At 42.8% G+C, this 69,622-nt stretch overlaps 2 protein-coding genes and 1 long non-coding RNA gene across 3 annotated transcripts; 1 reads left to right on the forward strand and 2 right to left on the reverse strand.

Moving 5' to 3' along the window:
* Positions 1–359: 359 nt before the first annotated feature.
* Positions 360–4,406, reverse strand: abraa (actin binding Rho activating protein a). Its single transcript, XM_020107368.2, has 2 exons — positions 3,637–4,406; positions 360–989 (listed from the first exon to the last, which is right to left on the reverse strand). Exons 1-2 carry the CDS (start codon positions 4,261–4,263, stop codon positions 552–554), a joined length of 1,065 nt encoding a protein of 354 aa, XP_019962927.2. The 5' UTR covers positions 4,264–4,406; the 3' UTR covers positions 360–551.
* A 13,641-nt stretch (positions 4,407–18,047) lies between these two features.
* On the reverse strand, positions 18,048–19,800 carry LOC138411387 (uncharacterized). Its single transcript, XR_011244028.1, has 2 exons — positions 19,643–19,800; positions 18,048–18,308 (listed from the first exon to the last, which is right to left on the reverse strand). It is a non-coding gene; the product is annotated as an uncharacterized lncRNA (long non-coding RNA).
* A 1,496-nt stretch (positions 19,801–21,296) lies between these two features.
* On the forward strand, positions 21,297–24,088 carry lsm3 (LSM3 homolog, U6 small nuclear RNA and mRNA degradation associated). The gene is made up of 4 exons (XM_020107465.2): positions 21,297–21,374; positions 22,261–22,371; positions 22,859–22,954; positions 23,229–24,088. The coding sequence occupies exons 1-4, from the start codon at positions 21,354–21,356 to the stop codon at positions 23,307–23,309; spliced, it is 309 nt and encodes a 102-aa protein (XP_019963024.1). The 5' UTR covers positions 21,297–21,353; the 3' UTR covers positions 23,310–24,088.
* The last annotated feature ends 45,534 nt before the right edge of the window (positions 24,089–69,622 follow it).

A 69,622-nucleotide genomic window follows, 5' to 3' on the forward strand; every position in this document is an offset into this window, starting at 1 on the left:
CTCAATATTCAAATCGAGGCTAAATTAAAGAGAAAACTTTGGGTGATCGATGAGATGACATGAACCGTGAGTTTCAGAGCTGAGCCTCCAGCGTGACTCGTGTGATGGATTCTCAAGCCGTGTAGCGTGTAGCATAGTTAGCGAGGCGAGCATGGTTAGCATGCTAAGGATAGTTTCCCTTCACCGGATGACCTGTCAGGTATATGAGAAGAACTAATGGGTCTGGAAAGAGTGTAGATTACATCTGCACACTCATATGTCCTGACAGTACTTTATGTGTACTTATATGTGTATTACACACTTAAGCAGTTTAAAGTATGACGTTTTTAGATTTTGTGTTTTGATTTTTTTTTGCTTTTTCCAAATCTCCTTCCAGTTTGTTCTAGAAGCTGCCTGCCTTTTGTGGATTAGGGTTAAAAATCACAACAATATTCTTTATGTCTCTCTCAAATATTCTTAAACACATGTCGCCTTTCATTTTGTTGTTTCTCGGGCCGCGTTCATTTGTCGGTGTGTTGTTTTCGGACGTTTGCACGATGTCACATCCGTCCTCAGTCCCTCAGTGTGATGATAACGCCGTCGTCCTGTCCTTTCCACAGCATTTCCCCGTCAAAGTCCAGCATCTTGTGTTTGCGGCACCGCAGCAGGATTCCCACCACCTTGTCCGAGATCTTCACGTAGCGGTCGAAGAGCCGGCCGAAGCTAATGACGGTCCTCCCCTCTTTATCTTTGAAGCCCATGTCTCTGATAATCCACACCATCTCCTCCATCTCCCTGTAGATGTGTTTCTGGGCCCGGTCGCCCCTCTCCGCCGTCTTAGAACCATCTTTGGGTCGACCGTAGCCGGAGTCGCCCTTGCGGAGGCGCTGGGCCATCGCGTAGTCGTGGTCGAACTCCTCACTGAAGGGGTTGAGCTTCTGGCCCTCCATGTGCTGATTGGACCACTGCTGCCAGCGGCTTTTGATGTCGCCCATCGTGGCGATCTTGATCTAGAAAAATAAATGACGGAGCTCAGGTTAACGTCACAACATTTTCTCAAGCTGCACTCTGGGAACTGTAGGATTCAGGAAATCTTGGCAAGTTCAAATGTTCACTTCAGTCTTTCACTCGCTGCGACTTTCCCTGACGAAATAGTTTCAGCGTCTTCGAACATTGCGCACATTCGAACATGTTGCTGATCTGAAGGTTGTTGTTGTTACTTTTTCAGATCTGCTGCAGTATCAGAGCTGTGTATGAATATATTGATTGATGACCCTCCGCCTTAAAATAAACTTAAAGTTCAACTTAGTGTAATTGATCCCGTGCTTGACCTTTGCTTTGCACATATATATTAATGGAAATTATTCACGCTCATGTTAGCCTGCGTGCTCAAACATTACACAAATCTATTCTTTTTCTACCCTCTCATTCTCCCTTCCTCACGTCTTCCTCCATGCCCTCATTCATCAAAATCTCCCTCTTCTTATTGCCCTTGCTTTTTTGTCCCTTCTCTTCCTTTCCACTCTGTTCTCTCTGTTCTCTCCTTCCTCTCTCTCTGCTCATGTCTTCTTCTCCTCCCTGCCTCCTCCCCCTCTCTCAGTATTTTCCTCAGCTTGCCAGGCCTTCAGAGCAGTGTCATCAGATCTCCTTGGTATTTGGTCTATGAAAAGTGAAGACTTGTAACTGTGGGACCTTCCACGAAACTCTGTGAACCCTTAGAGTGATCATGTTCATATACATATAAATATATATATTTATATATATATATGTTTTTACTTACTACTTTTTGTTTTGTGTTAATTTGCTTCTATTAGCGGGATAAACTGAGATGAGGCTGTGGCTTGTTCGTTTCATGTCACACGTTCATGTTTCAGTATAAACTTCCTTCTCAAACTCATTCCCAGCAACACGCAGCCAGTTTTAACACTGAACCCTGACAACAGCAGAGTGCAGCGACTCAGAGCTGCTGTTTGTTTGCCTGTGATCAGCCCGAGCGTCAGGATGTCCTCAGAAAGTACTCTGCTATAATAAGCTCATCCTGAACGATAAAAACACGCGTTAGTCGTAAAAACAAAGTTCGGCTGCACATTCAGTAACAGTTCTGCCACAGGCCAACGTTATACTTCACAGCCCTTTCTCCATCTTTTTCTTATTAACGTTAGAGTGTTATCATTTAAACATCCCAGCACTGCCTCCGGTCAATATATTTATCAAGTCAGTGTGATTCATTTTACATTTACAATGAATACAATAAAATGTCTAATATTTGTCCTAACTGCTCTAGTTGTCTGAGAGTCCCTCTCTCTCTTTCTCTCTCATGTCCCTCACTGCTCTCTCGCCCTCACCCGGTCCGCCCCCCCCCCCCCTTTGCTGGCTGTTCCACCTGAAGGTCAGGTGGGGGGGAAACACGTCGCAGTGCCCGACTATATTTATTTGCGTATATTCCATTGCGCTGCAGGACAGCTTGTGTTTTTATGAGCTGGACCCGCTCTCTGGCGACCCCGGTGACACGCCGCGGGCCCCCGGCTGCTTCCTTTGCCTTTTATAGGAGAGATTTGAGTCCCGGAGCTACGCAACGTTTTTTGGTAACAGTGAGGGAGTTGGATTTCTTCAGGTGACATCAGAGGGACTTCTGCTTTACCTTGTTTTATTCACGCTGTGAGACTGTGTGGGAATATTTATGCTCCCCACTGTGTTTGATTCAGGGACGGAGGAAACATTTATCGTGATCGTAGAACGCAGGCAGAAGGGCCTCGTACGGGTCTTGTCAAAACTTGTGCATGACAGATTGCTTCATACTTAAAAACGTAATTAAAGGGTAATTATGCCGGGTTATACCATCTCCTCCATAAGCCTGTGTCTAACAACACGCCAATGCGCAAAGGACCAATCGCAAATGACCTCTATCAGAAAATAAGTGGTTTTTGGACGTAAGCCAGAGAAATAAAAGAGTTTGGCCTTTTCTGTCATGGCGTCACTTTCACTTGTCTTTCCACACTTCGAAAGGACAAATGACCAAAAATGCCTCCAGCTGCTTTATCCCTCTGCATTATTTCAGCTCCGTTGATATTTGGAGAGGACGTTCACCGTAGGTTCAGTTAAGCCCGTAGCTACAGGAGGTAGAAGTCAATGCAGGGAAATTATATTTGGTACAGGACAGTCAGGGTTCAATGTCATAATGTTTCGGTTGCGTAATATTTAATACGCCAAAATTACCATTACGAGGACTTTTAGGAGATGATTAATTAAATTACGACCCATCTTGATCAAGCTAGCTGAAGTTATATGTTTATCAGTTATTAATTGATGTTATTTTTGGGCCACTTGGGGGCAGCAGAATGAGAAACGTATCCATATCCTGTCGAAGGTTTTAGCAAACGCTTGACTTATGAAGACTGTTTGGCCTTGGCCATGTCGTGCCCTCGGCTATACGAGGTCTATTTTAGTTTGGAGTGACGTGTGGTTTACTACATAATGAGCATCACTCTGTTATTCTCTCACCTTGGTTATTTTACAAACAGGGGCAGGTTGTAAATAAGGTACTGGGTGGTGGGTTGCATGTATTTTGCTTATCACTGTTTGTTTTGTCCCACTGATGGAAACAGATCAGTATATTTCACTTTTTCCATCTGTATCATTTGTGATTAACGACTCTACCTTGGGCTTGTTGGTTTGTTTCTTGGACTGAGTGTCACCCGGGTCAGTTTTGAATTCACTGTTGTCGCTGAGCCCGGCCTCCTCTCCCAGTCCACTGTCCTCTGTGTCCACACTGCTGCTCCTGGACCCCAGCTTCGTCTCCTGGAGCATCAGCTTCCTGTCTTGGATGACCCCTCTTCCTGCGCTCTGTAGTAACCTCATTTGGCGCCGCCGTGTTGGTGACTCGTTACCCAAGAACGGCTTGCTCTCCTCGGGACCTGACTCCATCTTGCCGCGGATGGCATTTAACACATCAGTGCTGCTGCACTCGCTGCGCTTTGGCTGGACGGTCTTGGTGACAGAACAGGTCCTAATTTTCCCGCTACTGTCGGAAGCGTCAGCTGCGATAACACGTGGGGTGACGGTAAGTTTGACCAGATGCTTGCGTTCTTTCTCGTCTTCGTCCTCGACAGATGAAGGCATCCAGCCGCTCGGGATAGCATCCTGCTTGTCTGTGTGTTCGTTGGCCCATCCCTGCCAGCTCTTCGCCAAGTTGGCCACCATAGCTGCGCATTTTATCTTCCGCACAGCTCGTTTGAAAGCCTGAGGCTCCTGTGGTGAAGCTGTGGTGGTGCCTCCGCTACTCATCGTGACAGGATTCCAGATGAGAGCTTTTCCAGAAATCTGTGTTTTACTTTTCTTAGGTTTTTTCCAGGACTTTGGAAACAAATTCTAAAAAGAGTAAGTTGTCAATCGTCCTGGAGTTAGCCAGGTCCAAGAGGTCAATGTAAAAAGCTCTGATTGTTATCAAAGTCTTCAAACACTTTGAATCAACCGGAAAAAGGTTCAAATTGTGTTCTCGGACATTTCAAGATGAGCTAATAAAGAATAGTTGAAGCGAACAGAATTTGCTTCCGTTTGATTTTCAGCTTCCTTTGGCTCCGGATCCGGACTCGAAACTCGTCCAAACGTTCCAGCTGATCACGAACAGAAGTCCACACGTCTCAGCCTTTATAGCCGCGATGGATCTTCACAAAAACATGTAGAGCCTCTTTAAGATCGTCAGTCGGTCAGTGGGTGAGCCGCTGGTGTGAAGAGTGCGAGGACTTTGGCTCTAATCCGCTGCTGAAGCCCGTCTGGCTCCACACGGGCCTTTAAATAGGGAAGGGTAGTAAAGGAAGTGATGTCCACGTGAGACATGAAAGGCTGGTGTCAACATTCTTGTCACTGACACCCCCCCCCCCCCCCACACACACACAGTGACTGGGGAGTTGAATTTCTTCCAGTGGGATCCAGGGAACAGGTGCCCAGTGTTTTCGGTGACTTGGAGGTTTCCGTCCTTAGACACAAATAAAAGACCTCTGCTGTGAGTCAGCTTGCTGCAGGAGGAACAGTGTGTGCATGCATGTGCTCACCGTGTATTTATATATGGGGATGTTTTCATTTAAGTACCTGATGCTTGGATCACGTAGATGTGAATTCTTAAATTGTGGGTCACATTAAAAGCATGTGAGGTGTTGGTCTGTGTCTGTGCAGCTGAAGCCATTTTAGTCTCTGTGTGTATTTGTGAATATGTGAGGGTGAAATCCTGGATTATGATTCATTTTCACTTAATTTCATAAAGTAGCTGCCTTCACAGGCAACTTTCCCACTCGCACACAGACGATCTGCTCTTGTTTTTGTTTCGTGACCTGACTTTGATATTGATTAACTGTGGAAGCAGAGCGGCTATAAATCTTTACTCTCAGGAGGCTTTTAAAAGTCAAAGTTATTCAGGAGAATGAACTTATTCAATCTGAACATAATGTTGAAATAGCTGTTCCATAAATAACACGACAGAGTCGCTCAGTAGAGCTCATACCTCCATTAAGGCCCAGTTAGATTAAAACAAGCCTAATAACTGAGGCCGCATTTATGGATCGAACCCTGATTTGTTACCGTACACCGGCTGAAAAAGCTCCGACGTTTATGAAACCACATTTAAACTCGATTTTTGTTTGCATCTGCACGACATTGGACACACTCATCGATACCAACCCCTTTAATATGTCTTAATATTTCCAATATTGACTGCTGATAGAGAACTAACAGTAATATTGGATAACTCATGAACATTTAAACAAATCAAATAGAAAGTAACCATGACAGTGTCTCGATGAAATGTTTTATAACTAAATAATTATATTGTGTCTTAATGTATTAAATGCTTTAAAAAGTATTTCTTCTACATGAATCAAAAAGCAGCAATGATTGAATAATAATCCAAACCCCACAGTGACGAGCCTCCTCCTGTTTCTGCATCTGAAATATTGTAATAAGCAAAGAAATGAACTAATGAACCTGTTTATTTCGCACTGAATATTCCCTGGTGGGTTCCTCTTATATGACTTGTTATGTAATATGTACACTGGTGTAGGTTTCTGCTTTGGAAACGCTCATTAGTTCCAGTCATTATAATCAGCGCAGGAGAAAGTGGAATCAAAGCGTCCACGTTACAGTGGATTGATTGACAGGCTGTCACTTGGTTTTAATACGTGATCAAACGATTAATTAGCAGCACCAGGTCGTTAGCGCTTATTAAACAGAATTGAATTAGACATTTCATCAAAGCCATATGAGAAGTTCACTTACATTTAATTGAACCTTCCTCCTTTGTAAAAAAGAAACGCTGCAAATTCCTATTCTTAAATTAAGAGAACTAACTTTTTTATAGGAAAGTATTAAATTCAATAATTTAATACTTCAATAATAAGTTTGTAAAGTAACCAGCTTTATACTTTTAAATTTAATATAACAAAACACAAGATTTTAAGAGCAGTGGCCACGCAGGGGAGGTAAGAAACGGGGTCTACAGATCATTTCTGCAGGGGTTTGTGTCCACATGCTGCACCCCCGCTCAGCTCTCTTCAATTAAATCCAAACTTTTGAGTTTTCTTAACATTTGCACTGTTGCATCACCGTTATTTACAAAATACATTTTACCCTAAAGAAAACTAAATACTTCTGTTATTGAACTAAATGTTAATAAGTAAATGTTGAGTTCAGTGTTGTTTGGAAAACCAACAAATCTTCTGAGTCGCGCAAAACATTTCTGTGTCTGACGCACGTCCTCACAAAGCCGAGTGCGTCTACTGAGCGTCTGACGACTAAAATAACCGCCAACGGTCCGAGCCGTCACCAGCTCAGGTTTCTGGTGTGTGTGTGTGTGTGTGTGTGTGTGTGTGTGTGTGTGTGTGTGTGTGTGTGTGTGTGTGTGTGTGTGTGTGTGTGCAGCTGCTTCACATGCACGCTCCCTCCGCCCGCTGTGCACATCAGACGTCCACAGAAATAGACGGAGCTGCCACTCGACAGCGATGAGGCAGATGTGACTTAATCAGAGGAAAATAACTTTTGGGTCTGATGCTGTGTTGGTTCTGTGTTGATCCTCACCTGCAGATTTGAGGTTCAGGGTCTGTGTCTTGCTTAAGAGCACTTCGGCAGGTTCGCTGATACACGGACTTTGTCACATAATATCTAAACAATCTGTGTTTAACATGCACACGTTGTGTTTTTGGTTTCTGTTTCCATTTTTCACCATATTTCCTCTCCTACTGCTTCTTTGTGCTGCTGAGTCTTATCTCGTCCGAGAAATTAAACAAATATTTCAACTTATATTCTCCCCTCGTCCCCCGGACCAGTCAGGGAGGAACATGAATCATGTTTCAGTGTGTGATGTAAAACCCCCTGGGTTTGATGTGCACTGCTCATTGCTGGTGTAAACGGATCAGTTCATGTCTTCCTCTTCAAAAACTAACGAGTCGGATGCAGTTTCGGTGCAGGGAGTGTTTGCATCATGAGGCCAAATTGGCAAAAGAAGGACATCATGAAAAATGGTTTCGCAGCTGAGTGACTGTTTCAGCCTGATGACAAACTTTTAGTTTCATTACCAATACCTCGGCTCTGCTTGTGCTCGCTGCCAAATGTTTCAGTGGTGGGTCTTATCCACACCCTTGAGGTAAACAGGGGAACAAGCTCGTGCCATGTTAACGTGCCGAAGCCTCATCATTACAGTGAAGCTGTCCAGGGGGACGAGCTGCGTCTCAATTCAGGAGGCTGCGTCCTTGAGAGGCTGCATTTCATGACCGACCGGCGCGAGCGGAGTGTTCCATTTCAAAAGTTCCCTCCAATGCATCCTTTGCTCCTCGAAAGACAAAGGATACAACGGGTGGATTCTTCCCTTGCACTTCGGCGAACCACGGGGCATTAAAGCTTTCTCGTCATGTCCAACAGCAGGTCTGCTCGCCAAGAGACCAGATCGTCTCATTTCAGTTTGGCCTTTGTGGTCTACATGGCCCAACGAAGACAGACATAGATAGTAACTCCTGCTTTCTGTGGTTTGTGCAGGAAGAGTTTCTGTGGAGTGTCCATCTGTCCTTTCCCCACGAAGACCCGCGAGAAGACGTCTGTTCCACCGAGCCTTTACAAATAAGCAGCATTCCCACTGTTGTCCTGCGGGGGAGGTAGCTAACGTTTCTTGTTTAAAATGTTCATGGATGCATGTGTGTGTGTGTTCCTTGTTGTTTCTGTGGTTCAGCTCCTCCAGGGCGGTTGAGTGCTGCTGATTCCACTGCTGCTCATCAGCGTCAAGTGGATAAAGACTGGGAGCTGAGGTGCGGTCTGTGCTGGGGGTCGCTCAGCAGCCTCCAGACAGTGTGTGTGTGTGTGGTGTGTGTTGCTCCCAGATTAGTGGAGTTAGGCCATTTCTGGAGGTTTGGTGATTATTGGTTGTTTTCATGATGAGAAGCTCAGTTTCAGTTTGTGTTTACGATACTTCTGCATCATCGTGATGTCGCAGACTGGAGCTAAAACCAAGTGTTTGAGACAGAGGCTGAAAAGAGGAGCTGCAGCGATGGACAGTTTGAGGAAAGCGATGTATGTGACGTGTTTTCAAGTAATAATTAAAATCGACCTGAATAAGAGCAGAATAGATTTACTTCAAAACTGTTGTTGGAATGCAAATAAAAAATTAATAGAATAAAATAATAATTGTTTCCAGGATTGACCTGATGCCCAAATCTTATTAAATATCAAATAAATAATCTGTAATCTTTTACACTGATGAGCCAACGTATTATGATTTACACGTCCTTCACATGGGACGTTTAAGCAGGTTACAGTCCCCGCTATATGAGTAATACCTGGACCCCTCACACACACACACACACACACACACACACACACACACACACGCTGTCCAAGTGTCCTCGTGTGAAGACAGATTGGAGTCAGTGTGAGAGGGGGACGTTTCTCTGGCTGCCCGTGACGGCGGTGACATCGTGGTGAACAGTTTGTTCTGATCTCTGGTGGAAAGAGCAACTGTCTCTGGATCTCTGCTAAACTGCTCCTGAACTTAAACGTCCATGTAAAGGTCATGTTTCCCCCTCGGACACGACGGACCTCCATCGTCATGGCAACGATAAGAAACACGTGGTTGAGGATGCGGTTGATTTCAGGTTTAGGCAAAAAAAAAAAAAAAAGTTAAAATCATAAACTGTAGATAAAGATGGACGACAAGTCTCCACTTCCTCCCACTGACGTCATTCTGAGCCGTTTATTTAACCTGGTCCATGTCCCATCTGCTAACATGGAGGAGGTGGTGTTATGACCTTTACTGCAGACAGCCACCAGGTGTTTTACTTCAGCTTCATATTTTGAAGCTGGTCATGTCGGTCATCTATCCATCATCCATCCATCATCCATCCATCATCCATCAACCATCATCCGTCCATCATCCTTTATCCATCAACCATCATCCATCCATCATCTATCCATCCATCATCCATCCACCCATCACACAACCATCATCCATCCATCCATCATCCGTCATACATCATCCGTCATACATCAACCATCATCCATCCACCATCCATCCATCCATCCATCCATCCATCCATCCATCCATCCATCCATCCATCCATCCATCATCCTTCATCCATCAACCATCACCCATCCATCATCCATCCATCCATCCATCATCCACCCATCATCCATCACCCATCACAATCCATCCATCCTTCCATCAATCATCCATCATCCATCCATCATCTATCATCCATCCATCATCTATCATCCATCCATCATCCATCATCCATCCATCCATCATCTATCATCCATCCATCATCCATCATCCATCCATCCATTCCTCCGTTGCTCCACCCTCACGTGCCAGCTTCCTCTATCTCTCTTCAGACTACGTCACCGAGCTTCCTGCTCTCCTCCCTTCATAGTCACTCCACCCTTCGAGGTCGCTCAACAATAAAACATAACTACGAGTTGTAATTAGCTGCTCGCAGATTAACTGTGGGGTCGTTTTTTACACGAGGACAGTCTCCTCTCCTCTTTTTCTAAACTCACTGTGCTGATGCTGAATAAGGCTTCATATCTGGATAATGAGAGGAAGAGGAGACGTGCTGTGTATTTATATATCAGCGAAACCCAAATGTCAAAGGCCACAAAGTTTTTCACTTCACCTGAATCTATAGTTTCTGTTCCTTGGAGTGAAAACGTGAAGAAAAACAGCAGAAAACTTTATTAAACGTTTGTAGACTAAAGCTTCACAGGACTCAGATCAGTCTGGACGACCCCGTTAGCGCCCCCTACACGACCAGTCTGTAAGTTCTCCCTATGTTAGAAATGCAGCGGCATCTAAACCTGCTAAACTTCACAAACATACCTTGTCACATTCAAATCTCAGTATTCCCTCCATTCTGTGTTGCCTTTTGGTGGAAGAACCTGTGAACACGATTTTACAGGAGAGCAGAGAGAAAGAGAGAGAGAGAGAGAAAGAGAGAGAGAGAGAGAGAGAGGACGGAGAAGTGGGACAGAGGCAGATCAGAGCATGAAGCTGCGTTAAAGCGTCACTCAGAGATGGAAATAAACTTGACAGGCGTTCCTTCGTTCTGCACTCGTCTCTCTGTTTCCCCTCAACTGTGAATATGACACAGCTGAGTTACACAGCGACGTGTGTGTGTGTGTGTGTGTGTGTGTGTGTGTGTGTGTGTGTGTAGCTCCTCCAGGTGTGTGTTCACATGTGTGCGTAACAACAGACACAACTAATAGGATCAGTCACCTTCAATCTTCTGTCTTAACAATACACCAACGCACAAACACACCTCTCCTCTCTGAAGTGTGTGTGCGTGTGTGTGTGTGTGTGTATGTGTGTGTGTGTGTGTGTGTGTGTGTGTGTGTGTGTGTGTGTGTGTGTGAGTCTCACACCCAGCAGCTTGTCCTTATTTCCTTCCATAGAAAACAGATTATATCAGTTTACCATCCCCTCTTTGTCGTCTCTGATGTGATTGAACAGACGATGCAGTGATTTGTGTGACACTTTTATTCAGCTGTTATTAAATTCTTCTGTTTCTCACCAGCACAGGTTCACACGGTTCCGGCGTTTCATGGATTCTCACATCTCTCCCTCTCTGTCCTTCTCCTCCTCGTGTTGGCGAATCAAGAGAAGTGTTCACGATGTGACAACAGAGAGGCTGAAATATATTTATTCAACACAAATCACACGGCCTCGATACTGGAAAAGCCTGGAAAAGGAAGATGTTGTGACAGGAAATCATCACATTGAATGCAGGTGGCGTTAGATTTCAATATATTGTTCCAAGCTGGGACTCGAACGGGGAACCTTCTTGCTGTGAGGCGACAATGCTGACAGCGGCCTCTTTACCTGGTGAAGCTACATATTAAGTGTTGCTGTGTTTGGTGAAAGTTTTGAACTCAAAGCTGCCGAGCTCTGAACTGTCACTGCTGGTGGCTGCAGGCTATTTGTCAGGTTCAATCAGACGCTCGCACGATCGAACACAAGTTACTTTTACTAAACAAAACCCTGCCACTCTTCATCTGCAGCCACTCTGAAGAAAATCCAATCTGCAGTCACCGTGTGCAGTCTCCTGGACCAGCACGGGAGAAACAGGAGAGAGGAGCTGAGGCCTGGAGACACCGGAGGGACGGCAGCCGGGTGAAATTGATCCGTTACCAGCTCCGTGTCCTCTGGCAGCTGCTGGCTTCACACTGTGCAGAGGGTGTTTGTTTGGTTCCTCGAACCGTCAGCAGGTCGCTGACGACACACAGCTCCTGCTGAACCTGGAGCTTCGTTCTCTTCATGCATTCTTTTAAACACTCGGACATGGAAGTTTGGCTTTTGTAAAAATCCCACCAGCAACAACTTTTCATTTATTTTTACCTCCACTAAAATGTTTTCTGTTCTCTGCCCCGGTCCAGAATAATTCATAGATCTTGATGAAAAACCTCACGTTTAGAGGACCGGTCTCTTTAACTGTGTGTAATCAGATTGGATGTAAGGTTGGGCCTTGGTTTCTGAATATCATTCTACTTTTTGATTAGATTTTCCAAAACTGGGGAAGCCAAAGACAAACTGCCCTTGAACAACATTGCTCCATCATTTTCATGTATACGGATTTAAACGGACATTTCTCCTCATCAATTTGCAACATCCGCAACATCCGCCTCTCTCTGTCTGTTCTTCATCTTTATCTTTATTCATTCGTTGGTGTTTCTCCACCGTTCTCGCTCTGGTCGACCCCCCATGATGTCGCTGATAGATCTGTGATGCGACTGCAGAACTGTAAGGCAGCAGCTGAACGGTTGCTTAAATATGAAATATTATAACATAAATATTTGCATCCCCTTTCTGTTCCTGTTTCAAAGTAAAAGCCCTCACTAATTGTACTTTGCACAATCCAGTCTCTGGTATTTACCGACCACGTATTGCACAATCCCTCCCCTGGTGCTTATCACCTGATTCTCTAGGGTTTGTGTTTCAGTTTTATTGGGACATGTTTGCAGGAGCTGAAGATACACGGCTTCATACCGCAGCGTCCTGGCATTCAGTTGAGTACATAGCCCTTTACTCTTATTGGAGGGAAATACACAAGTCCTGCCAGAAACCTCACATAGCCGCTCCGCAGCAGACACGTCCCCGTGTGGAGAACAGACACGTGCAGGACGCAGCAGACGCAGAAAGAAGTCACACACATCGTGTCTGTTTTGGTGGTTTTCACATCGTCGCCTGCAGCAGCTTCTTCTAAAGCTTTAGCACTGATGTGTTTGTGTGATTATCAGATTCTGTGGCCTCGGCCTCTGAACAGTTTCAGCATCGTGACGAGAGTGAAGCTCCACGCCGTCCGTTTAATAACATGTTCCACTAAGACACCGCAGAATTTAGATTCTGTCGCAGCAGCAGTTCCCCGTGGCTTTTTTGGGAAAAAATAATTAGAGGATCTACAAGAGGCACACACACACACACACACACACACACACACACACACACACACACACACACACACACACACACACACACACATTACCAAGTCTTTGATGGGGCAGGGCAGCAATTATCTGCACTGGAAGACAAAAATACCCACATGCTACTGAACCATCCCCAGTTCTTCTTCTGTTGAGGTGCAGAAGCTTCATTTCTCATCTGTATTCAAACATTAGCTGAGCCGCCTCCTTCGGGAAAGAGGCCGAGCCACAGCTGTGCGACCACAGGCTGCTTCATCTCAAAGGTTTCTTCAAAATGCGTTGCTCCCTTCAGGAGCCAATGGCTGGATCCTTCCTCCGGCCGACCTTTCCCAGGATTCATCGCTGTGGAGAGTGGGTGTGGTTGTTGGAGTGGCCGGGATCAGGGGGTTGCTTGTCTGAACGTCGTGACGGTTTCAGAGGTTGAACTCCAGTTGAAACATTAAAGTTGTCCCTGTTGTTCTGTCTGTGCGGTGAAGGGACTTTGGCTGCACAACACAGACACACTAACACCACAATGTGCTGTGGCAGGAAAACTGTTCTGCTTGTTGTCCTGCAGGATTTAGCAAAGTGAAATCCACAACAGCGTGCCAAGAGCCGTTTCTCTTCCATTTCCTCTCCCTCTCTCTCTGTTTCTCTTTCTTCCCTCCTGCTGTTGTGATTACAGGAGAAACGAGTCTGCATCCTCATAATGGAGATTAATAAAGTGATAATAAAAGCAGCGTCGACATCGTTCATCACTTCTCAGCTTCTCTCCGCTGCAATGATCAACCCAGTGAGTGAGTCTGTAATGGGGAAGAATCCTTGATGACACACAGTCTTACTGAAAGTGCAGCGAGTCATGTCCAAACCCATTAGATAATGGAGCTAATATTGTGATGGAGCGGATATAATGTCGTCATCAGCTCCGGCTCCTTCGCACAATAAGGAAAATATAGATTTGATGGAAGAATTCAAATTTAAGAGAGCATCGACGATTTTTCAAATATTATTGCAAAGATTTAAAAGAATCTTAACGTTAAATTTTCAGAGCGAATTCGAGTAAAAACCAGAACAGGACAAACACACGGGAGGATGTTTGTAAAGTCTCCTGTAGAGTCCAATGGGATCTATGCAGATTACACCCGATGGAAACAACCGCTCTGGGTCTAACAAGCTGTGTAATAAATGATCCGCTCGTTCTGCAACTAGCTCGGCTGCTCAGGAAAAATATTGCTGCTGTCAGATGAGGCTTTAATATATTCATCATGTGCAGACGCGTCTCTGTGGTGCTCGTTGGTCACCGTCTCTCCGGCTTTAACGAGGAGCTCGTGTCACAAATGGTCAGCTGAGGTTTTTTTTTTAAATCTGTGCTCTGCCCCAAAGTTCTGTATGGTGGTGAGATAAACGACGCGTCAGGTTTAATACAGATAACGTCACAGCTGGAGAGATTGTGCTGCTGTCGGGTCGATGAGTGACGGTGGTTGAAAAGCAGACACCTGTAAAAAAAAAACGTGGTTTAAGACTCGGTCACGTCGTGGTCGTCTGGATGTTTTCCTCAGTATCTGTGCAAGAGGCTGAAAACACATAAACACATCTGTGTAAAAACAGGCGTGACTCTGAATCCCTCTGTTTCCGTCCATGCGTACATTTTGTTACGTGCACGTGTAAATTCACACGCATTCCGATCTGCCCCATTGACTTTGGCCTCATCCATAATTAAATCTATATAAATCAGGCTGTCAGTGCGTAATGTGAAGGGCTGAATGACATTTTAATGATTGCGGGGCTATTCTGGGGTCAGACCCAGCTAACAGGTACAAGCTTTCATCACTCATTCTCAGCAATTAATTATTCTTCATCTATACCCTCCTCCTCCTCCTCCTCCTCCTCCTCTTTGCGTCTCTCATCTCTCGACACCTCTTCTGCTTGACACTGTATTTTTAGACGCTTGCATGGAATTTAAATCTCATCCTTTTAGGACAAGAGGAGATGTGATGCTAATGCATGAAGACAAACAGCAGTCAGGAAAACCCTGCGTCCAGATCATACATGTAAACATATCTTCGACTAAAACAGGAAAACTAACTCCAGCCCGTTTTCCACTGGTTAAAAAAAACCCACTCACCTCTGGTTTGATTGACCTGAAACACCTATTGTGTTGTAGCGTGGAGTTTTCCTGTATGTTAACTATGTGCAGCGCTCACCCGTAAAGTTTTTACCATCCACGCAGACAGTCCGACCTCATAACTCCAGCTGCAGTTGTGCACGCAGCCACAAGGGGCTCGTCTATACGTTATTTATAACAATATAACTCTGTAGTAGTAGTAAGTATAATGTGATTTTTCTTTCTGACGTGGCAGGAAAGAGCTCCAGTAAAATATTCCACAGTCGTCCGTGTTAGTATTGCGTCGCTTACTCGTTTTTTATTTGAATGAAAACAGCTCGAGTCCTCTCACAAACACAGAGACGCACTGAAACCAGTCAAATGGAAACATAACAAGTGCAACAGACTCGTCTTCTGGTGGTGACACAGTGTGTCGGAGGGTCGATGACGCAGGAGAGCAGACTGCGTCCAGACTGAGCTGAGACAAAGACGCCGGTGGACAGACAGATGCCGGTGTCACAGCTCTCAGGCCTGTGGCTCTTTATTTTTAGGTGCGGAGGAAGTTGCCAGCAGGATGTTGTGATTGGAAGCCGCCGTGTTTCCAACGACATGTTGTTGTGTAATTTCTCTGGACTCAGATCTGCTGCCATCAGGCTCTGATGAATGTGTGACTGATAATTAAGATCTACTCGATGCAGCTCATTAATATTGATTATTGAAGCTTATAACTCATTTTGATTGTGCCGCAGTCCCTGGTTTTATGTTTACGCTTAAATTCCTATCACGTTTAGTGTTTTTATTTTGTGAAGTAGTTTTTTTGAGAACTGATGATTAACGATTATTTGACGTGATCATATCTGTTTATCTTTTTATCTATCTGGTGTTGTTTCTTCTTTGAGCACTGAAGTTGTTAAGAAAAGGGCTAAATGAACAAAGTTATTATCACTGTTATTATTTTAAGTACATTATGGTCTTCAAGATGTTTCATGCAGCCTCAGTGAAGCAGCTGAGGATCAGGTGTGTTGCTCAAGGGCGCCTCAGTTTGCCGCTAAAGAAAGTTCAGTGCCTCAGTTCCCTGCACAGATTCATCCTGTTCCTCTGGGAATCAAACCGCCGACCTTTCAGTCCCAGGCTCCTCAGACCTTCTGTAACCTCTGAACATGGTCGTCGACATGAAGTTCCATCGGAACCGCTTTTCTTTTGAAATATTAAAAATCCAGCTGTCGTCCAGACTAAAAAAAAAGAGCGAGCAGCGTTCCGTCAGCTTTGTGAACGTGCACTTTACTGACATCACGTCGAATCGCTTCCTCTCTGCCGTCGTCAGAGCGAGAAGCCGTGGCTGCGTGTGACCTGGTGTCCTTTTAAAGAAGTCATTATGTTTAATTATGTCCCATCAATCACTCTGTCAGGATGTGAGCCTTGTTTTAAACAGAGGTGCCTCGTTTCACAGGAAAACCTTTCAGTCGACCTCCCGGAGGCACCGAGGAGACGTCCCGCGACTCAGCCCGAAAACACGACGTCTGCTTTTTCTCATGGTTCACTTTATTAACCTGACACGACACAGTGCATTGTGGGTCAACATCAACGTTCCAATGAAGTGACAAACAGGTTCAGAACGACTCAGATGTGTGTCAGCGAAAAACACAATCACAAATGTCTTGAGGGAACGTTCACACACAGGAAGCGTCACTGTCGGATTCTGTCGTCTTCTCTCTTCGTGACATTTAAAAAATAGTTTCTTTAATTTAAAACAAATCCTTTTGTGCAGTAATTCTAAATACACTACACACAATAATGACTTTATGGATTTCAATAACATATTCAACTTTTTTTTAGATAGATTCAATGTCAAGGGTCAGTTTTAATGAAGTGTTTTCTATCATGTTGAGTTAATAAATCAAATAATAATAAAGGATTTGGTTAAATAAACTTACACACATATATATAAACATTAAACACACAATTTGTTGAATGAAACCACAAAGTTATTTGATTTATTTGATTTATTCAAACTCATAAAGACAGAAAACACTTTAATTTAATCACTGTGACTCTTTACATTGAACTTATGTAGTAAAGTTACAAAAAGTCAATAATATTTGTTTTGACAGATTTTTAGGGGACGACAGTTCATCTCAACCCAACACTGACCTCTTGTGGCCACGAACGAGAATGAATCTGCTTGTTTTTCATTCATTTTCAGTTTTTTGTGAACTGATTTAAAACATAAATATTTAGTCGACGGTTAAATTGTAAATCTGTAAAAACAAATTTGCTTATTAAAAATGATCTGTACTGTGAAATCACCATTTTGCTGCTTTGTGAAATATATATATATATTTTTCTTTCTGTATTATTTCCATTTTTGAATTAATGGTGAAAACATACATTTTTAAATAATGTGTAACTGCACTTGCACATCACACCATGTCATGTTCTCCCTCTTCTTTCTTGGTTTAATATATAATCTTCGCCCTATTTCCACATCTCATGTCACAAAGGTTTTATCTCATCGCCCTCGGTTTATCGCTCTCGTCCGGCCGCCCCCACACGTCGAGCAGTAATTGGCTCCGAGCAGGAAACAACCAGAGACGACATGTTGGCTCACCAGAGTCTTAAAACTGAATCCGTCCGTCTCCTGGTGCAGTTCATGCTGGTTTCCTCTCATGTGTCATTGTTACCAGATGAACACTGATGGTTCGGTTATTTATTTAGAGGTCGGAGGTTTGTTTGCCCTGTATTTAGTTTTATAAACATGTCTGGTAACGGTATTTACTTTGTTAATATACAGGAACAGTTGGATAATTACACAGAGGCTAAATAAATACAGACTCTTTGGATGTTAAAACAAATGTAAACCAAGCTTCACACAATGGTTGAATGTTTCGTGTTCAGTTTTCTTTAGCAAAGTTTAACTTTTCTTATTTTCTGTTTGTCCTTCACAAAACCACAAGTTACTTCAACAGACGACAAGTGACTCGGAGTGAATTTATTATTTAGTGTACGAGCAACAAATTCAGACACCGAAACAAAACTCCCATAAAATTTAAAATATTTCTTTATTTGTTTTTAAGCCGAGGTCAAAACTCAAGAAGAAGATCCTGCAAATGTGAAACAAAAAACTTTGACAGTGTTTTGAAAACTAAAATCTCTTCCTTCACCTGTAAATGATTGAGACGATATTTGTGTTTGAACCGGAAATAATTTGGTGGAAAAGATGAAGCAGCTGAACTGGTGACGACATCCTTTAACTTCCTGCTGTTGGGCGCCATCTGGTGGTCAGTCTCTCCCATGCTGGAACCTGCCGGATGTGGTTAATGGAGCAGAGAGAAGAAGAGGTGAAGAAGATGGAGGCTGCAGATATTATTAGTATTATTAATATTATTATTATTGATGTTTGTACTGATTCCATTTTAAAACATGACACACGCCTCTGACAGCTGCAGAACACGCGTGTGAAGAGTCAACATGTAAAGTTTCTCATTTGTAAACGTGCACATCGACAACTTGTGAGTCTGTCGGATTCAAACTGTGACGACTTCAAAAACAGAAATTCACGACGACGACACAATATCACACTTTAAACACCTCGAAGCAACACTGCAGAACTTCTACTGAGCGACAGCGCCCCCCGCAGCCACACGCGGGGATAAATTCTGTTGACCTTCGTGTCTGAGGTCGTTGGCTGGAGCTCTGACTGTGTCGCTCGATATTACCCATGATCCCCGGCTTCCTGAACCAGAAGACAATACACCATATTTTCATGGTTTAAAACGTTTCCTGCTGAACACTGGAGATAAACTCTGGTTGTTAATCACGTCTCAGTGTTTGGAACTGATCTCAGTTCAGTCTGTCTGGAAACGTCCTCCACGTTCACACTCTAACATCAAACTGGTTTCAAACCAGCTGCTGTTTCAAGGGGAACAAGTCGCACAGTGTTGCTTCAGAGGAGCGGGAGCCGTCGCTGTGAGCCACGTGTAGCAGGGATCTCTTCCACCACAGAGCTATGCTGCAGCCGAGGGTGGAATGGGTAACACCACTGCTCTGCTCTGCCTCTGGTCTGCACACACACCCAGTATGAAGCACTGGGCTGAGCTGAGACAGGAGGCGCACACACACACACACACACACACACAAAGACGGTTACACAGAAAATATCTGGGATATTTTAGAAAGTAAGAAATTATCATATTTGTGTGTCCCCCGGATAAACTCAATAATCAAAATGCTGCAAATCTAATTCCTGTTGATGGACTAATGGATTAAAAAGCTCTGATTGAAATAAAGTTTGAACTGAAACTCAAAGCTGTGACGTGTCATCCTGCGGAATAACAACTTTTACTTCCTCCGTCCTGATCGTGCCACATGTGAGGAAATCAAGGCAATAAAGGCATAAATCTACTTATTAGGAAAAAGTACACTATACATATTGTATATATATAATGTTATATATATACGATATGTATATATGTATTGTGTATTTATATACAATAATACATATTTCTAATCTTGTTTTCATCACAAACTGGGATAGTAACAGGCTTAACAACACAGACACAACATGAACACAACATGAACACAACAAGGACACAACATGAACACATGAACACATGAACACAACACGGACTCACAAACCTGCTGACCCTGATGACGTGTCTGTGATCGTGAAGTGAAGTCGAATGAAACCAGATGATTTTTCAGGTGAAATGAAAACTCACCGTTTCTCTGTTTGTTCCGCAGCGTCGTGTGCAGACGTGGACGAAAGAACTGGAACAGAGGAGGAGGAGGAGGAGGAGAGAAGGAGGAGGAGGAGGAGGAGAGAAGAGGAGGAGGAGGAGGAGGAGGAGAGAAGGAGGTGAGTGGTTCAGCTTATCGCCTCACACTGCGGGTTGCCAGGTTTGCTCTTTATCCCCAGCTACCACACATGAGTAAGTGTGAACGGCACACGTGGCTCCAAATCAGATACAGAAGGGACGTGGAGGAGAAATCGGTGGAACTCAAACATGGCGGACGGCTGTGATGGAGGTCGTGGACCTCACTTGGGGTGAAACATCTGTACAAGCTCTCACATCTGTGGCCTCCATGTTTATTAACGACTTCTTCTCCACGTTTACCTCCGGACACAACGTGCTGCTCGTGACGTCTCAAGATGGAGAAAATCCCTCGAACTTAAGGTTCCAACTACCAGATGTTGGCAGATGTTAGAGGCCTCCAGCAGATGTTAGCAGATGTTAGAGGCCTCCAGCAGATGTTAGAGGCTTCCAGCAGATGTTAGAGGCCTCCAGCAGATGTTAGCAGATGTTAGAGGCCTCCAGCAGATGTTGGCAGATGTTAGAGGCCTCCAGCAGATGTTAGAGGCTTCCAGCAGATGTTAGAGGCCTCCAGCAGATGTTAGCAGATGTTAGAGGCCTCCAGCAGATGTTGGCAGATGTTAGAGGCCTCCAGCAGATGTTAGAGGCTTCCAGCAGATGTTAGAGGCCTCCAGCAGATGTTAGCAGATGTTAGAGGCCTCCAGCAGATGTTAGAGGCTTCCAGCAGATGTTAGAGGCCTCCAGCAGATGTTAGCAGATGTTAGAGGCCTCCAGCAGATGTTGGCAGACGTTAGAGGCCTCCAGCAGATGTTGGCAGATGTTAGAGGCCTCCAGCAGATGTTAGGGACGTAAGTCCAGTTGTGCACCTTAGCATCATCAGGTGTTTTGGCCTTGTGATCAACGATACAGGTCGAACTTGAGGCTAAAGGTAAATCTGCCTTAAAACATAATGTGAACAGCTACACAAAAGAATTGAGCTCTGAGTCTTTGCAGTGTGAACGTAGTGAAAGTGTCAAGAGAAATCAAAGAAATATAATAATAATCAACTTTATTTTAAAAACTGAGGTTACAAAGAGCTTCGACAGCAAAGCAAGAAAAGTAAATATGAGAGAAACAAGAGAATCAGCGGAAAGAGGCGAGGAGGCCGGACGACCGGGAAACCAGATACAGAGCAGCACGGAAACACATGATGACACAGCAATGTGACAATCAAAATAAATGAACGAGGAAAAGAAAAAGGTGAAAAGAAAACGATAAAAAAACAAAACACATCATCACGAGACGGCAAGTTTATAAAAATTCATTTTAAAAAGAACGATTTAAAAGAAGTTAAAAAATACTACCTCACATGTTTTTATTTTTGGATTCACGTTTGTCTACATATATATTTCTGTATATACATATATAAATATATATATATATATATATATATATATAGTAAACACAGTATTTGTACACGTTTCTCTTGCAACTCTTTCCTGCAGTGAAAGCACGTGACTTCAGCGGACCTGGCAACCCGCGCAGACGCGACCATCATGGCGGACGAGGTGGAGCAGGTTCGTGCAGCTGCGGCTCGTTTCTCGTGTTTTATTCCGACTTCGCGTAAAAACTCGAGTCTTCAGCCGACGTGACGTGACGTTGTGTGTCGGGTTGTGTGTCGGGTTGTGTGTTCGTTGTGTCGGGTTGTGTGTTGTTGCTCTGCTAACAGCCCGCAGAGGCCCGTCACGCAAGCTAGCCGAGTTAGCCTGGTTAGCATGTGATGCTAAGGTTTGAATTAAACAACGTGTTGTTTTGGGTTCGGTTCTGATCGAAGCTGGTTTTTCTGAACGAAGTTTAAAAGATGAGCTGCAGTTTAAATATAAGCTGCATGGTACAGAGAGTGTGAATATATAGAGATAGAGATATATCTATATATATCTAGATATATCTATATATGACAACAGTTTAAGTTGTATTGGAAGATAAATAGTTTCCACACGTGCCAGGAAATTAAATAAAAGTCTGTTTGTGGATTCACTGTTGACAGGAAAGAGAGTGAGTGCATCAGCTCTGGTTTGTGTGGTTTGTTCATAATGAAGCTTGATTCAGAATCTGACTCAGTACCAAGTCGGAGCAGGAACTAAAAGTACAAGAGGAATAAGTGAAACAAGTACATGTACACATTGTACAGAGGAGTATGTGTGTGAAGTGTACATGTGATAGATTGTGTTTGTGTTAATGTGTGTAGACAGGGAGTGGTCAGCAGTGTGTGTCTGCTCTCTACCTGCAGCTTCTCCACAGTCACAACCACTTCTGTTTAAGTTTGAAATTCTTTTAATGCACTTTCTTTTTTCAGTCTCATAAACAATGATGACGTGTGAGGTTACAGAGGCAGTACTTTCTGACTGTGGGTGTTTAAATCTTTATCCGTCGCGACTAATATTCTTTCGTTTTTCGCTGCAGCAACCGACGACCAACACGGTGGAGGAGCCGCTGGATCTGATCAGACTCAGTCTCGATGAGCGAATCTACGTCAAGATGAGGAACGACAGGGAGCTCCGCGGCCGACTGCATGTAAGCTACTCTCGCGCCTCTTCAACATCTCGCTGCCTCACATCCAGTGATCTTATCTGCGGCCACGATATCAACACTGACAAACAAATGTGTAAAATCTTGATTTGCTCCTCGCTCTGTGTCTGGACGTGACGAACTCAGCCACACGAACACAGTGACAACAGACACATCTGGAAACTCGGACTGGCTCAAAACACGATTTGGTTGCAGTGAACAGACGTGACATTCGTTTTTTGTTTGCACATGGAGCAGGAAAACAATGCCAGGGGTGAGCTGACGAACACAGAGCTGTCCGGAGGGGATCAGACCTCTCAGGACAGATGTCGAGAACAGATCTGAACAGAGCCAGTGTCGTGGGTTTCTCTGTTTTACAGCTGCAGACGGGGAATTTAAACACAGCACGGCCTCCAGACAGTTTCTCTAAATAAGTGGCTTTGTGGCTTCTGGTGAATTCCTGGTGATCCTGTCTCGTGTGTTCGTTTTCCAGGCCTACGATCAGCATCTGAACATGATCCTGGGTGATGTGGAGGAGACGGTGACGACGGTGGAGATTGACGAGGAGACATACGAAGAACTTTACAAGGTACAACACAGACCTGTTTACAGGAAACGCTCCAGCGATGCTGCGTTATTATTAAAACTCTACAGCGGTTCGCTCTTGAAGTAGAATCCTAAATATTCTCACTGAAAATCTAATATCTGAGCCAGTTGCTCCTAAATCTTTTTCTACCAGCCCCGAAATAAAATATCCGGAGAAAGTCCGATTGAGAATACGTCAGTGAAAATAAATAATAAACAAGTTTATGGAAATAGATGGAACATATAATCATTAATAAATTGTTTCGTTCCCTTGTCAGTCGACCAAGAGGAACATCCCCATGCTGTTTGTCAGAGGAGACGGCGTGGTGCTCGTAGCTCCGCCCCTCAGGGTGGGCTAACCTCCAGCGTTTCCTGATGTGGACGAGCGGCGGGGACAGCTGAGACGTTTCTCGCCCTGAGGGAGAGGGTGGTGCTGTCCCGACGAGCTGGACACAGGGCGAAGGTTAAAACATCTGTGTTTCAGACTGACGACAACACCAACCTCTAATTCTACATTCAGCGCTCGAGTTTTAGAAACTTTGCAGATTTTTGAACTTCCCTGTGTGAAGCTGCAAAGATATAAAACAACAAAACCAGGATTATTGATTTGGACTTAAATGAGCTTTTTATTTTATCTGGGTGAATTGGTATTAAATCGATTTTGGGGATGTGGTGATTTCAGGCCACTTTTTCTCAGGATATTTAATTTGGTTTCTGAATCGCCTCAGCTTTATTTTGAAACCAGAAAAATTGAGTATTAATTTTTAAACACTTCCAGAGGAATTAGTCGACTCAATTCCTGTGGCTTTAAGAAAAAGACCACGGTGGAAAAGTCTCATCCTGCCCCACTAAGTGTTGCAGCGAGGTTTAATGTGATTTTCATTTTTAAAAACGATTCCTCGAGTTAAACTTCTGTGTCTGAAAACTAACGTCTTGCAGTTACTCTGAAGCCCTGAACTGTGAATGTGGGGAAGTTGTTTGAGTTTCTTTTGGAAGATTTTATGTTGAATCTTTTTATACATATTTTTGTAGCGTTGTGTTGGATGTAGCATCGTGGCTCAGATGTGTCAACATTTGTTTTCATTTGGTTTTTGGATACTTGAATAAAAAAGATGATTTAAAAAAAAAAAAAAAAAAAGTGTTTCTTTAATCTGTTTGAAAATCAACAGAAACTTCAACTGAAGCCAGTTTGTAATTTAAATGTATTTAAGTTTATTGTTGTTGCTGTGAATCTGTTTCACCATTTACACAGTGAATTCAAGCGGTCGGACGATAACTGAACTATAAAACAACAATGGCTGTCAAAATATCACGGCTTCACTAAACCTGCACTTCATAGTTGACTTGTTTTCATATTAAAATCTTATTAAAAATGAATGTAGACCCAAGTAAAAAAAAAAATAGAAATTACATTAAATGTGGCTCAGCTATATTCTCCTTTACTTCTGCGTTCAGCACTTGTGACTGGATTCATGTGGCTGCTGCATTATCCCAAAACCTAACCCGAACACTTTTACAGTTTTAATCTATAGTACTAAAACATGTTTTAACTGACTGAAAGAAAAAGTATAATTTCTACAATCCAACCACATTACAGTGCTCAGACCGTTTTCTATGTGAAATCTTAATCTCCAATGTAACTGTGAACTTTATCTGTCAAACCTAAATAAGTTTCCCACTTCAACTTTACAAATCCTGACCTGAAAATCTACATTTAAGTAAAATTATTCAACCAATGTTAAAAAGATATGAACTAAACCCTCGTTCTGTTCTGTTTGGACCACTAGGTGGCAGTGTAGATCTGATAAAGCAGCTGTAGTATCATGTGCTTTAACAGAAAACACACACACAATATTTCATTGTGTAATTTTTTGGGTTGAAAACTTTGAATGCACACGTTGTACTTGAACTTCTTCTGATTCCTGAAACAGGAACAGGAAGCTCTCTGCACATTGGTGCTGTAGAACCAGACGTTTTAATTGAACCGACAGCAGCAAAGTGTCTCTTTCCTGCAAAAAGCAGAAGATTCATGCACAGCCTCAGTTCTTCCTGTTCTCTTCTTTGAATCACGAACAAACCCGGAGGAGTTTCTTTACCGGGAACATGAGGCTGCACCGACTGCCTCAGCGCCTCACCATCATTCCCCATCGTCACTGTACAGAACATCCCTCCGAGGGACTGTAACATCAACTTAATTCAGTTTAATGAGGAGCTCAGCATCTTGAAATGAGGCCTGATGTTATTCAACGAGTCGCGGCCATTCAGAAAATAACTTTACGTAACATCTGAGCAGGAAGACGACTGCCGGCGATGTCCCGTCATCACACGGAGGCTCCAACTCTCTTCTGATTTCTGTGCATCACATCATAACTGAATGGTCAGTGTCGCTCCACCAGTGTCCAAGTCTCCTTGATTCATCGCCCAGGACAGTCCTGTCCAGTGTGTCCCTTGAGGGACGGCAAAGACGTTTTTGTTTCACAACCCTAAAACAAGAAAGGTTATCAGAGAGCCAGTCTCCCCCAAGGCTGACGTCAAAGTTCAAAAAACAATTCCTGGATCGGTCGGTGTATCTGGATTAATGGTCTCTCCCTAGGGTCATGTTTCAAGCCTCCACAAAATGTCATGGAAACTTTCCACTGGAGTGAAATTGGAACTGATGCCAAACACTTAAGGACTCTCGACGGCAATGGGAAAGAGATTCTCCGGTCGGTTGAACTCTTTGGGCAGAACTCCAAACACTGTCGGATGAATCTCCAGCAACTGCTGATCACCTGGCTAAAACCATCCCCACGGTGGAGAATAGTGGAAGCGCCATCACGGCTGTGCCGGTGCGTCACAGCAGCAGGGACAGGGAGACCTGCCAGCTGGAAGGTTGAATGCTGCCAAATAAACTTGAACATAACCCTTCACCACGACAGTGACCCACTGAGCCAAGAGGACGCGTCTTGGCCTCAGGATGTCTATGACTGTGTTGAGGAGTTGGCCCTTGGATGGAAATCCGGAGCCAGTCAGGCACCCGGCCGGTACCTACCAAACCGAATCATCGGATTTCGTCGCCCTCTTTACAGGCAACATTGACATCACCACACATGCCTTGATGCCATGACACATATGAAAGCAGAGGGATGCTCCGTGTTTGGTTGCTAACGTGAACCCATCAGCCGGCACTGTGGGCGTCCCTGTCCCCAACGGTGGACAGACGATTGATGATGGATTCGGAGCTGTGGTATCTTATTGTATTAACCACTGAAACAGTTATTTAGTGTGGTTGGGTTAAGTTTGATTTATTAAAAGTATTTATTTAGCACCTGTATTGGAAACAAACCCAAAACATCCCCAACTCTACTAAGTAGAGACCTGAACACAACAGTTCCCAGGTTCTTTCCAGACCGTCTCACGGAGCTCGAGAGGATCGACTCTTATTTTCTGGAAGATAACAGACCAGTACTATCGCAGCATTCAATAACAACACACTCCCTGGTGCTCATGGGACACGGAGAAATATTCTCAGACCGTTAGTTTAACAGAGCTTCTTTCTTTTGCTGTTATATATCACCTGTTTGCAATGTTCAGCACATTCCAGCAGGAGTTACAAGTGTTGACCGACAGGACTGTCCTCAAACATTACGTCATCCAATTCTCAGCAGCGGTTCACAAATAAATCCTTAATGACTCCGTGCTTCACATGCCTTTACACTTGTGTCAGAAATATTTTCTTATCACCCGAGCTCTGATGTGATGAGGCCGCATCGCTCAGGATTCACACTCTGGCTAAAAATGTCTCTGATGTAGCCGAAGGAATTTAAATCTGCTCCTGCTGCTTTTCCCTCAGAACCCGAAACCAATATAATCAGCAGCAACAAGACCGACACCAAGATTAGCCCAAGACCAACACCCAAACCAACACAAACACCAAGACCGACACCAACACAAACATCCCCACCGAGACAAAGACTCACATCAAGACTAACACCAACACTGAGACGCCAAGAAAAGAACCAACACCAACAGGCCACGATTATCTCTCCTTGTGGGCCTCCCTTCACGTGCAGTGAAGTGTGGCATCATGGGATATATTGTGAGTTTTGTTTCTCCTACAGTTGAAGACTTATCATGTAAGTTTTTTCTCTGCTTCAGCCATTATTGCGTTGACAAGACGAGAGTTCACGACAGCGAGCAGTGTTGTGTCTTCAGGACGCTCCACTGACTCCACTATCGGACACTAACCTCACGATGTAAAAGATGTAAAACTTTCACTGCAAAGTTGAACCGCGCGTCTCTTATTTTTCATCCTTTGTGTTCGTGGACCATGTTGCCGCCGAGGATCATAGACGCAGAGTTGAAACAGTCCCACATTGTAGATTTGTGCACAGGAATAACTACAGACAGACGGACAGACACATAGCACACGCAAGCACAGACATGCACACTAAGCCGTAGAGACAGGCATGTGTACTATATACCCCAAAATAAACCAAATCAATTCTTGGAGCAACGTGTCCTTGAATGAATAAAATAAACACACGGCTCCTGTCACGGAGGAGTCAGGAATATCACCGACCTCCTACTGTCTACTGTCTATTTCTGTATCTAACACCGAGCAGTGCAACAAACTTAGTGTTTGTATGTTTAACTTAATACTCGACTGTGATGAGGCTCCGTGGTGTCGGTCCAGCTGCTGCTCTGTTCTGTGCTGATGTTCTGAACTGTAGGTTTGAAATTCAAGACTCATTCTCTTTGTCGTGACGTCAACAACAATTACACAATCAAAAATCTTAAATGCATCTCCAACTGCTTGTTTCGGTGACTGAGCAGATTCAGTTGAATGATCTAAAGAAAAATCGTTCAAGGGATTTTAATCCATAGGGAAATATTTTCAGAGCTGCTGCTGGGTCAGTACGTGTGTGTGTGTGTGTGTGCACGGGGGGGGGGGGGGGGATATGTTGCGTAACATCATCTCTATACCAAATCTCTACTATCTTTCTTCTGTGCTGCAAATGAAGTCCAGGTCAGTGTCTGTAAATAAAGATGGATGACGCATCTCCACTTCCTGCCGCTATCCAGAAATGAGGCCAAAATATCCCGGGTACGAAAGCTGCCATCTTGCAGACGATGTTATTTGGAGTCAGCGTCAGGACAGTGTGACCCTGATACAGTAAAATGTTTTGTTACTTACCTTTGAGTCTGATTTCAGATCACCTCACTCCTCGCCGATTGAACGATTGATCATTGGTCTCAGCTGTTTCCCATTAGTTCTTCTGTTTAAATCTTGTGTTTCCTGCACCTCATCCCGAGTTTGTCAGATTCCCTGGAAGCCTTCCAGACATTTCCAATCGTGTGAAATGTGTTTTATACATTCTACCTCCTTTGTATTGGACCTTAAAGTAAAAACTGGTACAGCTGCAAACCAGAAACTTTCTGGTACTGTATTATCTGATCGTGCACTTGGCCTTGCGGCACAGATACAGGAAGCAACGTCCACATTGACAATCGTGTTTGTCAACAATTTGACTGGGATGCAAAGTCAATAATTTAAATGATAACGCAGAAACAAATCAATGCCCCGTGTCCTCTGCAACAAAAGAGCTGCAGAAGTGGAAAATAACAGCTCGGAGTGATCGGTTATATGAGGAAGTGCAGGTCGGCCAGAAAATGCCCCAACCGTTTTTTGATGCAACGCAGATCTGGGGAGCAGAGACCCAAACACTGCTCTGTGTGTATGTGAGTGTGTGTTAATGTGAATTAGATATGAAACTTATCCCTGAAGTTTAGATTAAACTAATTATGATGAGAAGAAATGGGACATTATATAATCCAGATTCTCTCGCTACAGATACTGAAGTTAACCACTGACCAAAAGTATATACAAACATAACCACAATCAGATGTTCTGTGTAACAACTACATGAAAACATTGTGTTCCATCGCGGTGTTATTCCATTTCCTGTCCAACAGCCGCAGGAAGGAATGAGGAACATTTTAATCAGCGTTCTGATCGAATGAGGAGTAAAATCCTTCAGTTCTTCACTTGTCACGCTCAACTCCTTCACAAAGTTTCCTTGGAAATCGTTTTTGCGTAATCCTGCAAACAAACAAAGTGCAGATGAAAATATAAACCTTTGTGGAGGTGAATGTAGCTCAACAGTTATTAAACTACTGCCTCTGTGAGACGCTTCAGTCTGTTAACATGTGTTTTTTAAAACTTATTTCACTTTTGCAGTCCTGGGTGCAGCATCTCCAGTCAGCATTGTAAGAATTCTTTTGTATAAATGTTCCTTTAGATGTTTCCATGTCTGCTGATCCGAGCTGGGGCCAATAAATATATAAGTACACGTTTTAATTTCCGCATTGTCTTGGTTTAGTGAATGTTGGGCGAACGGGATGTTTTGCATGTGACTCCATAACGTGACTTCATGCAGTCGTGTGAATCCGTTTGTTTTGATTTAATCAGTGATTTAGCTGAGCGGCAGCAGTGACTCGTCCAAACGTTCTAGAAATGCCTAAGTAATACCCTGAGCACGGCTGAAGTTTGGAACTGTCGGCTTTTCGAAAAAATAACATTGAATTGGATGTTTGATTTGTATGAGATCCTGTTTTCACCAGTCAGAAGCCAAAAGAACATATTCACACAATTGAATCATGGTGTTAGACATTTGTGTTTGGTAATAGTCGGGTAGTTCAACTTGATTTACAGGTAAGGAGCTAAAACTGGACCTTATCAAACAATCAATCAACCCTTTTTTCACGATAACAGCAACAGTCCGACGGCGAAGCGGCGTGCTTATATGTCCGAGCTCATCAACATACACAGCTGCTGGCTTGTTATGACCACGGCAACAATACTGTATGTGTCTGGAGGAGTTAGTGTCACCCTTTGTCTGACTCCTAAAGCGTTTTTGTAACAGTCTGCTACAGGACAATGCATCAGGACAATGGGAGACGATGTCATGTATGCTGTAATTATCAGTGGACCAGTGGACAGGAGCTATTTCCACATAGAAAAATAGAAAACATGTTTTCGGGGAGTGGTTGGTCGTTGCTGACACCACCCACACGAGGACATTCAGTAATGCCAGAGCTTGTTGTGTGTGAAAATCAAAAGTGTTACTAGGGCGTTACTAAGTCACTGTGTCCTGTCATGTCCAGTCCGGGTTAAGGTGGATAGAGTCTGATTATTAGTTGCATGTTCGTTAAGGAGACATAAGATATTTTTTAGTGTTTCTTTGTTTAAAGGGACAGCTGTGGCTCAGGAGGTACAGAGAGTCGTCCACTAACCAGAAGGTTGGGGGTTTGATCCCCGGCACCTGTATGAATCATGGTTAATAGAAGAATCTTGTACTTTTGTGTAAAAGTTCTGCAAAGTCTGTGGTAAAGGGAGTTCCTCTCCCCCGCAGTGAAAACTGAACCTCCTGAAATACATGTCGGATTCCTCAACATCAGAATACCCCACATATGCAAAAATGCATAACCTAGTAACTGTTCTAGCAAAGCCACGTAAAGTGAGAGCGAAGTTTGAAATGTTGTAAATACATTGGAGGCGGTTGGCCAGTCGAAAGAGGCTGAACAGAGGAGCTGCAGCAGTGGACAGTCTGAGGAAAGTGAAATGTTTTCTGAACTGGCCTCCCTGTGTCACATGCATTAAAGCTAGGACCGCAGTTCAACATGTGGTGCCCCACAAAGGAGGAGGAGGAGGAGGCGAGGTGGAACAGACAGGAAGCACGGGAAGGCAGACAGAGAGACAGTGAAGTTAGGGGTGTTTTGCAAACTTAAAAATGTATTATTCTACTTTTACCTTATTCTAACTCTACCCTTTTCTAAACCCTTTTTCCACTTTGCCTCCATGACCTCAAAGTCCTTCCCCGTGCCTTTTATTGCTGACATAACTTATAACACCATGAATTTATTGGCTTCAGGTTAATGTGCATATATTTTTCACTTGCACGTGTGGTTAGGTGACATCAGTGATGATGGATTATAACTAGAGAGGACAGGGGGGGGGGGGTAAAGAAAGGAGGAGGACAAAGAGATGAAGGAGAAGTGATTGAAGGACGAAGGAATACGATGAGAGAAGGTGAGATGACGAATATGAAGGAAAGTGAGCATAAGTGCAATAAAAGGGAAGGATAGTAAAAAGGGGGGAGGAAATAAATTGAAAGAGGTAAATGGAGGAGAGGCAGAGATGGAAGAAGAGCATGAAAAGCAAGGTGAATGCACGGTGAGATGAGGTGACAAAGAGGAGGGAGGAGAGAAATTGAATGAGAGGAACAATTATTATCAGGAAAGAGAAAAGAGGGGGAGGGGAAGGGAAGTGCAAATTAAATTTATGGATGCCAGGAATGAAAGGGGTTGGTTGCCATAAAAAAGAAAATCTGACAAAAAGGGTCAAAGTGAATGGATCGTGCAGCGTGACCCATTTTTCAGAGTGGCTTCATTAGACTAAGCATCTTTTTCCTAAAATGTAAAATCACCTGACCACACTGGGGAAGTATAAAATTTGCACCCACCTGATTTGGCTGAGGTGAACATCTAAGCTCTGGTTTCACGATTAGTCTCATTTGTGTTGCCCACTGATAAAAAATAAGCGGCAGCGGCTTTTCAAACAACATTTTTCATTGAATAAGCAGCAAAGGACAACATATAATCAAACATATCTTCATTTGCTGCATCATGGAAATATGGTTTCATGTAAACTTAGTTATCTGCAACCAAACTTTCAGGTAAAGCACCAGGACAGTGTTATGCATCGTGTGCAAACTAACGAAAACCTATTTCAGAGGCAGAATTTCTGAAGGATTTTCTAAGTATTATACAATGAAACTTTGACTTTTGGTTGAAGAAAGTTTCTCCAAAAGGTTCCGCTGATGTCACAGCCTATACTTCTGGGATAAGAGGTTGCTCACCAATTCTCTGGCAGTGTAGGTGAAGAGATCAGTGTACAACGCTTCACAAAGGGTATTATATTTCTCTGAAGCCCTTATCAAAGCCACGAGTCAAAAGCAGGAAATGGCAACGTATCCTCGGGGAGTGATAATATTGATAAGCCGGTGGATAGAATAACGGTGATGCTCATTGTGTTCTGTAGCTCGGGATGAAATTCCAACATGTTACCCATTAACTTTGCAAACCCTAGAAATCAGTTTCCAATGTTCACTTTGTCCCCTTCACGATGAAGGTGGTTTCCAACACACACAGTAAAGGTAGCGCTCACAATTGTGCAAGAAAAAAACGTGGGCGAAAACGTTGTAGACACGAGATCATCAGAGCTAAACATAGCCACCTGTTTGCGTCTGAAGCTTCTCGCCATCATCAACCATTTTACTGTTTTAGCAGCGACTTGCTGAAGCCGAGTCCAGACTTTGAAGACAGAGGACAGTGTGTCTCTGTGACACGACGGTGTGATGTTTACTGTCCATCCATCTCCCTGTGCTGTCTCTGTGTTCACTCACTGGCTGCCAATAAAGTTTAATGTTAGCGTTATGAAGCATGTGTGACTGAGTCATGTCATCATTTCTAAACAAGATGTCAGCCCTGGCTGAGCGTCAACCTGTGGCCTCGACTGCTCTGTAAAAAGAATGAGCGCCATCCTCGAAAATACCTGGAGTTTAGTTCACATGCAGATGTGGACACATTCATCCAGAGCTTTGAAATCAGGCTACGAAGTACCGTCGATAAATCTATAACCAGTGAGCTGGACACAGAGAAATCTACGTGTAGATACCAGCTAGTCAGGAAGCTAGCATAGCTTTTCTTCAAGCCTTCGGAGGTGTAATCAGATGCTCTAAGTAGCTGACGATGCAATGCTAAGAGCAGGTCGAGCTGGTGACGCGAATAGGAAACCCTCTGTCGACTAGAGGCCACGCCTTCGCAGACTGAGCCCCGAAGGATACGGGACTTGAGTTGGGACGCAGCTTGTTTGTACGTTTTTGCATTAGCATCTGTTTACAGACAGATGGAATAGTTGAATAGAATAGAAAAGAAAATCTTCATTCATTGTCGACTTATGTGGAAAAAAGCAGCCTCTGCATTTAGACGAGCTCTGCAGGAGTTTGGTTGCATTGGGTTTGATTGATACTTGACAGAAGCAGCTTGCAGCTCTTTGTTATAGTTCGGATTCAGTTTCAATTAATGTCAAAATAAGATTCATTCAACCGCAAACAAATCAATTTCCAGACCTCAGCTGTCATGTGGAAAAATTTGAATTTGAATGTGTGTGCATATGGTTTGGACGACTCGTATTTGTTAACCCAGGATAATCAGGAAATCAATCAGCTCAGGCATTAAAAAGTTTTTTTTTTTTACACATCAATAAATATCAAGCTCAATAAAACCTGAGAAGTGAGTAGTTTTCTTTGGAAGCTGCAGTGTTTTTGTACAACTTATATAACAAGAAACACGAGGACAAGCAAGATGGTTTGGACATTGAGACAAGTAATAGGAGCAAACGCCCAGAAGTGATTTATTTGCTCAGCCCTGACGTCACATGCAGCAGATGGAAATATGTAAAACTGAATAATAAAGGTCTGAGCTACAGTTTTGTTTGGTGTTTGTCTTTGCTGCAATTTGTCTTATGATGTTTATGATGTGAAATCTGCAGCAGCTTGATTTGATTTAATCTCAGAACCCTAATGTTTTCTTTTGGTCTGTTCGGGGCTATGCTGAGGGAGTGTGGGTCTTTCTTGGTATTTAGTCTATCTTTAGCTGATTGTGAGCAGCTCTGCAAAGTTGCGGTGGCTTTGGTTTCCCTCTGGAAGAACTTTCCCCAGTATTTTCTGTCCCGATTACAGTGTAGTTGTTGCCACGGTCGGTTATTGGCTTCATGCTCGCAGCTGCTCTCTATTATTCTAACCACTGCATTTGCTACTGTCGAGGTTGCATAACTGAAATCATCATTGGCAAAACAAACAGCGTAGGCCAGTTATGCTGGTGGTCAGATGATACACACACTGTAACACTCAAAATGTCACTGCAGTCATTGAATGATGAGACTTTCTCAATTGCTGTTTATTATTTAAAGGGCAATTTAACAGACTTGAAGTGTTGTGCCTGTTGTTCTACTCGTCTGTAAAGTGTAGCTTCATCCCTTTGTTATGGATGACAAGGCACTGCAGCTTGTAGCAGGACATCATGTACACATACTTCTAGACATACTTCTTAATAGCTTGCACATAAACCCTGCCACACCTGTTTGTATCTACCACACCTTATCACCACACTCACGACATTCATGCACAAAGCGTTTAGGGTAAGAAATAATTGGTCGCCGCTGTTTTAACTTTATGATCTGAACGCAGAGCAGATATGAGTAGGTGCAAAGATTCCTTGAACATTTGTTTTCCAGGAGGATCCTCGGTGTGTGGTTGTGTCGTTCATCTGTTCTTCGTTGTCGCTCTGTTACATTTCATTCTGTTGATCTCTTCTTCTTTCATTAGCTCTGAGCCATAAATCTGTCATCAATCAACAGCATTAATAAAGATAAAATCTTAACCTCGAGCTAACGCCCTGCAGTTGTTGGCCTTGGTCGACCTGTTCAGTTTCAGTCCCTGACATTTTGCATTCACAACAAGCCAACGGGTCCTTTACCGCTGAAATGTCATCAGTTCATCTTTGAGGCCAAGTGATAACCGGTCTTTGGAAGGGATCCTCTCATGTGATGTCACAGTGTACGTGACCTTCACCAACCAAGTTCTAATCAGTTTATCTGTGAGTCCAAGTGAACATTTGTTCCAAATATGAAAAACATTTCACAAAGCAAAAAAAAAAAAGAAGCTTTATGTGGTCACAGTGACCTTGACTATAAAAATCTAAACAGTTCAACCTTGAGTCAAACTGAACCTAAATTTGAGGCTTTGCACACACACACACACACACACACACACACACACACACACACACACACACACACACACACACACCCAGCCAGTAAAAACATAACTCCCCTGCAGAGCTCTTTGTGGATTTAACCTCTTCATCCTGTCGCCTATAATATTTAAAGTAATAATTTAATATCTGATTCACAGCAGGGAGAGGGCAGAGGAATGCAGGGGGAGAGAAGTTCAGGAATAATAGCTGCACACACTAGATTTTTCAGGAGGGAGATTAAACATCCTGGCAGGAGGCAGAACATTTGATTCTTCCTGTGTCGACTGTTTCACTTGACATTTATATTTAGTATCTAATCCAGTTGTACGTTGTATATTTATCTTGAGTTTGAGATGTGGATATTAACTTTGGTGATTTAAGGTCAAGTTCAATAAAATGCAGAGACGAAAGTTTTTATCTCGACGAGTCCAATATTCACTCTGCTTTTAGCTCCAGTTTGGTCTCGACCGGCACTGCCTGCCTTCTGGTGGACATGAGGTTCATGATAGCATCGATAATAATCAGAATCAGAATGTATGAAGGTATGTGAACACACACGAGGAATTTGACTCCGGTTTTCCTTTGTTATGAAATAATAAATATACATATACAGTTTGTACAGTATATTGAATGTACAGATGTATTTGACACAGAGACAGCCTGAGGGAAAAAGCTGTTCTTAAAACGGGATGTTTTGGCGTGTAGTGTTCTGTAGCGTCTACCGGAGGGGAGAAGTTTAAACAGTTTGTATCCAGTTAATCCAAAACCAGTAAAGTTTTTGAGTGACATGAACCATTGTCAACACAGAGCTGAAGTTAAACCAGAAGTAAAACAAACCTGATTCAAAATCCTACCAACGTTACTGTTAGTGCTGGCAGCTTCAAACTGAATCATAGAGCAGAGCCTTTCTCAACAGAGTTCCAGTGTGGCCTGCTTCTTATATCTAGATAAAGATTTCGAGAGCGACGTCAATTAATCATTAAGGTTCCAGTTTCTAGCAACTAGTGCTGTGTTGGATGTCCATTTGTCTGAGGAAATGGAATCTCCAGAGACGTCTTTTTAAGAAAAGCCCAATGAAAGAAAGGATTAATGAAGCATTGCATCAGGTTACAGCCGAGCACGGGCTAGACCACATGTGACACCAGGTCTGTGACCCTCTACATAAAAATCTTGACAAACCTGGTGTTAAATTGTCTTTGTATGTAGTTGCAGCCATTGTGGAAAACAGGACGTCTCAGATTCGCCGGTCAACTCAACAATATCCTGAAATTATCCAGAGGGGCTGTATGTGAGGAGGCAAATGTCAGAGTCTGCAGCTACTGAAAACTTCTGGTACAACCGGACTCTACTTGGTACCACGAGCCAGGCTTAACTAGTCTCAACCAAAGACTTTACAGTTTTTGTTAAATCTTATACCAAAGAAAAGCTCCCTATAGATTATCGGAGGTGACAGAGATTTGAAATTAACCTAATAAAAAAGTTTCGCTCCCTCTTATCAGAGTGGGAGCAAACTTGGGTGAACCATTTTTTAAAAACCGTTAAATTATAGCCTCAAGGGTTTTTCGTAGAGGTGAGGGAAAGTTTCAAAGTGGGCAGTCGTACAGTTTACATTTAGCCGACGTGTCCTTTCACCTCAGCTGTCAGTGATCCGATCCAGGTAAAGTGAAACCGACCATTCACTGCTTTCCTCTCTTCTCTTATTAATGTAGTTACACTGTGTCGGTGGATCACTTTCCCCAGCACGCTCCCGTCTCCTGTCCCGTCCCACTCTGTCAGCTTCTGGTAACCGATAGCAGGTAACTGAAGAACTTGGCTGACGAAGTGACAACACGGCCACAGACGGACTCTGTTTCTAAAAAAATGCTGGATGATGACCTTCAGATTATGAACTTCTATTTTCTCCTAACTGGAAAGATTAAAACATGATTTCAAACAGAAACACTACAAACTGTGCCGGTTTTAGATGATGATGAAACCAAAACTAACCAGAACAAATGTAAACAACGTCATGAACTTCTCAGGTCAGACACGTCTAAAGTATGCAGCTACTTCTGGAGAAATGAAAGTGCAACGCAGCTGAAACATCACAAGAAACTGGAAAGGTTTCGATTATTTGATATCATTATTGTGAGTCAGCCTGACAGAGAGAGAAAAGAGAAACATGCTGAAACTCATCGACTGCGTGATCGTAACCGTCGGCTGATCTGCAGAAACTACAGGTGGAAGACGTGTGGTGTCCTCAGCGTCGTGTGCTCCGGCTCTTACAGAGAACAAGCTGTGCAATCAGAAACAAGCGTGGGTCACCTCAAGTTCACGTTACACCTGTTCTCATTGTCCTCAAAGTGTCTGTCAGCCGGGGAGAGAAAGACAGAGTTTATGTTGGGGGGGGGGGGAGGCAGGGAAGACAAGAAGCAAAGAGAAAGAGAGAGGAGGAGAAAAATAACTGTAGAAATGGAAATCGAGATCCTCCACATGTTGTTCTCCTCCCGTCCACAAGATGCCCCCAGACTTTCTGCCCTGGGGTTCACCTGCACACCTGCTTCTTCTCTCACTTCCTTACTTCCTCACACACCTGAACCCAGTTCTTTCCCCTCAGCCAGTGTCTCCCTCTGCTCCTGGTGATGTTTCCTCTTATGGATTATATCTACTCACCGACCCGTTCATCCACTCGTCTACCAGTAAGTCAGTTAACTTATATAAACACATTGGGACCTAAGATTCCGATTAAAAACCTACACATTGTTTGAAAATGTCTCCCGACAGCCTGAGGTTTCCCTATAGATCTGTCAGAACTGCCAATATTTGAAATAAAATAAGATTATTTGATACCTTTAACATTTGGCTTTCATTATAAATCATAAAACATTTAAAAAACAACAAAGATAAAGCCAGCAAACATTTGTGTGGCTTTTTTGCAGGATAACAGCACTAACAAACAAACACACTGCATTTACCATAATGCATTTTGCTTTTCCAGTTTCATTTAAAGGTCCAGTGTGTAGAATTTAGTGACATCTAGTGTTGAATTGTCATGTTGCAGCTGAACACGCCTCACCTCACCCTCTCCTTCCAAACATGAAGAAGAACCTGTGGCAGCTTCAGGTGTCATAAAAACTCACAAGGTGTTTAGTTTGTTCAGTCTGGACTAATGTAAAAAACATGGCGGCCTCCTTAGAGAGGGTCCCCTCAATGTAAATATAAATGTTATATATATAAATATATAAGTATTTAAATATAAAGGACCTAACTAGTGAAAACATCATGAGGATTATTCTCCATTAAATTTCTTCCAATTGTTCCCTTTCACCTAAATCTTACACACTGGACCTTGAAGCGAATCACGATGTATTTTATCAATCACGTCTCCAAAAACCTCCAAAAACCATGACATTGTTCCATCTTTAAAGGGGGAAGCATTTAAATGTAACACCTCGTGTTAAAAATTCATACACACGTGTAGCATCTGGTCTAAATTGGTTAAAAAGCTGCTTCACAGCATGAATCTTTCTCTGAAAGTCTGGCTTTGGCCTGGGGTTATGTTGATTTGTGTTTGGATAGGCCTGCATGTGCATGGCTGTGTACCACGCTTTTACATTTCAACTGCAGTGGGAACTGAGGACTGAGAGGTTCGGGAGCCCCTGACTTTTACATCACAACTAAACTCCTCAATCAGGCCTTTAAAGTTGTGAGGATCTTCCAGGATGTCCTCACTCAATAAGGTCTACCACTCTATTAGGTCCTCACAAAGATAGAAGTCCGATTCTCTGCCGTTCTCTGCAGGACGTTGTGTCAACCCCCCCGCCGCGACAGATCAGTTACGCTAATGTTTGTGTGCGCATGTACAAACTCTCCACCACCTCCTTAGCACACAGGGAGTCACAAAGACTCACAGTTGCACATTGTCTCACGCTTTCAAATCAAACTATGTATGTTGGAGTGTTCGGTTAATCATTTCTACTTATTATGACTCTGCAGCTACGAGGAAGACGTGGGAGTCAGAGATGAATGTGTGAAATCTCCATGGTGCTCTTCCCCACAGATGAATGGGCAGAGAGAGAGATTAGATCTCTGAATGGATCTGTGAATCTGGTCGGACTCCAAGACCAATATTTGTGTTTGACAAGTGAGAGCATTGTGGTCAAAGGACTTTCCTGCAGAGTTCACACACCTACCAGGTTTCCATATCAGGACTCCAGCGAGCAGATGCACGGAGCTCAGAAGAATGGGAGACAATGGCCTCGTGGTCTACGTTTAAATTAAAAGGTTTCAAATGTTGAACTATCACATCAGAGGCTTAAATTATCATATTTTGAGGAAAAGAATTGTACAATATCGTGTACATCCAAACACTGATCCACGGTTCATCATCAAAACAAGTTTAAAAAGACTTGCATTTTACTGCACTGATAAAAATAACTCCTACTTCTGCCTCTGAAGACAAAAAAAGGGAATTCTAAATCGATATCAGCTGCTCGACAGCTAACGCACACTTTGTGTTATATTTATCATATGTTAGAACGTCACCACTGCAATAACCAACATCTGACGTGAGGACAATCGCTCTTCTTTAGCTGAGGATGCACAGGATGGGCTTCTTTTTCCTTTGAGGCAGCAAAAAGACAATTTACACCTCAGCAGGGACGAGCAAGGACAGGAAATTTGTCTCCAGCTGTTTGTGACACATCTGTTCCCTGCTCTTGTCAGGACGTGTCGCACCACGGCAGAAAAAAAGCTTTTAAATCTAAATTCTCTCGATGGACTGTCGAGAGATCCAGTTATTCACTTTCACTTTCAGGACATGACTTAACTTGAAATGCAGCTTAACCTGATATCATCTTACACTTTTATTGTTTGGCCTTGAAGCCGATGTATTATAATACTCTGATGCATTAAGCAAATTGGGAATCCCACCAACGTGCGGGGGAGAAAACACAAAGCGAAAGCATGTCAGTCCAGACTTCAGCATCACTGAGGCATCGAGATGATTCTGCCAAACAACGATCCAGTGAAGAAATGTGTTGAATGGGACTTTAGATAAAAGAACAATGGTCAAACGATGGATACGTTTCCAGCTTGAGGTGCTTCACGCTCAGTTTTCAGAACCTGCACTCCCTCCGGCTGCACATCTGATTAATCTTTAAGCGAAACCTTTTGTTATAAATCAACAACAATGGTGTAACCATGATATTTGGGGAATAACCTAAACATGTGTGTGATGATATGGAGAAAAGGCTCACGTTACTGTTTATCCGTCTGTCCGCAGGATTTCACAAAAAACTGCCAAACCGATTTTACTGAAACGTGGGGGAAGGGCCCAGAGAAGAGATTTTTTTTCCCTCTTTCTTTAACATTTTTGTAAATTTGTCGAGAATTAACAAATAAAACAATCTTTTTTAGTGCAGATATAAATAATGGAGTGTATCTGGTGGATGCAATATAGGGATAAAGTGGCCGATCAGCCTTGGCGGAGTCATGCCTTCTCTGAGTCTGAGTGATAACCTGGTGTAAAGACCCACAGGTGAACTGGTGAACTCAAGCCTACATTTCAAAGCAACTCATGACATGTTGTCTACCAATTTAAAGTTAAGGCGCTTTAACAGAAGCTCTGACAAGTCTTTCTCTTTGCTGCCATGTTGCCGGTCTTTACAACTTTAATTGTGTGCCGCAGGTTCCAGTCCCGACAATGGGCCACATCACCGAGTGCATGCGACCACACTGAGAGGGAAGCTGCTGGTAGTTCCTCTTATGTTGCACAAAGAGCCTGAGGGCATTAGGCTGGACACCCTGTTGGGTTTTGGATGAAAGGTCACTGAGTTATTGGTCTCCAAGATTTAGATTAATGGTCTCTCAGTGGGGTCTGTCCTAATTATTCTGCCTCAGCAAGAGCCAGGACCAGTCCTCTTTACCTTCTGGCTGTTGTGGAGGTGGAAAAATAAAGCAGAGTTTCTAGCAATGCCAGATTTCACCTTTATCTGCTGGAAATCTGTTTTGTCAATGAATGTGATGCATGAAACTCAGAACGAAGCAGTTTATTGCCTTTATCAGAAAAACAATTTTGTTTATTCAGAAACGTAAAATCCACAGCATCACTACACGAACAGTATGTCCCTCTGTATGATGACAACTCCATCTATTTAGTTTAGTTTATTCTTGATGTGGAAAATCATTTCTCGCATGGAAATTAGGTTCTTATGCTTATACTTTTTATGATCAAAGCTCCAAATCATAATATACATCATCTCAAGCTTAAAAATGAAATTTGATGCCAACACGGATGAGAAATCTGAAAGGTGGAAAGCATAGAATTCAAATATTTGTTTCCTCTTTCCGGCAGAAAATAGTTTTCATTTAATAATCAACACATTGATCGTTCTGTTGCCTTAACTTAACCAAACCTGAACAACCAAACATTTGGATTATTTTCAAAATCATGAACCATCGCTCCCCCCAGATATAATTACAAAGACGCAGCAGCAGCAGCAGCAGCAGCAGGAGGAGGCAAACAAGAGGAGCATCTTATATAAACCCACAAATTGGGAGGTTGTGCATTATAGAGGATTGTGGAGTGTGAGACACATCACATGAAGCAGCTCGAAAGCATCGCTCCATTAATAAAGTGAAATATTGATCTCTGTCAATAAAAACAGGAAGTGTAGAATTTTGTCATGAGATACTGGATTGAAAATGATGAAAGTGATATTTTAGAAAAATGACAAACTGATATTATGCTGAAGAAAGAACATTTATACATTCATAAGAAAAACATCATGATTTTACGAGACCTGTAGAACTGAGTGACGATTGACTGATGTTTTATAATATTCTTATATCCCAGCATGCCTCTGTTTTGTCCCTCGATGCTGCACCGTGAGCAAACTGTAGATGAGACGCGGGGGAAAATTTGAAATCTTCATGATTTCAACAAAACGTTCGATCGGGGCCGTGAACACACACAGGGACACACTGTGCTCCAGCAGCTCTGAGACCTGCTAACATGATCCGGCTTCAGTGGGCGTTAGATTATACCACAGTCGTCTGTGTGTGTGTGTGTGTGTGTGTGTGAGAGAAAGAGAGGGATGTGTGAAAGAACCTGAGAGAGAGAGAGAGAGAGAGAGTGGTTAGGAATGGAGAGAAAAAGTAAGACTGACAGAAGTGATGGATGGAGGGAGTGTTGTGGCATCAGTTGTTTCTGAGTTAGCGGTCACGATGCCTTCTCATGTTCCATGCAGACATGGTTTCACACACACACACACACACAGTTATACAATCTTACCCTGTGGTTCAATCAGCACTCGTCTTGTCTCTCTCTCTCTCTTTCTGTCGTGTGTTTACAGTTGTGATGTCATTTATATTTAAAGCTGCTGTGTTTGTGCCGTTTTCTCTGACGTCAAACTTTGTCTCGTGTTGGGAGCTGGTGTCGATGGCGGTCAGTCGCCAAGCTCCTCAGCCATCGTTGGGTTTAATAGACCAGAGGTTGCTGACACGTCCTCTGAGCAGAGACGCTCCTTCAGGGCAGATGGTGACGCTAACGTGACTCACCGGTGGAAATGATGGCTGACCTGGGATCTGCTGGTTAGTAACTTCATCAGCTGAAACTGTTGGTTCACTTCATGAACATAGACTGGATAGAAACATGAAACGCAATTAGTCTGAATCGCCCCCCCGGTGATCGGCTGCAGTACTGGTGATAAACCCCGCCTCCTCCATTTTACCAAATGGGACATGGATGAAAAATAAAAAGTTAAAGTGCAGCTGTTGAGAAATGTCATTTGTCTTATAATGTATTTATATACTGCGTGTAATGTGTGTGTGTGTGTGTGTGGGGGGGGGTCATACACGCTTCATGACACCAACATGTTAACACGCTGCTGTCCTGGTTAGTGTGACCTGTTTCAATCCTGGCATACTGAACATAAATGAATCCTTTCTTGGTTACAGCAGCAGAGGGGGCAGTAAGAAGAAGCATCAGCACAAAGTAATGAATAAATAACATGCAGTATAATTGGGTTATATGTGATATATTCTTTGCATAATCGCTTTTTACATATTTAAATAATGTTCAGTTTTACAGACTGCTGTTGACAGAAATTTGTTTTGCTTGAATAGGTCTATCAAAAAATATTAAAATAACAATATATATATATATATATCAGCAACAGGAATGCACATGGAAAGATATTGCGATTGACAGATTTTGGTGTATGTGTAATCTTCAGGATCTTTTCTAGGAGTTCTGTTGAGTTTGCAGTTTTGCAGGAGCTGCACAGCCTGCGTGTGAAGTGACTGACCCACCAGTTGTTCAGTAGGATCAAGAAGCATCTCAGTAAAATGAAACCCTGTGTGGAGCCGCGGTATTTGAGGTGCACACTGAAACACATGCTCGGCCCATCCTGAGTCAGTCTCAGCTGTCGATCGTGATGTTTCACCTCGTCTTCATATCATCAGATGACTAATGAAAACACTTGGACATGCGTTTCCCGCAGAATGAATCCAATCCACGGTGGTAATGCGGGTGAATGGGATTCTGAGTGACAGGTGCACAGACCGAAGAATGAAAGAAGTTATGTGAGACAAACAACTGCAGCTGAAGCCGAGGTCTGACCGTCTGCATGGATGGTAAAAACATTTAGGACCATAGCACGAGCATGCCGTATCTCCCAGAAGGGGAAGCACATGGTTGTGCGACAGTGTGAGCCACCAGGGGGAGATACAAATGATTTGGCTTCACTTTTGGGGGCAGTTATCCTGGTCTCAGCCAATAAACAGTTTGGTACTGAACTATTTTCTTTTGACACTTTTTAAAAATGTGTTCAGTAAACGTACATGGCCGTGATTTTGCTTTGTTGACACATTTTTCTTGAGCCAGGCTCGTTTTGTGCTTCGTGATTCACAGTGCAGGAACTTTCCTTGAGTCGAGGGGATAAAGAGGGTAAAGCTGCGCATGCCAAAGCCAGACTCATGATTGTCGGAGGTATTATTAGATTCTCCAGGTTTCCACTGGTCGTTGAAACTCGACTCCACCGGTCATAATCGGTGTTGTAGTTGAGACGATCAAAGATCTGAGGCATGTCGATGGTGGGTGTGAGGTCAGCTGATCCTCCTGCCCGGTGCTGCAATCTTCTGCGGAACGCTGTGGTGACAGACGGCAGCATGTGTTTGAGCCGACAGAGAGCAAAACATCTATGAGCTGCTAGAATATTATATTTATGTTATGTTTAGTTTAAAGTCTGGAGCATATTTTACTGCTCGGGCAGAACAATTCCATCCTGCACGGCCAAAACCGAGCCTGAGGTTTGTTTCATTATTTTTTCAATAGTACAGTTTGGTCATGAACGCGACTTACATTGAGTCCCAGTCGCCATTTTCAAGAAATACCAGAGTTTTTCTCCGATATTCAGCAGGAAACTTTGAAAATATGAGGAATTCTAAACAGAGTTTCAAGGTTTTGTTACAACAGCAGCTTTTCTGGTTTAGGAAGCCGGGGATCATGGGTAATGTCCAGGGTTCAGTCGTGTTTCAGTTCAGTGAGCTCAAAGCATTGACAGACTTTGAAAACCATAAGGCTAATTTATGCAGCATTTTTTTTTACGTGCAAAAATAGATGCATCCGTTTCAAAGACGTAACTGTCACTGCAGACACTCTCATGCTTTCATCACATTGGCATGGTTGTAAAGCAATACATCCACCAGAGGGCAGCACAGAGTCGAAAGTTTCTGACAACAAAAAACATGTTTTTTTCCCCGCTGTTACTCGTCTTTGTCGTTTTTATCGAACGTGTCCACAAGCTTTCAGGAGATCTGCGCAAATATGGATGAAATGAAAGCAGAGCGCAGACAGGAGGCTCCGGCTGGTCCTTATAACAGAACCGAATTAATCTCCATGTGTGGCTGCAGGGGGCGCTGTTGCTCAGTTGCGTAATGTCGCTGTACGTTACGTGGATGCAGTGTCGCAGTGAACAATCACAGGTGATTAGAATTTCCAGGAAGTGTACAACCGCTGAGTTTTAAACTAGACGACACTACCTTGTCAACAAGACACTACACCAGTGGGTAAACTGTGTACACAGTGTACTACAGCGGGCTGAAAATAGAATCCAGCTGAGACGCAGCATACGGGAAAAGCACAGGTGTTGCTTATCATCGGCTCTGTTGTGTTCGAGTGTCGGAGCCAGCGGCCACAGTCCAGGACCCTGAACCTGAAGCAGCTAAATCCAACCATCACTCACTTTTATCGCCCGTGCTCTTCAGCTGTGATGATCATTAAAGAACATTTTTCCCACAGGCCATCGGACAATTGTACAACCATAAATCCGTGCTATATTAATTGCACTAATACGTTAAGTGTTCAAGTGTTCACTCGTTTTTTACGATATAAATGATTTGACAATAAGCGTCTGAAAATCTTAAGCAGGAAGCAGAGCAGAATGCAGCGTACAAACTCGACGGGTTGTGTCAGAGGTTTCATAACGTTTGGACGTTTTCCACCTAAGTCTTAATTTGCAGATTAGCGAAACAATCCAACCGTCACTCTATAGACTATTTCTGTGTTCTATGTCTATTGTGAGAAAAGGCTAATTAAGTCATTCACTTTATGAGGTGAGATGTGTTGTACCTGCTCGACAGGTTCACATCAGATTCTTTACATTCTCAGATTCATTACCTCGACACCGCAGATTTAATGGACAAGAACAGCAGGGTTGAGACATATGACAGACAGAAGATGAACAGGTTCACAAAGTGCTTTGCATAAAAACAGAAAATACACAGTGCAAATACAAATCTAAGTTAAATAAATGTACATAAATATAAATATACTTTTTACTTTTATTTAGACGTGACTTCATAACACCAATTTCATACAGATGGCGTTCTTGGAACTCCAATTTAATTGATCCAATTCATGTATTTCTATTATTTAGCTTATTTTGATTATTTATTTGACATTTAAACTGTTTTGATTGATTTTACACTCATCAGTCTTGTAAATCACTTTGCACCTGTGATTTGAAAGTGCAATATAAATAAAGTTTATTATTATTATCTTTAAACACAGATTGACACGTGAGTCTTTATGTAATAATAGTCATTACAACACATGTTTCTGTTTTCAGGATATCTGTTTTCAAAGAAACCAACGTACATATTGTTCAACTTGTTGACGTATTTATTGGTACCTTGTGAGCAGCTGGTGACAGAAATGAGTTCGCCAACCTGACTGAGGTAATCAAAACTTTACATTCAGTCAATGGGAGTGTCACCTGTCACCGTGGTGGTAGACATACCCAACCTTAGCTGTCATGGTTACAACAATAATAAACGCAATGTAAATAGTTGCTTTAAATCCTTTATGCTGGAAAGCCGATAGCAAATCAGATGAATGAGTAAAGTCAGTACTTTCAGCAAACTATTTTTATGTTCCTCCTCAATGCATAGCTTTGTCTCTGGGTCACTTCAAAAGGATTCCTTCCTGCTTTCTGTCTAATATATTTTGAATTCTGGGAAACGTCTTCAGCACAAATACATGTGGTATGTGGAATAACCTTTCTGTGCACAAGTAGTACAAGTATTCGCCCTCTCGTAGTTGGCGAATGGCATCGATTTGTAAGTTTAGATTCAGGATCCGATGCTCATGCAACTGAGAGCTAAGCTGCCATGATGCTGCTGTACGAACAGCTGCATCATAAATACCTGCCGTGACCTGTGAGTGAAAATAAATTAGTTTTATAGTGAGAAATCTCAAGTGGCACCGACTGTGCCAAAACATCCATTTGGAGATTACACCTGAACACGTTTCAACTAAAACATCTCCTCACTTTATTAGAAATACATTTACTCGGACTCGCTATAATCTGCACTGATGCGTACACCTCTGCAATAATGTTACCTGTATTTAAGATTATTCACACGCTGCAGTTGCAGAGTTACATCCACTTATTTTATCAATTCAGATTGATTCAGAGCTTTATAAATAATTAGCAGAATACTGTAATCTGCTAGTTCCTGAAATTCCCACAACTTTAACTGTTATAATAATGTGTTTAATAGCAATAAGCTGATGCACAGAGCAGTGGGACTCCCTCCAAGTCCAGACCTGCGATTCAACACCTCTACAGCAGCTTCACTTCATCTATTTACTTTAAAACTACTTTATTGTATTTTTATAACTTGACTGTAACCATGTGAGAAACTCCACGTGTGTGTACGTGTGCGTATGAGCAAACAGCTGTAAAACATTAAAGTAATGCAGCAAGAGATCAAACACTGAGACATGTCCCCTGTCCAAAATATAACTGCACGTCATTGTACCTGTACCTTGTACGAACCTGTTTTGTTTACATTGTAACCTGCCACATCCTAAAATGTTCTTCAAGCAATTGTGTCCAAGTCCAAACTCCGCCTTCTGTCCCTAACCAAAAGGCATGAAAGGCGCCGAGGCGACACGTGGAATGTCCCGAAAGTGGCGTGATACTTAGTCAATCCAATGATAACACCCGTATGTTCTTCCTGGAGGTTACGTTCTTTAAACATACATGTAACCATGTCAAACTTTCATAACTGTTTATATAGATAAACTTAAACATTTTCTTCACGGTAAAAAATATATATCGTAAAACTGGAATAAAATTTGAATGTTCCGTGTGTAAGATTTAGGTGAAAGGGAACTACTGGCAGAAACTGAATATGAAATAATGTTGATGCTTTCACTAATCATCTGAATTGTTTGTTTCTTTACCCCAGAATAGACGCTTTATATTTAAACACTTGAATTAACCTCCATCCACCGCAGCGTGGAACTCGTTTGTTCTGTAAAAGGTTCCTAAACGTCGATTGTAAGCAGGAGTGATGAGTTCTCCACTTCAGGCCTCGAAACATCGTGGGAATTTACTGACAGATGAAAATCTCTCACGCTGAGTCACCACACACAAACTGCTGGTGATGACAACAAGAAAACGAAATCCTTCTACTTCCTTCTACAGAAAACTGTCAACAGTTGTTTGGGGCTTGATTTAGCAGTAAAGAATTTAGCGGCACTAATCTGTAAAAGGACACACCAAGAGCAGTACCGCACTGTTTGCCAAATTAAGCAAGAGTTTTGGCACCGCTCACCTGACAGCTCCCTTTTTACAACGATTTCTACATGGAAGAACGCACCTAACGTCTGCATGTGCCCAGAAGAAAACATTAGCATTAGCTCATGCGCCCTCGTCTTAGCTCGTTTTTAGAGAACCCCACCATGCAGCAAGAAAGTCGAGCATTTAGCTTCCAGAGTCACATTGGTGGGTGGAGACCAAAGCACGAGCTCAAAGGGATTTGAACTTTCATCAGATGGAGACAAACATGACTCCAAACAGAAGCTAATGTTTCTCTGGTTTAGGGACATTTAAAAAGGGAATTATGTTCCATTCCACCGTCATGCTTTCATGCATTTAGTGAGTTTGATGGAATTTGAAAGAAAAAAATACGATGACTGATGCAGCAGTTAATTTATTACAATATCATTCATGAGCAGGATTTTCTGAAACTGCTGGGTGTGATTATTTAGGGAATTGTGTGTGTGTGTGTGTGTGGTTGTTTTATGCTTTTTTTTACTTTATTTTGAAATATATCTTCATTGAGTTTTTCCTCACAGAGCTCATTGAAATACAGTTTTCATGTTTATGTTTATTAACATCTGGAGTTTGAAATCAGTGGCGCTGAAACTTTTTCTTATCGAAGGTGTTTTCAGTTTTCTGATGTCAGATGGTAGTGATGATGATGATGATGATGCAGCAGGTTGTTTCAAACAGAGAAACCAACTTCAGAACACGTCTCCTCAGAATGTGAAAGTTTCCAGAGCTGGAGCGGAGAGGCGTTGTTGTGTCCGCTGTAACTTTAGGGCTCCTCCTTGTTTCGCAGCACAATTCAACTTTCTGAGGTTCAGTTCCTGGTAACTCGTCGTGACCTGAAACCTCTCACAGGAAGTCTGCAGCTCTCATTCAGACATTTAGATCTCATTCTTATCAGACGTTGTCATGTTCCTGCAGAATAAGAAAATGCACTTTAACCCTCTTCCTGTTGCACATGACACAGGATCAGTTTGGCTTCAATTATAATTAAGAAGCTGAGAAGCTGGTCGGGACTTTGGGGGTTGGCGCTCGGCTCTGAGAGGTCCTCGGTATAATCCACCATGACGACCAGATCACGCAGCCACCTGCCATCCCTGCACCCCCAAGAAACTATTATCCTTCATACCACAGAAGAAGAGATGCTGTGTCTCAATAGGAGCTGCCTGGTTAAATAAAGGCAAATAAAAATAAAATAAAAACACACGTGTGTATTTGTAGGACGCAAATTGCGAAAATGACACCGGAAATGTTTCCAGGGGACATAAAGAAGTGATGAACCTGGCTGTAGTTCAATGCTTTGTGAATTTCCATCAGCAGTGACGAGCAGCGGACTTCAACAACTTCTGAACTTGTTGCTGAGCAGATCGGTATGAAGGGTCCTGATTCATGACCTTATAAGGTCATCGGGGTCTGCACTCTGTAGTCAGAATGGCTGGAATGTGTGCGGCCGGCGCGGCGATGACAGCTTAGACGCACAAACCCCCCCCCCAAGCTGTCAGCAACACTTGATGAGTGAGTGTGTGTGTGTGTGTGTGACGGTCACATGCACCTTTACTTTGAAATGTTCGGTAGTTGTCCATGTCAGGGTCAGAGTGAGTAATCCCACTCGTCTGAACGAGTCATCTGAGAATCATTGTTCCATTAAGACTTAAAGAGTCATAAAGTCATTGATTGACACATTGGACACAGATCAAACTTAAAAGTTGTGCACGTGTGAAAGAATCAGAAGAGGAGGAGGAAAATGTGCACAACCAAGATGTGAAGAGATATTTCTGATTTCTTCTCCTCCCGCAGCGAGTGTGAAACACTCAAAGTAATAAACCACCTGACGGCGGCACGATCAAGGCTCGACATCAGCAGAGGTCATTCGCCGGATAAGATAAACGTTTATACTACAAGCTGTGTGTGCTGTATATATATATATATATATATATATATATATGGGTGTACATGTACTTGCATGTTTATCGAAGTACCAGACGTGACTGAACTTGGGGGGGGGGAACTTTTTTGGGAAGTGACAATGTTTTGGCCACATCTTTAAATAATAATAACTTTATTTGCATAAAGCACCTTTCATACAGGAAATGCAGCATTTTATTTATAATAAAAACATGATGATAGAAATAAAAACACGTTGAGGGTTATGATTTGGTTTATAGGGTCAGGTAAGAAGTGTGTGTTTGTCTGCTTTATTTATTATTATTATTATTATTATTATTGTTGTGTGTATGAGCGGTAAAAGCTATAAATAGACGGGTGTTTACAGGTTGTGGCCCTTTTAGCCAAAGTTCTTGCAGCTGTACGATCCACACGTTTAACATTTGTCGTAACTAGAATGTAGAACTTAAGATAACGTTATTATTAACTGTGAGCAGGGCTTTGCAAACCCTAGGGTATAACCCACTGTGCCTCATGAGCACCTTTACAGACCAGAGGAGCTGGGATCAAACCACCGACCCTCTGATTCGCTGATGTTCCGCTCTACCTCCTACGCCAAAACCACCCTTTAACTATGAAAATAATTATATATATATATATATATATATATATATATATATGTTTATGTACATAACATAATCATCTTTTTGCTTCCATTATTTTAATATTATTATTTGCCATCATCCACGATTTTCCTTTATTTGAACTTTGTCTGTAATTAGAACAGAAACAACCGGTGTTGGAAATTAAATTACACAGCAGCTGACAGCTCGTTATTCTGACAGGTAATCATTGCACTCCCCTTGTACTTTTATTGAGCTGTGAATACTATAGGTGAGGCTGTAATTGATGTGTTTCCTATGTTTTACTTGGCAGTCGACGTTGCGATGACTCACTGCTCGGTTCACCACGGAGCTTCTTCTTCTTCCACCTGGATGTCACATTGAGAACGAGCTTCTCCGACCTGAAGTCTAATAATAAATCCTGATACGACTCACAGGGGAATCTGCTGATATCGCTGAGACCGAACCTTGATCGTCATGGTCATAGTGATAAACACGTGATTATGCTCGTGAAATGATCGCAGTTTGTTTTGGTTGACGCAAACGTTCCTTGTCATTTGATTCGTTTGCAGGAAAATGACGTGATCTGGGTTAAAATGAATGAAAGTTTTGAGTCTGCTGGAGAAATATTCTGCATCAGCATCAAACTTTTATTCTTTGTTTATTTAAATTAGCGATATCATCGCCCTGGTTAATCATCAGTTCATTTTATAACCAGCCAGTTTCAAGATAAGTGCTGTTGATCATCCTTCTGATGTTTATATATTTGAGATATGATCAATTAATAGGAACGGTAAATGTGAGACCCACGCCAGTTGTGTGGTGTTTGACAGCTCTCTGTATTTGTGGAGCAGACATAAATATCTGTTTCTATGTGGACTCACAGTAGTTGAGCAGAATAATGGGTGACGCCCCAGGGACACCAGAGAAGACGTCACCGAGGGGGTGTACATGTGTTTATCACATATGGTTCAGAGCAGCATCCATAACGACTGCTGACTAAAGACTGACCTCTCACATCAAGCCACAAAATGTATTTTTTTTACAAACACACTTTTACACGAACAAGTGAACATCTGATAAAAAAAAAAAAAAAAAAAATCCTTTTTGACCGGACTCGGGATCAAAGCGTGTTTTGGACGAGAGGAGAGCATGAGCGTAATCTGCAAAACTTCTTTGTGTGCATGTGGATATGTACTGTGTGCTTATGTAACCCTGCATGTCAGGCTTAGTGTACCTCCTCATGATGGACACACACACACACACATACAGTACACTGATAATCTGGACATGATTATAGTGAGGGCAACAGGAAGTGTAGGGACTTTGTCAGCGAGCGAGATGCTCTGTGCTGCACGTGACTGTTTGTCCTCAGCTTCACCCTTTGGTTGAATTTTCTAGCTCCTGTATCTGTGCAGCACAAGAGGATATAGAGTTTTATTGTTATGGGTCCTTCAGGCCTGTAGTTCCAGCTAGAGACGACAAAAGTTCCCCATCGCTAGACGCAACGTTATTTGTGCCATCGACAGGCAGAGAAAGAAATCGCTTGTTGAAACTGTTGATAGGTTTAGAGATGCACGTCTGATGTGCTCCACACTAAACGATATTAATCCATCGATCACCCCGACACCTTAACGTCAATCTTTGTTCCTTAAAGATGATCGTCAATCGATCCGACAGCTTCTTTAGACTTCTCTTGTTCCAGGGTGATTTGTTCTGCCAAACTTTATACCTGCCAATTAAATCCAGCCTGAGGAGATAACATTCAGTTCACAGCAGGCTGTTAGCAGGAGTCTTCACAGTCAGAGGAGTTTGATGAGGAACTCACAGAGCCTTGACGCCAGCAGGGTTTTTTTTTAAAGAAAATCACAAATGACCTAAAGATTTTTTTTCCAATCCTCATTGATGTTCAAGAACTTGTAGATTTCCCTGATCACTGTGGAGGTGATTTGATTAAATGAAGTAAATATTGTCTGCAACCAAACATCATCAGCAATAACCTGTGGATCCACCGCTCATTAAAAGGCTTAAAAACCAGAGAACCTTTGTTGTAAATTCTTGACCTGTGTACTCAGATTATCCAAAATGTCTCCAACAATGTTCGAACCCGGAGAAATCCACAATATTACTGAAGGCAACGAGTCGTCTTTTAATTTCACAATATCATCTTTACCCGGACACTTTGCTTTCCTGATGTATTCATTTTGTTTAATTTCCTTTTTCTGGAAATCCGCAGTCAGCAGAGATGTTTGATTCAGAACACGCTAACAAAATGGTGACCCCTCGTCTTCATATCGGTTCATAAAATAGTTTCCCAGTGTAAATTGAACCTAAGACAAACCCTTGGGCTCAGACACATCTTCGTCATGTGTGCTCACATGAGTTATTTAGCGAACACACAATGTACTGATGCTGCTTCAGCGCTGTGAGCGCGCCAGACATTTCAATTAGTCATTTGAATTAGTCGTTTGTTGTGCCGAGTGCCTTAGGTTCAAGTTTCCTTTATATAATCTGCCAGAGTTTTTGATCCTCCATGCGAATTAATTCAAGTTATAACGCAGCATGAAAGGTCAGTATATTATGTAATTGTATGTGCTGGAATATGTGTGTGTGTGTGTGTGTGTTTGTGTGCTTTTATTTTCGGTTTTGCTCGGAGCACACGTGGATAGCTCATGGTGCACCGCTCCTCCATCCCCAGTTCTGTAATTCTGTTCCCCGATGTCTCAATATCCTGGACTGGACTGCCTGATAAACAAACACCTATCTATTTATTCTCCCCATGATTAAAACAAGACTTTCACCCATCAGATCACTCTCACTTCCTGTTTTAACTTCCTGTTTTTTTTATTTTATTTAATTAATAATCCTCGCTGGGTGCTGTTGTTGTGGTCATGGTGAAAATGGCTTCACTTCTAACTCAGCACACAGTATCCACACAATGATGCAGGCTGGAGAAAAAGAAATGAAAATCCACCCTGAGAAAGTTGACGCATGTTTTAAAGATCCAAGTGATATCAGCTCGTTGAATCACGTCCCGGGCGGCGTCCTGCTGATGTTTGTGTTCAGAGGGAGAACGCTGTTGAACCCTCTTGTCTAGAGTTCCACTTTGTTAAACTTGAACATGTAATGTGAAACCGTCCTTACGTGTGTTTTCGTGCTGATGTTGTTGAAACAAGTTCCTCATGAAGACGCCGAGCTCCAGAGGACGCTGCGAGGTGACCAGAAGCTTATCTCACTGTCGGGCGGTAATATTTACATTACAGTGAGTAATCAGATAAGCTGCCAGACGCCCTCTGGTCTGCTGATCCCCGAAAATAGAACAAGATCACAGTGAAAATGCAGCGTGTACGAGAGAGCGTGTGTCAGACCGAGCTGCTCCGAGTTCCACCACAACAGAAAACATAGACAGAATGTGAGCAGGGTCTCGTTACCTTTCTCTTCTGATTCTGTTCCACAGACAACGTGTTCAAATAACTTCAATATCAATGAATTGTTTATTTGCACATCCTGAAACAAAACTAATGGATCTAACATCTGTAAAATAGACAAGTGTATTTCAGATTCACACAAATAACTTCACATGTTCATCATCACCCTCATTTTTGAAGCAACTTCTGCAGCTTTTCGTCTCCGTGGCAGCAGAACCAACGAGCAGCCAAACCAGCGCCGTGGGGAAACACCTGAGCCGGAGCCGCAGTCAGTCCAGTGGAAGATCTCCTCATCACACACAGTCCTCACACAAGTGACTTTACAGATGTGTGTTCTCATGATTTTGTGTCGTCTGTGAGGAACATCTGGATCAAGGCTCAGCTCCTGGAATTCTTTTTTTTATCACTTTCTTTAACATGAAATTGTTTTTTCAACATTTTCATTGATTTCTGAGGAAAATTCATTGATCTTGATAAAACGGATATGGATGAGTGTGGGACGCTTGGTGCAGCCGGATTGAATTTAACGATGCTGTCGGGCCTGAGCGGACGTGTGTGCTCCAGTGCTCCAGTGCAGCTGCAACACACATTCATATTGGTTTGTCTGGAATGAACTGAAAGTCCAAATCCAGACAGTAAACTGGAATTCTGTGTCGTGAGCGACGTGTTCTCTCTGACCCGTCATACAACGTGTTGGAGAGTGAACCACAGGTCGTGAACTCTGTCACCTCTGCTGGTTCGATCTGTATTTTGGATCAACTTAGTTTCATGTCATCTTTTTGTCAGAGACGAGTTTCAGAATGGTTGAACAACACTCGTAAGAGCGAAACTGCACAGGAACCAGTTTCAGCTCCTCATTTGTGTGCACAACGAGCAGAGTGTACACAACTGTGTCAGCGCGTATTGCTATGTCAATAATGTGCCCTTAAAATAACTGGGGAAAACTGATCCACTGACTTCAATCCAGGTTTGTGTCGCTCGCTCACTTTCCACTGGCTCCAGATGGAAATGCACCAATCATGTGGCTGACCACGTGGAAATTCAACACGCACGAGCGCTCAGATGGTCACAAGTTAATTTACTGTTCAACAACATGCGGCCGCTAGACGGGGAAATGAGAACTATCTGAATCTAGCAAAGACACGGGTGTAAAAAAGCTCTTTTATTCGTTTCCTCCTCCAAGGAGGTTATCCTTCATCGTTGTTTCCACCGGAGTGGCATCCCCCCCCCCCCTCTTCCCTTTAAAGGTGAGGTTGGCTTGCACCTTGTTGGATTTCTACTTTAATGAGGTAGGAGGAGGGAACGCTTCTCTGCAGAGGAAACGGTTTCACTTTGAGCAGATCACCTGATTCATAACTTGTGATGATTGCGATACTGTACCCTTAAAATAACCTGGATACGCTGACTTCACTCGGGGCTTTTTTCAGACATTCGCTGGCTCAAGATAGCAACGCACCGGCCGTGTGCCTGACCACGCCTCGTTCTGTGACCAAAACACGCCACTCGCAAAGTCACTTGTGAATCGTGTCCAACTACAATCACAGATATAAGATATATGAGAAGATAAAGTTTTATCGATCAACACACCAGACAAACTCAGTTGTAACGGCAACAGTCGGGTCAGATGAACAACATAGTGTTTGTCTTTTTTTCATTGTTTATCATAGTAACAGAAAGTTTTACTTCCTAATGATGGCATCAGTTTACTGCCCCACACGATGATTAGAGTACAAGTACATGGAATCTGACATTTTGATGCAGCCGACGTCGGCTGCGTGGACCGGGTCCTTTAAAGAACGCGGCCCCTGAATTGAGACGACAGACGTGACTTGGTCAGAAGCTGATTTTGGTTTTCGTAATGTTTCCTGAATAACAGAACTGCTTCACGACCTCGACACCAGAGTGGAAACATCATTTTTTTATTTTCTAATCACCGTCATGGCTGTCAGCCCACTCCCTTCACACCAGTTTCCAAACAGTATTACGATCAACTTTCTTTCAACGCTCTCATCCAGCCGCACCCAACCCGTCAAGATAACAAGTATTTCCCTCCTTCCTTCCTTCCTTCCTCCCTCTCTTTTTTCCCAAATCCTCTCTCCTTATCTCCGTCCTACTCCTGTTCTCTTCTTCACTTGCTCTTTCCTTGAGCTAGATGCTCGTAGACCAGTCACTTCATGAGGCCACCAACACATTTCCTGTCCGGCGCCATGTTGTACCGAAAATATGACATTCAACCAAAACCCTTTCTCTGAAATATAAACAATTTTTGAGAGTTCACATGCAGCCTTCTCGTCCCGACTGTCCTTACTGTAAAACACACACAGCTCCAGCTGCCTCTCCTCTGACCGTTCTTCTAACTGAAGCCAAAGACGATGCTCCAGGATGTGACTCAGCCTCTATTAATGGGACGGTGGGACCGAGCGACTGAGCTGCTCGGACATGTCGAGTGCTACAGTCACAGTCCGACGCACCGGTCGTGTCAGTGACGCCTCAGTCGCTGGATACACATATACTCCCACGGTGCTCAGAGTGACCGAGAGCGTCGACCGCAGCCACAACATTTGAATGACATCACAGAACCACAAATCAAACGCACCGGAATAATTAACACTGAACGGTTAAACTTTTTGATTTAGTTTATTTTTTTAAGAAAGGAAGTCAGTTAAAAAATAAGGTGATTAACGAAAAACATAGCTGATGATTGATCAATAATTAGTGATAGTATTAATTTAAAAACAGATCTATTGACATTCATTTGTCCAAGTTGTCGCACGAGTGCTGAACAGGTTAAAACAATTAAAGGCATTTATAACTTAAATATAAGTTGTTTTTTTTTTAAATAAGTGACTCGCAAAAAATTTAATGATTCATAATAAATAGTCATTAATAAAAATAACCTCAAGCTACTATCACTAATATGAATAATTCTACTAATCAGTGTGATAGAAACTACCTCAAATGATGGAAACTATCTTTGAGGAAAACTTAACGTGTATTAAGAGTTTTTAGTTTGGTCCATATCCCATCTGTTAACATGGATGAGGCAGGGTTTATGGTCTATACTGCTACCAGCCACCAGGGGGCCATCAAGGCATTTTACGCTTCACTTTTGAGGAGTCATCCTTCTGCACAACCTGGTGCATGTTCAGAAAACTTCATTTAACTTAATTCAATCCTGTAAATTACATTCTTGTCTTCAGATTGTTCACTGGACTTTTAGAAATTGTAAATTTGAACAATAATCACGGACACATAAACAAATGATTGTGATTCCTGCAGGAGGACGAAGCCTCTCATCCCATCTGTGTGTCAGCACCATCCAGGCTGCCAGAGACCTTGTCTGTCAGGAGTCCCGCTGGGGCTCGTGTTTCCATGCCAACCATCTGTTAGCTCGTATCCTTCAGTTTGCCCTCGCTCTCCTCCTCGCTGAAAAATCTCATCTCAGCTGACGGAGATGTCTCTTTAAAAAAAAAAACTGAACTTGACCAAAGCCGGAGCTGAAACATGATGGCACACAACTGTTGCACTGAACTCAGCTTAGAGATATATATCCAACTTCATCATACAATCTTTATTATCGCCAGGTTTAGGAGTCAAGATACCACATGGTCGACTCCTGTTATGAAAAAAAACCTTTCTACCGGTGGCGTGTCCGTGCCGTCTTGATAAAAGCATCGATCGAGATCTAGGTTCTCCTGTAAGAGAGCGAGGAGAAGCTTCCAGGAACAGAGAGACAACATTACCAGTTAACTCTCCGTCAATACCAGGCTGCACGTGACGCCTCTGTCTCAAGTTCAGTGCTGCAACAACAGGAAGGAGCTGCGCTGTAACTGTTTGTCTGAATTTAAGTGTCCTCACTGTGCTAATCAATCCCACTCACTGTTTACTCTCTGTCCGTCCGTCAGTGTCGTATATTCTCATATTCATATATTCGGTCTGTGTGGTTGTTTGCTCAGAAAGTGAAGATCTTCTCTTCATCTGTGTTTTCATTCATCACTTGTCAAATTGTACATAACATAACATTACAAAACGCCCTCGGTTTACATCTGTATGTCCTCGGTGATGTTCCCGTTCAGCACGTAACAAGGAACTGTTCAGCAGAGCCGTCTGCCCCAGTTGACACTGGTGACGCTGTAAAGAGGGATGCGTATAGATCTCTATGTTCAAAGAGCTGCGGATTCTATTCGACGCTCGCCAAAAAAAAACTCCAGATCAACTCTTACTCACCTCTGGCTGAGGAGAGCGTTCAGAAATATGTTGAGCTGGTTCAAGGCTGACTCACAGCTGAAGCAGGTTTTGTTATCTCGAGCTGCAACACCCAGTTCATGCTCCCTACAGCATGCAGAGTTGAAGCGGTGCCAGCTGTACGGTAGCAGCCGTAAACGTCGACCCGAGGGACACGGACGATGTGCTCGAGGATCCGTGAGGGAGGAGGTTTGTGTTTGACACCTGTTGTGAGCTTCCACACGAAGGTGGGTGTTTGTTTACAGCAAAGCCACGTGTGTGGGATCGAATGATTAGATAATAACATGGTTCCCACCTGAAACAGGTTTTAATCGCTCCATCAAATAAACTCTGAACATTTCCTGAACTTAGAAATGTTGATATCAAATGTAATTTTAAGCTTTATTTATAGGAAACATGTGACAAAAGGACAATTTTCAAATATTACAACTGAGAATATTTGTTACAATTTCAATATATATCAAATGTTTTAATTAGGTGTAGTTTAATGTTTGTTTTTTTTTTAATCTGGATTAATAGAGTTCGGCCTTAAAGTAGTAGAAGTCTTGTGTTGTGACTGCAGTTGATCTTAGAATGAATTGATTTCTTTAAGGGGTTTGTACAGAGGCTTGAATCTTCCTGCAGCGGCAGCGGGGGGGTTTGACTCCGCACCGTTCTGCAGTCCTGTCCAAAAAAAAAAAAAAAGTACCTTTATTTACATTTATTTTGATTTTGTAATACAAGCACTTGTTAGCATGCTGTCACTAGCATGTAGCACAGGCCCGTCCTGCACCACTGACCATGACCTACACACATCACTGAAAAGGTGCAGACATCACATCCTGTCGCTGTTTTGACTCGTTTCTTATCAGCTCACTGAGTCACACTCTGTTTCAGAACAGACGTTCGTCAAACATTTAGAGTTTAAGAGTCTTCGTGCTTTAGGTTCATTCCGTTTATAGGTTTATTGTCAGTGTGTAGTTCTGTTCTCACACTTTATTACCGGCACAAAGACTGAAGCAACACAACCATCACCCACTCAAGGTTGCATGGACTTTGACATCACGTCGTAGTCGCTCACGGTTAATTGACCAGTTTGTCACACTCAGGAACGGTTGCTCAATAGTTGCGTGGATGCAAACAGGTTCACTGGGAATTAATTTAAACGCTAATGTATCAACTTGTAATGACGGACGTTAAATCACATCCAGTGACCCAGGGTTTTATTCTTTAATAAGCTGGTTAATAATTATTACTTCATGATTCAATAACATTCATACAAAACTCTGTTCAATGTGTCAAACACACAACAAGTCATGTTAACACATCTGCCACAGTTTCATAATATCCTGGAGGAAAATATGACCTAAAATGACAAACCAGGACTTTTCAGTTTGGTCCATGTCCCATCCACTGCAACACGTACTGCAACCAGCCACCAGGGCGTGATCCAGATGTTTTGGCTTTACATCTCCTGCATCTATGTGGAAGAATATATGGAAGAAAAGTCTCCACATGCCAACGTCACTCCATGCACCATCGAAAAGTAAAATATCTGATCTCCATCCGTTAATTATCTGTGGCCCTTATCCTCTGAGGATCATGGGGGGAGCTGGAGCGAGAGGCAGGATACACCCAGGACAGGTCGACAGCAGATAACAGAACCAGCACATAGAGATAAACAGTCGTTCACATTTAAATACGTGTCTCATTAACGTAACCGCATGTCCACAGCAGTCACTCCACAAAGTCACCAACGCCACATGTCTGATCTCCATAAGTTCTAAATGCATCCAAGACACTGAAGATGAGTTGGTGAAACTTTGTCCGGTGCTGGTGTGGGACCCACTCTAACCCCCGGGGTGTGAACATTTGGTTGAAGCCCATCAAAGCTGAGCTCCACCTCCTTCAGTATCATTGCATTGTCCACGTCTGCTTTCAGACCCGGCCTCATGCTGACCCGACAAATGGAGACTGAACTCCTTTTCTTTGACTCGGTTAAATAGTCGTGTCCGTCACACAGCACCAGGACTCTGGAGAAACAATAGATCCTCTGGCATCCATTGTAACTGTGGTGAATCCAAACTGGCCTCAGCCGGGGTCCGCTGCCGAACAGGAACCTACAAATTCACACATTAAGCCCACGGGGGGGGGGGGGTATCTTTAGATAGATCTATAATGGTAATGATTAAACAGGATTATCACATGACCACAATACTCCCCACATGTCCACACTGTGAAAAACACAGCGTCTCTTCCTCTTTTGAACTGCGGAGAGGTCGTGACACCCGGCTCCCAGGAGCTCGTGACTGAAACTGGGTGGCTTTGGCTGCCAAGTTAAATTAAGGCAATGAAAAGAAAATCAGGAGAAAAGGAGTTAAATAAAGACGTGAGAGAATAGAGGCGAAAACGGTCCGACAAGGGGGAGAAAAAGGGAGGAGGGAGGGATGTGAGACGTGGAAGAGAGAGAGAGTGGTCAGAATAAATGGAGGGTGGAGGTGAAGGTGCAGTACGGAAGGAAGACACTTTTTGATTATGGACATTTTCTTGTGTTTGGATTTGGTTTGAAACTTCGCTCCTCGTGTGTCTCTGACTTTGTCATTTCCTTCCGGTTTTCCCGTCCTTGTGACCGTCAGCACCTGATCCTCACGTTGAGTAATTATATATATGTCTCTCAAGTTTGTCATCTTGTCCCTCATCAGCTGACACCGGCCTTTCCTCAGGTTTCAGTTTTATTTTCATTATTATCATTATCTGCTGAACCTTTGTGACGAACCTCTGACTGGAAATAATTATTGATGACTTTTACAAAAGTGGAGCCAGAACATCTTGTACGTGGGGTCTGAACTGTGGTGAACTGCGGTATCGACGTCCTGCTGTCTCCAGTCGGTTGAGACGTCTCACCAGGTCCATGTCCTACGTTATGAGCACAATCAACTCATGTCGTCTTTTCAGGCCCTGCAGCAGTTTCCCAGTTTGCCTGTTTGACCTTGGAAAAGGAAGGGAAGTTCGGCCACAAAGAAAAAGTAGCAGGAGGTTTAATCCAGCATTGAAACAAGTGGTTTGTTTCAGGGACAAATAAAACTACAATGATACGTTAAAAAGAAATGCCTGACGAAATCTAACCCTGCACAGAGGTTTCTATACTGTGAGACTGGATTTCATTACCCTGAGGTTAGCAGAAGAATTATTTCATTTACTTCATAAAGTAATCCAGCAGGAATGTGCACTTGCAGGAATTTGCTCGATGAATCTCAGAAGGAGCTGCGTTCTGTTGTGGGAAAGACACAAAGCGACAAGGGAACTTTATTGACCTGCAGGAGCTCTGGGCTGGGACACAGTCAAATTGAAATCAACGGGAGGACGAGGGCAGAACAGAGAGACTCATGGTCAAGAAAGAGGAAAAGCCTGAGTAAGAGGGGAAGTGACCCGACAACCAGGAGGTGGACCGGAGCCTCGATCAGCCTCGATCGGGGATAAACACATTCCACGGGGCTGAGAGAGAGCAGGAGGTAAAGCAGGGAAGAGAGAGGTGGAGAGAATGTAAAGAAACCAACATGGATCACGAGAAAAAAACCAAGCACATGAGAGAGAAAATGAAAAAGAGAAAGAGGGGATGAGAGTTTTTGCTCTAAAGCTTTTAATGAGAGAGACGGAGAGCAGTTAGAGAGAGAGAGAGAGGGAGACAGAGAGAGGAGAAGACATCAGAATGTGCCCCCCCCCCCCCCCAAAAAAAAAAAAAAAGATTTGTGGAGATTAGATGTCTGTTTCTAAGGAGAAAAAAATAAGTGACTTAGGGAGCTTAATGAGCGAGTTGCAGAACAGGATCTCAGCCGAGCGGATAATGCTTCGCTAAGGAGACGCTGATTGGCCTGCGAGCTAAGTCCACTAGCAGCCGCACGGCAATAATGAGGTCTTTTGTTAAGTTACGAGTAAAAAGGGTCCCAGACGCACACCACACAGAGGACACATCTGCAAATATGGCAGGAATTCAGAGTAGTGCTGTGCTTAAAACGCTTCCTTATAAATGGAGTTAGTTCGTTTGTCTCGCTGCAAATTCAAAGAAATTGCAGAAAACTAAACGGGGATATTTTGCACAGATGATGGCGATGGGGTAAAATAAAAACACTCTCCATAAAAACTTCATTAAACACACAAGATGTTCACCAGTATTATAGATGATGTGGATATATTACATGGATGGATTATCATGTGTCCCTTCCCACAGACCCCCCCACCCTCCTCACATAAGTTATATTCACACTATGGGTTAAACACTGATCATGAAGAACATTTCATTCATCTAATGGTTCCAGAAATGTGTCCGTGTGGTATTTCTTGATTGACGATAAACCGAAAAAAAGTGTTTTCATACCAAACGAACCACGGTTGAGTTCGATCTGAACTGACCCCGCCCCTTTTGGTCGGGACTAAGTCTTTGGCACCTTTCACACATTTTGGTTCAGAGTAAGTTCGAACACGTTGGGTGTGAAAACGCCATAAATAAATAACCAAATGTCACTTTTCAGTTTCCACCTCCGAACGTGTGATTGTGTTTGCCTCTCGTTGTACTTCACAGGCCTCGGCTGTGTTTCGTCACGCGGTAACAAACAGAAGAACTTGACTGTATTCAACACACACCTGACATACCCTCAGTACCTGTCAGGGAAACCAGGAGAGCGTTACTCTCTCCCAGAATGCTCTGCAAAACAAAGCCCCTGCCATGGTAACGGATCGACTTTCTGCCTCAGACTCGGCACCGCTGATTATTTCCAAGGCAACATTATCAAAAGTTGCATGGCAACAATCATAATCGCGGCAGAGATGTCTCAATCCTAACGCCTTTTTCCTGTCCTCCCTGTATCATGTAATTCTGTGCAGACAGAATATTCAGGTCAGAGGTTTAACATCACTGGTTTCCACTGCAGGCTGTTATAAAACCTGAACATGAAAGTTACCTTCGTATTTCTGCTCGGACTGAAAACAGACGAATATCCAAATAGAGAGATAATCTGGCAACAATAAACAAAGACCTCTGGAGATCTTCAAGTTTAAACTGTGTTGATCATAAAACACGGCTCAGCAGCAGCAGCAGCAGCAGCGATATCTCGACAGGACATCCTGCACCTTATTTTGTTTGATCAGCCATAAAACCGTCTCTGGCATCTCTGACTGTCAAACTTGTTTCCGCACTTTCAGTCGAGTCTCTTCTGAGTCCTCGTCAGGTGGTGGCGGCTCACAGAATCCTGTAAACTCAGTTTGGACACGTGTATTTAAAGGAGTTTATGTTTTCTTTGTGCACGAGATTACACAAAAAACTTTTACTACTGGAAGGATGTTTACGTCAGAGAAGATACGTAACATTTCCCCGGGAATAATTCATGGATCTCGATAAAAATCTGGGACATTTTGGGGAACTGATATTTATAAGTTTGCGGAATTGAAATGAAGTGAAGGGGACTGTAATCAGACCTTGGTGGAGGTTAAGGTGCTCGTGCTAGTTCTGGCTGCCAAATAAATATTTTGCCAAGATATATTATGTTGTAAGAAAAGAGCAAATGTTCATATAACATTATAAAATGTCTGCAGATTTTCAAAGTGGTCGTGCAGGGAGAAAACAAATGGCTGCTTGAAAGGTTCTGTGTGACTGTGGAGATAATAATAAAAGCAGTGCTATGGTGCTTTAAATAATCTTGATGTCATGACCAGAGGTCTGACAGAGCTGCATGAAACCCTGCATGAATGGAGACGGAGAAACAGGCTGACTAATGAGATTGTGTGCTGAGAGAGAGAGAGAGAGAGAGAGAGATGGGTTTAAATCCACAGGGCATAAACGCTCCAACCTTTCAACAATGTAAAACCATTTACAATCCATCTATCCATCTATCCATCTATCGATCTATCCGTCCATCCCCTGCACTTTCTGCAGAGATTTAAATGTTACGTCATATCATTTGTTAAATAACAAATCTTATTTTACCTTAGCTGAGGTTAAACCATCTAAGTTTGTAGCTATAATGTCGTAGGGTGAGTTTTTCATCCGCCCCTAAACAAAAAGGATAAAAGAGAGAAAGAATCTTCACTCGTCCGATCATAAAAGATAATTTTCTGCTCAGAAACTAAGCAGCCCCCTGTTTTCCTGCGGTTCACTGGGAAGTGATGCATTTATTTCAGTTTAATCCCTGTGTCCGGGCAGCCGGGGCAGTCAGATGACAGGCGCTAATCTCTGCTCTGCCTGCCTGACTGCCTGCTCACTAATATGGGATTAAGACCGAGCACGCTTCCATCACGTAGCCGGTTCCCAACCCAACAAGTGGGGCGAGATGATGACGAACTGCGAGATGATGAGCAGCGTCGTGTCTCTCGTCCGTCCACCTTTCATTCTCCCCCGAGCTTCCACTCCGTCTCAGATTTGACCCGAACGAGAAACGAGGTTATCTTCAAGTCGTAGCACTAAACCCAAAGAGGCGGCTCTGCTGCTCAATGTTCGTACTCATGTCGGTAAACATTCCCACCTTTACGACCAACATCCATCCTCGTCACTGATTCACAGGCGGCTGGGTCTCTGGGAGTCCAGCGGGTCGTCCACTAACCGGAGACGTCTCCCAGTCTGCATCTTAAAGTGTCCCCAGTTCTGTCTCTTTGCTCAAATGTGATCCGGTCGTCACCTGAACTGTTTTTTTTTCAAACTGAGTTTTGGTTCTTGTTGTACTTTCGGTTAAATGATGGGTAGTTACCATGGTAACATATTAAAAACTGAAGAGACGAGAGAACGTGGATTCATATAAAAATCAAATACAGAGATTTAACTAATAACTGAACAATGATCAGGTCCAGTTCTGATAAATCTGTGTTCAGTGAAATAACAGGGACCGAACAGAGACGAGATCGTTTAGAGCCATTTCTTCTTTCTCTCTCGTTTTCAGGAAGTCTGCCATCATCTAGATGTTTGTCACTTTTCCTGTCACATGACCTCTCATCCACTGACAGTGGCCGTGTCTGAAATCTGCACAAGGAACAAACCTTTTACTTTCACTCACAGCAACTTATAGTTGAATGTGCCGATGCATTTATTTTAGGTCGTACACTGTGAACAGTCATTTTTCTTTGTCCAAACTGGATCTTTACGTTATGATTCTTAGCAAATTCTTAAGACTCTAACCCATTCAGACCCATTCAGACCCATTCAGACCCAATATTCCAACTATTTCATTATTTCTTTGGTGTTTACGTGAGTTGCAAATAGAAGATTTCGTTTATATTCTCATTTACTGTCACATCGATACGTCCACTCAACATTATTCTGTGAGTATTTAAACCTGCGCCCTGAAATCTGATGTTTTACCACTTTGTTTTTTTTTTTTCTTCAAATTTTGTAAAAGCTACAACACTTGTTTTAAATGTTCCCATCTTGTTTTCACCGAGGACATTTGTCTCATGCAGTTGTCAAAATATCTCCAGAAGGACATTTGAACGTGATGAAGACGAATATATGATGGTTGGAATTCTCCACATTTCTTAATTTGGTTGTGATCTTATTCAGGTTAAAGTGGTTAAGGTTGTTTTTTATTAAGACTAGTGACTTGATCAGGATAATATGAGAGTAGTTGTGTCCATGTAGAGTTTCTCTCTCGGCCGAAACTTTGATTTGCATGAGAGCAGAGAAAACAAACAACCTCGACTGCAGCGACGGGAAGATTATCGACCGTTAATTTGCATCGAAGCACATGTCTGCTGGAGCACTGACTGTGGGAGGCTGTGGCTCAGGAGGTAGAGTGGGTTGGGCACAAAGGTCAGTGGTTCGATCCCTGGATGCTGGATATTCTGCATGCTGGAGTGTCCTTGAGAAAGTAACCCTGTGTGTTAATGGTTGTGTGAGTGTGACCTGTGAAGCTGTTTGAGTGGTGCCAAAGTGTAAATACTGTCCATTTCCGCCCATAAGAGACTGACCTCAGGTTAATTATGTGCTAATGTACAATTAGTGGAATTATGTGACGCTAAGTTCAGTATTTCACATTTACTTTACTCAGCAGGAAAAGGAAATTGATTTTTTTCCCACAATGCTTTTGGCGTTCAACAACCTGCTTGGGTCTATTCTGGAATCAATGACCTCATCTGTTATTATAATATCAATCATTATACCAATTATTTTTTAATTATACGAAGAAAAGCTGAATTGAGACCTTGAGGATGAAGTTGAACATCGCGATGATGAAATTATAATTTAACGAGAGAAAAAGTCAAAACGATATGTTGATGAAGTCTATTATGAAACGTTTGAGGAAATTTCATCTGAATCCATGTTCAACCCTGTTTTAAAACACTGTACGTTGTCATCCTCACCCTCCAAACTGAAGAAGGAGTTTGCTGCAGACAACTTAACAATAAAAGTTCTTACAAAATCATCTGTCCCACAATAAAGTTTGAGATTAAAGTTCATGACACAACTGCCTTTGTCGTGTTTGTGGTTATTGCCGTAATCTCTTTTTAGTGACGTAGATTCTTTATCGATCCGGAGAGAAATTTCATCCTGTTAAACCTGAAGAAAAACCTACGTCTGGATAAAACCGTCAGATTCCTAAACGCTCTATCATCCCAGCGTTTTACATAACGTTTGTCTGTATAATGTTTTTACAGTTAAAGAGGTGCAGTGACAATTATATTGAATCTATGTTATATTATCATTATTTATTCTGCAGGTCATGGGTGAGTTTTACTTTGTTTACATGTGGGTTTGCACACGGCACTCTCTCATGTCGTTCATATGTGTTTCATGTTTTGTTGCTCTACTTCTGCACTGTGGCCCAGTTACTTTGTACGAGGTCGATGTCTACATCTCTGTTTTATAATTTTAACAACCCTGTGGCGACTTATAAAAGAAAGATCACGACTTCATGACTGCAACCAAAGTGTTGAAACTTACCAACTATCAAACACAATAACAGCTTCATGGAAATTTCCCTGACGCGTTGAATTAGACTCAAACCAGAGAGAAGTAAATTTCTATTTGGGGAACATCTTCAGTAAGAGGAAGTTGCACTACAATCGCCATAAACTTTGATTCAACTCACCTGGATTTTCTTCACTTCCCTCGTGCACGATGAACATTGCTTCATATTTATTTTGCTCGCCAACATGGCGTCACTGTCGATTTGAGAAATGCTGGGATGATTTGTGAGAGATCTCCGTCGCGTTGCTTTCCTGTCCGATCACTGTGCAGATTCCGTTTATCCGGAGCGGACCACTTCGTTTGTTTGTTTGGTTCCCTGAGCATCACACTGACTCATGCGGATGAAGCCTTTAGGAGCAAGTGTGTGTTTGTTGTGTTCGTTTGAGTGAAGCAGTGTTTTCCAGTGTGTAAACTTCAGTGTTTGCAACAACAAATCTGGACATTTGTGCTTATATAACATAGAGAGAAGCAAAACCAGAGCAGGGGAAGTGTTCCGCATGAGAGTGTTTGTGTGTGTGTGTGTGTGTGTGTGTGTGTGTGTGAATGCACATTTCTCTACAAACCAGGAACATCTGAGGCAAACTGGTGATATTGAACTTTGTAAATAAAATAAACTTGTCTACATGCAAAAACAGTTGGAGTGCATAAGGCACGAGGAAAACATTACGTCGATATATATCAAGATTAAAGTCACATCCCCGAAATCCAGTCAGCTGTTTGGTCAAAGTGAGGATTTTGGAGAGGATTTGAAAACAGACCGAAGTTCGTAGCTTGAGTTCTTCCGGTGAACTCGTCTTGAGGGTCGAGCTCCTTCGAGGCTGAAGAGTCTTCGGCCGCGAGGAGCGAGTTTGACCTTATCCAAAGGTCTCAAGCTGCAGGCTGGTGATAACTGATTTAGAAGCTCAGTGCTGAACCATACAATGACTTTCACATTTAGGAAGTACAGTATATACAGCACACGATGGTCAGTGGAGCTGCTCCCTGGAAGATGAATATTTAAATTTTTAAAATGTGTTTTTGCAGAGTGGAATGTGTCGCACGTCTGTTTGATGCAATGAACTCATGCACATCATCAGCAGACAGAGCAAACAGCTCGGATTAACAACGTCCTGAATCTTTTCACTTCACTGCAGAAAATTCGAGGAAAAAACTCATAATTTATCGAAACTGTCAGTGAATGAAATATAACAGGATACACATAACATTTAGTAATAATACACATGCTGCCGTCCAATGAGAACGCTCGGTGCAGCAGGTGACTTTGTATTTTCAGGATTTGCACCAACACACTTCTGCAAAATAAAAAATAAAACAACAGAAAGTCACACTGCAAGTTTGTTTTGCTTCTCTGCTTTTTTTTTTTTTGGGTGGGGGGGGGGAGCAAATAATGAGACGTTACATTCGCACAAAGAAAAAAAAGAGCGATCATTCTTATCTCCACTCGCTGCTGCGACCAGTGAAACCACATGTTTGGCTCGGTGCTAAATTCATGGTTAACTTGAGCAACATATGGCTGCTCTGCATAGATAAAACGTCATGAGCACGATCTGGAGCAGAGTGCATGTTGTGTCTGTTGTATGACGCTTCAAAAATCATATTTAATGATTAATGATCATGTGATCTTTTTCTTTACAGGTTCAAATAATTATTTTATTTTGTAAAAAATGGTCAAAACCGAAGATTGAGAGGAAATTGCAAACTCCCAGATGGAAAACAAGCAGGAATTTCATTGCAGACTGTGACGTGCATGAACTGTCCGACAGGGAATCGACTCTTCGTTCTTTGAAAAGTCGCTTTTTAAAAACATTTTTTAAAATCCTGTTTTTTTTTTTTATAGCCCCAGTTTGCAGCTTTGAAAAACAGTGTTGCATTCACTCCCAGTTAAGATAAGACGTGGCCATAAACTGTTTCCAGGACAGAGGTTAACGTTTGCTGTCGACACATATCTGTGTTTTATCTTTCGTGGACGAGCTCAATAAACAGTGAAATGCGGTCAAACGTAGATTAAGGAGAAAACGAGACACGTTATAAAAAAACACATATTTTTCAAAGTGAACATATCCTCACAATGTCTGTGAAGACGACGCACAAGTGTCTGTGACTGTGTGGGTAAAAGCTTCTATGCACCTTCACTCTTATTTGCAGACATCGGATATGTAAACCAGCCTCTCCTCTTGTGCTTGATCATTTCATCAGACATAACCACACGTCTGTCTGAGGATTCAAATCCTCCTCCTCCTCCTCCTCCTCCTCCTCCTTCTTCCCACAATGTTATTTCCTTGGCAACACTGACAATGCTTCAGCCTGCAGAAGAAGAAGAAGAAAGATGCAGCAGAGGGAAGAAACGAAAGCTACAATTTGAAATTGATTTAATTTCGAATCATTTTTCTAGTGAGCACGTGGAATAGAAAGCATCTCCAGTAATTCCTGCTCATCAGAAATGCAGCTGAAATATCCCTGAAGCAAAGATCACCACTGATAACGTCTTCTGGAGTCTGCACGGTAGCAGAGTCCCACCCATACACCGACATCGACCAATCTGCGAGTCAGTTTCAGCTGTCAATCATGATGTTTCATGTTGGTCCATGTCCCATCCGCTAA

This window comes from Paralichthys olivaceus, chromosome 2 (assembly GCF_024713975.1).
Source record: "Paralichthys olivaceus isolate ysfri-2021 chromosome 2, ASM2471397v2, whole genome shotgun sequence".
NCBI lineage: Eukaryota > Metazoa > Chordata > Actinopteri > Pleuronectiformes > Paralichthyidae > Paralichthys > Paralichthys olivaceus.

Excerpts from the sequence above, each read along its gene's own strand:
- abraa (XM_020107368.2), bottom strand. The coding sequence starts at position 4,263 with ATGAGTAGCGGAGGCACCACCACAGCTTCACCACAGGAGCCTCAGGCT. Across the intron at positions 990-3,636 it reads AACAAACCAACAAGCCCAAG|ATCAAGATCGCCACGATGGG; the intron begins GTAGAGTCGTTA and ends TTATTTTTCTAG.
- lsm3 (XM_020107465.2), top strand. The coding sequence starts at position 21,354 with ATGGCGGACGAGGTGGAGCAG. Across the intron at positions 22,372-22,858 it reads AGCTCCGCGGCCGACTGCAT|GCCTACGATCAGCATCTGAA; the intron begins GTAAGCTACTCT and ends TTCGTTTTCCAG. Across the intron at positions 22,955-23,228 it reads CATACGAAGAACTTTACAAG|TCGACCAAGAGGAACATCCC; the intron begins GTACAACACAGA and ends TTCCCTTGTCAG.